Source organism: Lissotriton helveticus, chromosome 11, assembly GCF_964261635.1.
Source record: "Lissotriton helveticus chromosome 11, aLisHel1.1, whole genome shotgun sequence".
In the NCBI taxonomy this organism is placed as follows: Eukaryota; Metazoa; Chordata; class Amphibia; order Caudata; family Salamandridae; genus Lissotriton; species Lissotriton helveticus.
The window spans coordinates 1,153,326,207-1,153,397,620 of record NC_136072.1 but is presented as its reverse complement, the minus strand read 5'-3'; the positions used below and the strand labels follow the sequence as shown (position 1 = coordinate 1,153,397,620).

The following is a 71,414-nucleotide window of genomic DNA, read 5'->3' as shown; positions in this document are numbered from 1 at the left end:
AGCGCACGGTAACACAAATATGTGGAACCAGAGCACCCAGACTAGAGGCCGTGCCCCGGGGGATCGGGTCCTGGGGCCGAAATCAGCCCTGGAGGGGGGCCGCATATCCTCCCTCCCCTTAAAAAAAAAAAAAAAAAGCAAAATAAGGGGCAGGCCCAGGGGGATGGGGTCCTCGGGCCAAAATCGGCCCGGGAGGGGGGCCGCTCGGCCCCCCTCCCCATAAATTATTTAAAAAAGAGAAAAAGAGAAAAGGCCAGGCCCCAAGGGTTGCGGTCCCTGGGGCCAAAATAGGCCTGGGGAGGGGGGCCACGCGCCCCCTTCACCTATTGAAAAAAGGCCTGGCCCCGGGGGGATGAAGTCCCCGGGGCCGAAAACAGCACAGGGAAGGGGAGCCATGCAGCCCCTCCCTTAAAAGTTTTTTTTTTTTTTAAACGATTGGTCTGAACCACAAATTTTCTTTTTATTTCATTTTCAGGGTCATCACCACCACAAGTGCAAAGTGTGCATTAGACAACCAAAAACCGCACTGCCTATGGAAAATGTAACTATAACTACCCAGTGCTGACCGCCACTGGAATACATCTATCTATCTATCTATCTATCTATCTATCTATCTATCTATCTATCTATCTATCTATCTATCTATCTATCTATCTATCTATCTATCTATCTATCTATGTATCTATGTATCTATGTATCTATGTATCTATGTATCTATCTATCTATCTATCTATGTATCTATAAAAATCCACATGAGATGTACTGCATGTTCTCCATAACTTATTTTTTATCTTAAAAGATTTATGGACTGAGTTTAGAACTCTTACGAAGATATTGTTTTCCTGAAACTGCAGATACTTATGTCAATGTTTTATTAAATGTGTGCTTTTGTTTGGCAATAGATAATGTGCTGATTTTCAATGCAACAATGTGCATTATTATAAGTCAAATTTTAAATGTAAAGCATCATTGCATGGATATTGAAAGCGCATCATAAAATGTGTTTTCCTTTGTAGTGCATTGACAGTATAAAGTAGCTTTAACAAAACTGAAAATGGGAAAGTAAAGAGTGTTGGGAGTCAGAGTAATTTATTGCCTGGTGACGGGGTTTGAGGTTTATAATGCTGGTTTTTACCCCTAGTGAGAATTCCTTGACATATGCTTGTATCAAGGAGTGGCCTGCGTGAGTGAGCTTGTCAGGTGCGTTGATTAATGCTGTGAAAGTATTTTTTTGCTAGCAATGAAAGAAAGACGAAATGCTGTGCTAGCTATCCGTTTAACTTTTTAGGTCTTGCGTGCGAACGCAGCGCCTGTGCTGTTTCGCTAGCGAGACTATTGTTGCCGCTTTCTGTGCCAAAGGGAGACAGGAGGTGGCACGCAGGGACAGGAGATGTGCATGCGTACGGACATCGTGCACATCTCCTGCCCGCGTGTGCCAACTCCTGTTTCCATTCGGCAGAGAAGCTGGCACAGCGCGCGCTCTTGTTTGCTCTTGGAGACAACATGTGCTATAAAAGTTTCCGCTGAGCCCAGTGAAAACTCACTCGATGACACGGCGTCCTGCACATGCATTTCAACATACTTAAAACTGCACTCTGTTTTTGGCTTCTGCAGTTTGGCAAAACGAGATCGCTAGAATTGTGAGTTTAAAATGGGAAGTTAAGTGAAAACTGATAAATGATTTTATCGCGATAATCTAACACAAAGGTTCACGCACTTTACAGGCGTTGTTATCCTGACGTCATGAGATTCCGGTCACTGTGTTAAATAAATGTCCCCGTTTTTTAGAAGGTCAGTTGAGCGTGCCTGTTAATATGTCCACTGGCGCCCTTTCATTTGCATTACACTGCGGACAAAAAGTTACTTGCTTGAAATTCTCCCGCTGTGCTGCTTCGCCTCTCGCATGCTGAGGATCAGGGGTTAATGAGGGGTGAATTGGTGCTCGTGCCTGCCGAGAAGGACTAGAGAATGCCCAGGAGCTTTCAGGGATGGATGGGTGAAAGGGGTCTTCAATAAAAAAACTTTACTTTTCAGTTTTTTTTCTTTCGCGTGTTTCTTCAGGCATTTCTTTGTAAGGGCTGTAGTAGTAAGACTGGGAAAGGAGCACTGTTTTTTGGTTCCCTGCATAAAAAATGCAAATCATTTTAATTTGGGAAACCCTTCACCACCTTCTTTCTTTGTTGGGCTTCTGAAAGCCTTCTGAGATGGAATAAAGCACACAGCCTCTGCTATTCTTTAAATATATCCAGACTGTTTCATAGTCCGTTTCAGTTGAGCCATTTTACATGAGTATGTGCTGTGAGTGCCCAACGTATGTCCAGGAGAGCTACTTCCGTGCCAGATCTGCAGGGTGTGTACGCAAGGTACACATGCGCACCTCTGTTGAACACTCTTGAGAATCTTTCTGCATCCATGCTAGAGTGCACAGTTTAGCTTTATTTCTATTTCTTTGTCTTGTCCTGGGTTTTTGTTTTGAATATCTAGCCTCCCTGTGTCTCTTTTAAAGCGTGTTAGCACTGACAAAGGCACTGGAGCTAGGAAAGCGGAAAGATTGGCCTCAATTACATTCAGAGTCATTCCGTTCTTATCCCAGTCTTAGAGCCTAACGCACTTTTTGCTTTCGTGTTCCTTAATTAGTGAAAAGAGTCATGGAAAGTGACTGAATCATGTTGTGTGCGTTTTGTTGGAATTTAATTGTTTGCTTTGTGCGTGATAACATCATTTACAGGTGAAATCACAGTATGTTCTTTTTCCATAAAAAACACATCTTTCCACGTGAACGCTTGGCTACACAATTTCTTCTTCCTCAAGAATTAAACAGGAAGTGGATGAGCCATCTTGCAAGTACGTCATTGCCAATGACATCAGCACCCCTGCCAGAATAATGCTCTTTCCGTACACCTTCTCAACAAAGGTAGGCACAAGGAGCGAAAACACAAGCCTTAAGCTGAAGTAAAGCTCCCATATTTATGTAAACAATCACAAATATGGTGCCTTAAAATACTTCAATAGTTCACTACTGCAGGAGCTGGAAGCAAGGTCTCTCTTTTCACTAGTGCAAGGCCTGTGAGAATCCAACAAAGCAAGGTCTCTCTTCACTACTGCAGGAACTGTATGAATATAACATAAGCATGGTCTCTCTATTCACTAGTGCAAGGCCTGTGAGAATCCAACAAAGCAAGGTCTCTCTCTTCAATACTGCAGGAGCTGTATGAATATAACATAAGCATGGTGTCTCTTTTCACTAGTGCAAGGCCTGTGAGAATCCAACAAAGCAAGGTCTCTCTCTTCAATACTGCAGGAGCTGTATGAATATAACATAAGTATGGTCTCTCTATTCACTAGTGCAAGGCCTGTGAGAATCCAGCAAAGCAAGGTCTCTCTCTTCAATACTGCAGGAGCTGTATGAATATAACATAAGCATGGTGTCTCTTTTCACTAGTGCAAGGCCTGTGAGAATCCAACAAAGCAAGGTCTCTCTTCACTACTGCAGGAACTGTATGAATATAACATAAGCATGGTGTCTCTTTTCACTAGTGCAAGGCCTGTGAGAATCTAACAAAGCAAGGTCTCTCTTCACTACTGCAGGAGCTGTATGAATATAACATAAGCATGGTCTCTCTATTCACTAGTGCAAGGCCTGTGAGAATCTAACAAAGCAAGGTCTCTCTTCACTACTGCAGGAACTGTATGAATATAACATAAGCATGGTGTCTCTTTTCACTAGTGCAAGGCCTGTGAGAATCCAACAAAGCAAGGTCTCTCTTCACTACTGCAGGAGCTGTATGAATATAACATAAGCATGGTCTCTCTATTCACTAGTGCAAGGCCTGTGAGAATCCAACAAAGCAAGGTCTCTCTCTTCAATACTGCAGGAGCTGTATGAATATAACAGAAGCAAGGTGTCTCTTTTCACTAGTGCAAGGCCTGTGAGAATCCAACAAAGCAAGGTCTCTCTCTTCAATACTGCAGGAGCTGTATGAATATAACAGAAGCAAGGTGTCTCTTTTCACTAGTGCAAGCACTATGAGAATCCAACAAAGCACGGTCTCTCTCTTCAATACTGCAGGAGCTGTATGAATATAACAGAAGCAAGGTGTCTCTTTTCACTAGTGCAAGGCCTATGAGAATCCAACAAAGCAAGGTCTCTCTCTTCAATACTACAGGATCTGTATGAATATAACATAAGCAAGGTGTCTCTTTTCACTAGTGCAAGGCCTGTGAGAATCCAACAAAGCAAGGTCTCTCTCTTCAATACTACAGGAGCTGTATGAATATAACATAAGCAAGGTGTCTCTTTTCACTAGTGCAAGGCCTGTGAGAATCCAACAAAGCAAGGTCTCTCTCTTCAATACTACAGGAGCTGTATGAATATAACATAAGCATGGTCTCTCTATTCACTAGTGCAAGGCCTGTGAGAATCCAACAAAGCAAGGTCTCTCTCTTCAATACTGCAGGAGCTGTATGAATATAACAGAAGCAAGGTGTCTCTTTTCACTAGTGCAAGGCATGTGAGAATCTAACAAAGCAAGGTCTCTCTTCACTACTGCAGGAGCTGTATGAATATAACATAAGCATGGTCTCTCTATTCACTAGTGTAAGGCCTGTGAGAATCTAACAAAGCAAGGTCTCTCTTCACTACTGCAGGAACTGTATGAATATAACATAAGCATGGTCTCTCTATTCACTAGTGCAAGGCCTGTGAGAATCCAACAAAGCAAGGTCTCTCTCTTCAATACTGCAGGAGCTGTATGAATATAACAGAAGCAATGTGTCTCTTTTCACTAGTGCAAGGCCTGTGAGAATCCAACAAAGCAAGGTCTCTCTCTTCAATACTGCAGGAGCTGTATGAATATAACAGAAGCAAGGTGTCTCTTTTCACTGGTGCAATGCCTGTGAGAATCCAACAAAGCAAGGTCTCTCTTCACTACTGCAGGAGCTGTATGAATATAACAGAAGCAAGGTGTCTCTTTTCACTAGTGCAAGCACTATGAGAATCCAACAAAGCAAGGTCTCTCTCTTCAATATTGCAGGAGCTGTATGAATATAACATAAGCATGGTCTCTCTATTCACTAGTGCAAAGCATGTGAGAATCCAACAAAGCAAGGTCTCTCTCTTCAATACTGCAGGAGCTGTATGAATATAACATAAGCATGGTGTCTCTTTTCACTAGTGCAAGGCCTGTGAGAATCTAACAAAGCAAGGTCTCTCTTCACTACTGCAGGAACTGTATGAATATAACATAAGCATGGTCTCTCTATTCACTAGTGCAAGGCCTGTGAGAATCTAACAAAGCAAGGCCTCTCTTCAATACTGCAGGAGCTGTATGAATATAACATAAGCATGGTCTCTCTATTCACTAGTGCAAAGCCTGTGAGAATCCAACAAAGCAAGGTCTCTCTCTTCAATACTGCAGGAGCTGTATGAATATAGCATAAGCATGGTGTCTCTTTTCACTAGTGCAAGGCCTGTGAGAATCTAACAAAGCAAGGTCTCTCTTCACTACTGCAGGAACTGTATGAATATAACATAAGCATGGTCTCTCTATTCACTAGTGCAAGGCCTGTGAGAATCTAACAAAGCAAGGTCTCTCTTCACTACTGCAGGAACTGTATGAATATAACATAAGCATGGTCTCTCTATTCACTAGTGCAAAGCCTGTGAGAATCCAACAAAGCAAGGTCTCTCTCTTCAATACTGCAGGAGCTGTATGAATATAACATAAGCATGGTGTCTCTTTTCACTAGTGCAAGGCCTGTGAGAATCCAACAAAGCAAGGTCTCTCTCTTCAATACTGCAGGAGCTGTATGAATATAACATAAGCATGGTCTCTCTATTCACTAGTGCAAGGCCTGTGAGAATCCAACAAAGCAAGGTCTCTCTATTCAATACTGCAGGAGCTGTATGAATATAACATAAGCATGGTGTCTCTTTTCACTAGTGCAAGGCCTGTGAGAATCCAACAAAGCAAGGTCTCTCTTCACTACTGCAGGAGCTGTATGAATATAACATAAGCATGGTCTCTCTATTCACTAGTGCAAGGCCTGTGAGAATCCAACAAAGCAAGGTCTCTCTCTTCAATACTGCAGGAGCTGTATGAATATAACAGAAGCAAGGTGTCTCTTTTCACTAGTGCAAGGCCTGTGAGAATCCAACAAAGCAAGGTCTCTCTCTTCAATACTGCAGGAGCTGTATGAATATAACAGAAGCAAGGTGTCTCTTTTCACTAGTGCAAGCACTATGAGAATCCAACAAAGCACGGTCTCTCTCTTCAATACTGCAGGAGCTGTATGAATATAACAGAAGCAAGGTGTCTCTTTTCACTAGTGCAAGGCCTATGAGAATCCAACAAAGCAAGGTCTCTCTCTTCAATACTACAGGATCTGTATGAATATAACATAAGCAAGGTGTCTCTTTTCACTAGTGCAAGGCCTGTGAGAATCCAACAAAGCAAGGTCTCTCTCTTCAATACTACAGGAGCTGTATGAATATAACATAAGCAAGGTGTCTCTTTTCACTAGTGCACGGCCTGTGAGAATCCAACAAAGCAAGGTCTCTCTCTTCAATACTACAGGAGCTGTATGAATATAACATAAGCATGGTCTCTCTATTCACTAGTGCAAGGCCTGTGAGAATCCAACAAAGCAAGGTCTCTCTCTTCAATACTGCAGGAGCTGTATGAATATAACAGAAGCAAGGTGTCTCTTTTCACTAGTGCAAGGCATGTGAGAATCTAACAAAGCAAGGTCTCTCTTCACTACTGCAGGAGCTGTATGAATATAACATAAGCATGGTCTCTCTATTCACTAGTGTAAGGCCTGTGAGAATCTAACAAAGCAAGGTCTCTCTTCACTACTGCAGGAACTGTATGAATATAACATAAGCATGGTCTCTCTATTCACTAGTGCAAGGCCTGTGAGAATCCAACAAAGCAAGGTCTCTCTCTTCAATACTGCAGGAGCTGTATGAATATAACAGAAGCATGGTCTCTCTATTCACTAGTGCAAAGCCTGTGAGAATCCAACAAAGCAAGGTCTCTCTCTTCAATACTGCAGGAGCTGTATGAATATAACAGAAGCAATGTGTCTCTTTTCACTAGTGCAAGGCCTGTGAGAATCCAACAAAGCAAGGTCTCTCTCTTCAATACTGCAGGAGCTGTATGAATATAACATAAGCATGGTCTCTCTTTTCACTAGTGCAAAGCCTGTGAGAATCCAACAAAGCAAGGTCTCTCTTCTCTACTGCAGGAGCTGTATGAATATAACAGAAGCATGGTCTCTCTATTCACTAGTGCAAGGCCTGTGAGAATCCAACAAAGCAAGGTTTCTCTTCACTACTGCAGGAACTGTATGAATATAACATAAGCATGGTCTCTCTATTCACTAGTGCAAAGCCTGTGAGAATTCAACAAAGCAAGGTCTCTCTTCACTACTGCAGGAACTGTATGAATATAACATAAGCATGGTCTCTCTATTCACTAGTGCAAGCACTATGAGAATCCAACAAAGCAAGGTCTCTCTCTTCAATACTGCAGGAGCTGTATGAATATAACATAAGCATGGTCTCTCTATTCACTAGTGCAAGGCCTGTGAGAATCCAACAAAGCAAGGTCTCTCTCTTCAATACTGCAGGAGCTGAATGAATATAACATAAGCATGGTGTCTCTTTTCACTAGTGCAAAGCCTGTGAGAATCCAACAAAGCAAGGTCTCTCTCTTCAATACTGCAGGAGCTGTATGAATATAACAGAAGCAAGGTGTCTCTTTTCACTAGTGCAAGGCCTGCGAGAATCTAACAAAGCAAGGTCTCTCTCTTCAATACTGCAGGAGCTGTATGAATATAACAGAAGCAATGTGTCTCTTTTCACTAGTGCAAGGCCTGTGAGAATCCAACAAAGCAAGGTCTCTCTCTTCAATACTGCAGGAGCTGTATGAATATAACATAAGCATGGTCTCTCTTTTCACTAGTGCAAAGCCTGTGAGATCCAACAAAGCAAGGTCTCTCTTCACTACTGCAGGAGCTGTATGAATATAACAGAAGCATGGTCTCTCTATTCACTAGTGCAAGGCCTGTGAGAATCCAACAAAGCAAGGTTTCTCTTCACTACTGCAGGAACTGTATGAATATAACATAAGCATGGTCTCTCTATTCACTAGTGCAAAGCCTGTGAGAATTCAACAAAGCAAGGTCTCTCTTCACTACTGCAGGAACTGTATGAATATAACATAAGCATGGTCTCTCTATTCACTAGTGCAAGCACTATGAGAATCCAACAAAGCAAGGTCTCTCTCTTCAATACTGCAGGAGCTGTATGAATATAACATAAGCATGGTCTCTCTATTCACTAGTGCAAAGCCTGTGAGAATCCAACAAAGCAAGGTCTCTCTCTTCAATACTGCAGGAGCTGTTTGAATATAACATAAGCATGGTCTCTCTATTCACTAGTGCAAGGCCTGTGAGAATCCAACAAAGCAAGGTCTCTCTCTTCAATACTGCAGGAGCTATATGAATATAACATAAGCACGGTGTCTCTTTTCACTAGTGCAAAGCCTGTGAGAATCCAACAAAGCAAGGTCTCTCTCTTCAATACTGCAGGAGCTGTATGAATATAACAGAAGCAAGGTGTCTCTTTTCACTAGTGCAAGGCCTGCGAGAATCTAACAAAGCAAGGTCTCTCTCTTCACTACTGCAGGAGCTGTATGAATATAACATAAGCATGGTCTCTCTATTCACTAGTGCAAAGCCTGTGAGAATCCAACAAAGCAAGGTCTCTCTTCACTACTGCAGGAGCTGTATGAATATAACAGAAGCATGGTCTCTCTATTCACTAGTGCAAAGCCTGTGAGAATCCAACAAAGCAAGGTCTCTCTTCACTACTGCAGGAACTTATGAATATAACATAAGCATGGTCTCTCTATTCACTAGTGCAAAGCCTGTGAGAATTCAACAAAGCAAGGTCTCTCTTCACTACTGCAGGAACTGTATGAATATAACATAAGCATGGTCTCTCTATTCACTAGTGCAAGGCCTGTGAGAATCTAACAAAGCAAGGTCTCTCTTCACTACTGCAGGAACTGTATGAATATAACATAAGCAAGGTGTCTCTATTCACTAGTGCAAGGCCTGTGAGAATCCAACAAAGCAAGGTCTCTCTCTTCAATACTGCAGGAGCTGTATGAATATAACATAAGCATGGTCTCTCTATTCACTAGTGTAAAGCCTGTGAGAATCTAACAAAGCAAGGTCTCTCTTCACTACTGCAGGAACTGTATGAATATAACATAAGCATGGTCTCTCTATTCACTAGTGCAAGGCCTGTGAGAATCCAACAAAGCAAGGTCTCTCTCTTCAATACTGCAGGAGGTGTATGAATATAACATAAGCATGGTGTCTCTTTTCACTAGTGCAAGGCCTGTGAGAATCTAACAAAGCAAGGTCTCTCTCTTCAATACTGCAGGAGCTGTATGAATATAACAGAAGCAAGGTGTCTCTTTTCACTAGTGGAAGGCCTGTGAGAATCCAACAAAGCAAGGTCTCTCTTCACTACTGCAGGAACTGTATGAATATAACATAAGCATGGTCTCTCTATTCACTAGTGCAAGGCCTGTGAGAATCCAACAAAGCAAGGTCTCTCTCTTCAATACTGCAGGAGCTGTATGAATATAACATAAGCATGGTCTCTCTATTCACTAGTGCAAGGCCTGTGGGAATCCAACAAAGCAAGGTCTCTCTCTTCAATACTGCAGGAGCTGTATGATTATAACAGAAGCAAGGTGTCTCTTTTCACTAGTGCAAGGCCTGTGAGAATCTAACAAAGCAAGGTCTCTCTTCACTACTGCAGGAACTGTATGAATATAACATAAGCATGGTGTCTCTTTTCACTAGTGCAAGGCCTGTGAGAATCCAACAAAGCAAGGTCTCTCTCTTCAATACTGCAGGAGCTGTATGAATATAACATAAGCATGGTCTCTCTATTCACTAGTGCAAAGCCTGTGAGAATCCAACAAAGCAAGGTCTCTCTCTTCAATACTGCAGGAGCTGTATGAATATAACATAAGCATGGTGTCTCTTTTCACTAGTGCAAGGCCTGTGAGAATCCAACAAAGCAAGGTCTCTCTCTTTAATACTGCAGGAGCTGTATGAATATAACATAAGCATGGTCTCTCTATTCACTAGTGCAAGCACTATGAGAATCCAACAAAGCAAGGTCTCTCTCTTCACTACTGCAGGAGCTGTATGAATATAACATAAGCATGGTCTCTCTATTCACTAGTGCAAGGCCTGTGAGAATCCAACAAAGCAAGGTCTCTCTCTTCAATACTGCAGGAGCTGTATGAATATAACATAATCATGGTGTCTCTTTTCACTAGTGCAAAGCCTGTGAGAATCCAACAAAGCAAGGTCTCTCTCTTCAATACTGCAGGAGCTGTATGAATATAACATAAGCATGGTCTCTCTATTCACTAGTGCAAAGCCTGTGAGAATCCAACAAAGCAAGGTCTCTCTCTTCAATACTGCAGGAGCTGTATGAATATAACAGAAGCAAGGTGTCTCTTTTCACTAGTGCAAGCACTATGAGAATCCAACAAAGCAAGGTCTCTCTCTTCAATACTGCAGGAGCTGTATGAATATAACATAAGCATGGTCTCTCTATTCACTAGTGCAAAGCCTGTGAGAATCCAACAAAGCAAGGTCTCTCTCTTCAATACTGCAGGAGCTGTATTAATATAACAGAAGCAAGGTGTCTCTTTTCACTAGTGCAAGGCCTGTGAGAATCCAACAAAGCAAGGTCTCTCTCTTCAATACTACAGGAGCTGTATGAATATAACATAAGCATGGTCTCTCTATTCACTAGTGTAAGGCCTCTGAGAATCTAACAAAGCAAAGTCTCTCTTCACTACTGCAGGAACTGTATGAATATAACATAAGCATGGTCTCTCTATTCACTAGTGCAAGGCCTGTGAGAATCCAACAAAGCAAGGTCTCTCTCTTCAATACTGCAGGAGCTGTATGAATATAACATAAGCATGGTCTCTCTATTCACTAGTGCAATGCCTGTGAGAATCCAACAAAGCAAGGTCTCTCTTCACTACTGCAGGAACTGTATGAATATAACATAAGCATGGTCTCTCTATTCACTAGTGCAAGGCCTGTGAGAATCCAACAAAGCAAGGTTTCTCTTCACTACTACAGGAACTGTATGAATATAACATAAGCATGGTCTCTCTATTCACTAGTGCAAGGCTTGTGAGAATCTAACAAAGCAAGGTCTCTCTCTTCACTACTGCAGGAGCTGTATGAATATAACATAAGCATGGTGTCTCTTTTCACTAGTGCAAGGCCTGTGAGAATCCAACAAAGCAAGGTCTCTCTTCACTACTGCAGGAGCTGTATGAATATAACATTTGAATTTGAATTTGAATTTAAAAACATTTATACAGCACACTTTTACCCAGCGGTTTCATGGCGCTATTTAGGTTGCAATGGACGGCAGCAGTTGGAAGGGGTTTTAGACAGGGTAGGCTTGCGCAAATAAGAGGGTTTTGAGTTCCCTTCGGAACTGGGTATAGGAGGAGGGCATAGTGCGAAGGCCAACAGGAAGAGAGTTCCAGAATGCTGGAGCCAGGACAGCGAACCTCGCTCCACCTGCCTTTTGTTTTTTAAAACGGGGGGTGACTAGGAGGGCCAAGTGGGAAGAGCTAATTCTCTGCCTGGAAGGTAAGGCACAATGGCAGAGCAAAGAAATTCAGGGGCGGTACCTGACCTGGCCTGAAAGGTGAGGCAACCGAGCTTGAAAAGGGCACGCTCTCGCACCGGCAGCCAGTGTAAAGCTTTGAGTAGTGGGCTGGCCCGATGGTATTTAGGGAGGCCATGAATCAGGCGGGCGGCCTGATTCTGCACCAGCTGTAGACGGTGGATCGCGTAAGCTGGGGCCCCATTGTATATAGCGTTGCCATAGTCAATACGAGACAGTACCATGGCCATGACAATGATTTTCAAGGCCGGGAGGGAGAAAAAGCGGGAGACTTTCCTGATTATTCTTAGGGAGAAAAAACAAGAAGAAACAACCGAACCAATGTGTGAATGGATAGAAAGTTGTGAGTCCAAGAAAATCCCTAGGGTTTTAACTTTAGAAACGGGAAGTGGAGGGACACCGAGTGAGGGGGGCCAAAAAGAAGGGGACCATGGACTGCAACCACCTCCGGTCAAGACCAACTCGGTCTTGTCCGGATTGAGTTTGAGGTGGTTGCAGTTCATCCAGTCTTGGATGAATGTCATGACTGACTGGACATTCTGAGCAGATGAAGGGGAATGGGAGAGGTTAAAGATTAGCTGGAGGTCATCAGCATAATTGAACACTGTGACCTCCAGCTGCTGTAACATACAAATGAGGGGGTAGATGTATAAATTAAACAAAAGGGGGGAAAGTGACGATCCCTGAGGGACCCCGCACTCCACCTTGCGGGAGGCCGCGGCGAAGCCGGCCAGATGGACCGCTTGAATTCTCCCCACCAGGAAGGACTCGAGCCACGAGAGGGCCAAGCCCTCTATGCCCGCCGCCCTGACACGGCTGAGAAGGATGGAGTGGTCCACCGTGTCAAAAGCGGCGGACAGATCTAAAAGTATCAGGGCTTGAGGTATGTTGGTGTCAATACCCTCCCGCAGCTTGTCCATCACCGAGATTACCACCTTCTCTGTGGAGTGCAGGGGCCTGAAGCCAGCTTGGCAGGAGGAGAGGCAATGGTTTGCCTCTACGTGGGTACTCAGGGTGGTCGTGATGTGAGTCTCAAGGACTTTAGCTAAGTAGGGCAGAAGGGAGATAGGACGGTAGTTGGAAGGGGAAGATGAATCGGCGCCGGGTTTTTTTAGGATTGGGACGACAACCGCTGATTTATGTAGGCTGGGAACGGTGCCGTTGGTAAGTGAATCGTTGAGAAGGGTCAAAGGCGGGATAGGGCAGTTTGAATAAATTTCCCTAAGAATGTGGGCTGGGGCGAAATCTAGGGGAGATCCTGATTTAACTGGGTCCAGCAACAGAGAGAGAGTATTAGTGGTCAACAGTGGAAAGGAGGACAGTTTGGAAGCCGTGAGGGGAGGGGAGGGGTTTGTAAATGCAGGGGAAGAACGGGGAATGTTAAGTTTGATTTTTGCAACTTTGTCGATAAACAACTCATTGAGTGAGTTGCAGAGGGACTGGGAAGGGGGAATTGATGCTGTAGCTCTACCGGATGATGCGAGTTCATGGACAGTCGAGAAGATTTCTTTAGAGTGAGACTCGGCTGCCATTACTCTACTCGTGTAGAACTCAGTTTTAGCATCCAGAATGCCCTTTTTGTAAGTTTGTAGCACGGACAGGTAAGCAGCCTTTAGCTCAGGACTATAAGTTCTACGCCAAGCTCGCTGGGCCCTCCGTGCGGCCAGTTTCTTAGCTTTTAGGTCCAAGGTGAACCAACGGTTGGCTGCATGGGCTCGCCTGACTGGGAGTCGCCTTAAAGGGGCAAACTCATCGCCTGCCAAAGTCAACCAGTTGTCGATGGTGGACAGCTGGGAATTGGCTGTGAGGCCAGATAGCTCGGGCAGGTTTTGGCCAGAGTGGAGCAGAGAGAGGGCATGTCGGTTTTTCCCCATTTCCTGACCCAGGTGTTCTTGGGAAGTTGGGGTTTGGTCAGGGGGGCTAGGGCGAGGGAGAAAGTGATAGTAAAATGATCCGACCAGGAACAAGGGGCTATTATGGGGGGTGTGGACGGTATGTTTAGGGCCCAGATTTGATCTAGTATGTGGCCATGCGAGTGGGTCGGGCTGGCTGTGAACCAGAGGTGAGAAGTTTAAGCTGGTCATGAGGTTGGTAAACTCCCTAGATTGAAGGCTCTCCGCAGGATCATTGGGCCAAAAGTTGAAATCTCCCAGGACCAATACTGAAGAATTATTGATCACCAGGGTGGCCAGGAGAGTCTGAATACTGGGAAGGAAAGAAGGGGTAAGCTGAGGGGGACGGTAAATTAAAACAAAAGTGAAGGGGGCCTGATGTGAAGTCGAGCGGGCTAGAAGGTAGTCTATATCGGGAATGGAAGGTGAAGGGAGAATTTGAAAGTTAAAATTAGTGCGAGCAATTAAAGCCACTCCTCCTCCTCGTCTGCCATCAGAGCGATCCGCTCGGATAACCGAGTGGGTAGGTGGTAAGGCGGCTAACACGTTAGGTAGGGAGTCGTCCTTGAACCAAGTTTCGGTTAGAAATAAAAGGTCTGGATCATAGGAATCGATATAGTCGAAAAGTTCGTACTGGTGAGTGACCGCCGACCTGGTGTTTAAGAGCGTGGCAGAGGTGCTAAATACCGGGTCAGGGGAGACCAGGGGTATTGAGGGGGCAGGCAGAGTCGTATTGGGCGGTAGGGCTAAGGAGACTGCACGCTCAGGAGCAGAGCGAGGAGAAGTAGAGGACACTCCTAGATACTTTAGACGGGCTGATATAAGGGGATCGATGTTCCCATGTATCCAGTAGGAACAAAGCTGGGTGGGGGAATATGTGATTAAACGGGCAGCGTCCAGTGCCCCTTGCCCCGTCCGGCCGCGGACGGGCGCAGACGGGCTTAACTCTGGCGCAACTCCAGCGCGCAGCCGGCGCGCCCGCTGCGCTCGTCCGCTGCACTGCCGCATAGGGGACGTTTAAATAGGCGCGTGACGCAGGAGGTGGGAGGAGCCAACAGGGCGGGATCGGAGGGATTTTTAAAAAAGTAGATGGCGTCCAGCGCTTACAATCAGCGGGACGAAGGGCTGCTCTTCAGTCAGCAGAGGAAGGTATTTAAAAAAGAATTGTAGCGCCCAGCGCGCGCGAGCCCTCTGCCACAGGGCTGCTCGTCTGCACACCAGAAAAGAAAAGGGGCGTGGCCTAAATAGGCGCGTGATGCAGGAGGTGGGAGGAGCCAACAGGGCGGGATCGGAGGGATTTTTAAAAAAGTAGATGGCGTCCAGCGCTTACAATCAGCGGGACGAAGGGCTGCTCTTCAGTCAGCAGAGGAAGGTATTTAAAAAAGAATTGTAGCGCCCAGCGCGCGCGAGCCCTCTGCCACAGGGCTGCTCGTCTGCACACCAGAAAGAAAAGGGGCGTGGCCTAAATAGGCGCGTGACGCAGGAGGTGGGAGGAGCCAACAAGGTGGGATCGGAGGGATTTTTAAAAAAGTAGATGGCGTCCAGCGCTTACATAAGCATGGTGTCTCTTTTCACTAGTGCAAGGCCTGTGAGAATCTAACAAAGCAAGGTCTCTCTCTTCAATACTGCAGGAACTGTATGAATATAACATAAGCATGGTCTCTCTATTCACTAGTGCAAGGCCTGTGAGAATCCAACAAAGCAAGGTCTCTCTCTTCAATACTGCAGGAGCTGTATGAATATAACAGAAGCAAGGTGTCTCTTTTCACTAGTGCAAGGCCTGTGAGAATCTAACAAAGCAAGGTCTCTCTCTTCAATACTGCAGGAGCTGTATGAATATAACAGAAGCAAGGTGTCTCTATTCACTAGTGCAAGGCCTGTGAGAATCCAACAAATCAAGGTCTCTCTCTTCAATACTGCAGGAGCTGTATGAATATAACAGAAGCAAGGTGTCTCTTTTCACTAGTGCAAAGCCTGTGAGAATCCAACAAAGCAAGGTCTCTCTCTTCAATACTGCAGGAGCTGTATGAATATAACATAAGCATGGTCTCTCTATTCACTAGTGCAAAGCCTGTGAGAATCCAACAAAGCAAGGTCTCTCTTCACTACTGCAGGAACTGTATGAATATAACATAAGCATGGTCTCTCTATTCACTAGTGCAAAGCCTGTGAGAATCCAACAAAGCAAGGTCTCTCTTCACTACTGCAGGAACTGTATGAATATAACATAAGCATGGTCTCTCTATTCACTAGTGCAAGGCCTGTGAGAATCTAACAAAGCAAGGTCTCTCTTCACTACTGCAGGAACTGTATGAATATAACATAAGCAAGGTGTCTCTATTCACTAGTGCAAGGCCTGTGAGAATCCAACAAAGCAAGGTCTCTCTCTTCAATACTGCAGGAGCTGTATGAATATAACATAAGCATGGTCTCTCTATTCACTAGTGTAAAGCCTGTGAGAATCTAACAAAGCAAGGTCTCTCTTCACTACTGCAGGAACTGTATGAATATAACATAAGCATGGTCTCTCTATTCACTAGTGCAAAGCCTGTGAGAATCCAACAAAGCAAGATCTCTCTTCAATACTGCAGGAGCTGTATGAATATAACATAAGCATGGTGTCTCTTTTCACTAGTGCAAGGCCTGTGAGAATCTAACAAAGCAAGGTCTCTCTCTTCAATACTGCAGGAGCTGTATGAATATAACATAAGCATGGTCTCTCTATTCACTAGTGCAAGGCCTGTGGGAATCCAACAAAGCAAGGTCTCTCTCTTCAATACTGCAGGAGCTGTATGAATATAACATAAGCATGGTCTCTCTATTCACTAGTGCAAGGCCTGTGGGAATCCAACAAAGCAAGGTCTCTCTTCACTACTGCAGGAACTGTATGAATATAACATAAGCATGGTCTCTCTATTCACTAGTGCAAAGCATGTGAGAATCCAACAAAGCAAGGTCTCTCTTCAATACTGCAGGAGCTGTATGAATATAACATAAGCATGGTCTCTCTCTTCAATACTGCAGGAGCTGTATGAATATAACAGAAGCAAGGTGTCTCTTTTCACTAGTGCAAGGCCTGTGAGAATCCAACAAAGCAAGGTCTCTCTTCACTACTGCAGGAACTGTATGAATATAACATAGGCATGGTCTCTCTATTCACTAGTGCAAAGCCTGTGAGAATCCAACAAAGCAAGGTCTCTCTTCACTACTGCAGGAACTGTATGAATATAACATAAGCATGGTGTCTCTATTCACTAGTGCAAGGCCTGTGAGAATCCAACAAAGCAAGGTCTCTCTCTTCAATACTGCAGGAGCTGTATGAATATAACATAAGCATGGTCTCTCTATTCACTAGTGTAAAGCCTGTGAGAATCTAACAAAGCAAGGTCTCTCTTCACTACTGCAGGAACTGTATGAATATAACATAAGCATGGTCTCTCTATTCACTAGTGCAAAGCCTGTGAGAATCCAACAAAGCAAGATCTCTCTTCAATACTGCAGGAGCTGTATGAATATACCATAAGCATGGTGTCTCTTTTCACTAGTGCAAGGCCTGTGAGAATCTAACAAAGCAAGGTCTCTCTCTTCAATACTGCAGGAGCTGTATGAATATAACAGAAGCAAGGTGTCTCTTTTCACTAGTGCAAGGCCTGTGAGAATCTAACAAAGCAAGGTCTCTCTCTTCAATACTGCAGGAGCTGTATGAATATAACATAAGCATGGTCTCTCTATTCACTAGTGCAAAGCATGTGAGAATCCAACAAAGCAAGGTCTCTCTCTTCAATACTGCAGGAGCTGTATGAATATAAAATAAGCATGGTCTCTCTCTTCAATACTGCAGGAGCTGTATGAATATAACATAAGCATGGTGTCTCTTTTCACTAGTGCAAGGCCTGTGAGAATCTAACAAAGCAAGGTCTCTCTCTTCAATACTGCAGGAGCTGTATGAATATAACAGAAGCAAGGTGTCTCTTTTCACTAGTGCAAGGCCTGTGAGAATCCAACAAAGCAAGGTCTCTCTTCACTACTGCAGGAACTGTATGAATATAACATAAGCATGGTCTCTCTATTCACTAGTGCAAGGCCTGTGAGAATCCAACAAAGCAAGGTCTCTCTCTTCAATACTACAGGAGCTGTATGACTATAACATAAGCATGGTCTCTCTATTCACTAGTGCAAGACCTGTGAGAATCCAACAAAGCAAGGTCTCTCTTCACGACTGCAGGAACTGTATGAATATAACATAAGCATGGTCTCTCTATTCACTAGTGCAAGGCCTGTGGGAATCCAACAAAGCAAGGTCTCTCTCTTCAATACTGCAGGAGCTGTATGAATATAACATAAGCATGGTCTCTCTATTCACTAGTGCAAGGCCTGTGAGAATCCAACAAAGCAAGGTCTCTCTCTTCAATACTGCAGGAGCTGTATGAATATAACATAAGCATGGTCTCTCTATTCACTAGTGCAAGGCCTGTGAGAATCTAACAAAGCAAGGTCTCTCTTCACTACTGCAGGAACTGTATGAATATAACATAAGCATGGTCTCTCTATTCACTAGTGCAAGCACTATGAGAATCCAACAAAGCAAGGTCTCTCTCTTCACTACTGCAGGAGCTGTATGAATATAACATAAGCATGGTCTCTCTATTCACTAGTGCAAGGCCTGTGAGAATCCAACAAAGCAAGGTCTCTCTCTTCAATACTGCAGGAGCTGTATGAATATAACATAATCATGGTGTCTCTTTTCACTAGTGCAAGGCCTGTGAGAATCCAACAAAGCAAGGTCTCTCTCTTCAATACTGCAGGAGCTGTATGAATATAACATAAGCATGGTCTCTCTATTCACTAGTGCAAGGCCTGTGAGAATCTAACAAAGCAAGGTCTCTCTTCACTACTGCAGGAACTGTATGAATATAACATAAGCATAGTCTCTCTATTCACTAGTGCAAGCACTATGAGAATCCAACAAAGCAAGGTCTCTCTCTTCACTACTGCAGGAGCTGTATGAATATAACATAAGCATGGTCTCTCTATTCACTAGTGCAAGGCCTGTGAGAATCCAACAAAGCAAGGTCTCTCTCTTCAATACTGCAGGAGCTGTATGAATATAACATAAGCATGGTGTCTCTTTTCACTAGTGCAAGGCCTGTGAGAATCCAACAAAGCAAGGTCTCTCTTCACTACTGCAGGAACTGTATGAATATAACATAAGCATGGTCTCTCTATTCACTAGTGCAAGCACTATGAGAATCCAACAAAGCAAGGTCTCTCTCTTCAATACTGCAGGAGCTGTATGAATATAACAGAAGCAATGTGTCTCTTTTCACTAGTGCAAGGCCTGTGAGAATCCAACAAAGCAAGGTCTCTATCTTCAATACTGCAGGAGCTGTATGAATATAACATAAGCAAGGTGTCTCTTTTCACTAGTGCAAGGCCTGTGAGTATCTAACAAAGCAAGGTCTCTCTTCACTACTGCAGGAACTGTATGAATATAACAGAAGCAAGGTGTCTCTTTTCACTAGTGCAAAGCCTGTGAGAATCCAACAAAGCAAGGTCTCTCTCTTCAATACTGCAGGAGCTGTATGAATATAACATAAGCATGGTGTCTCTTTTCACTAGTGCAAGGCCTGTGAGAATCTAACAAAGCAAGGTCTCTCTTCACTACTGCAGGAACTGTATGAATATAACATAAGCATGGCCTCTCTATTCACTAGTGCAAGCACTATGAGAATCCAACAAAGCAAGGTCTCTCTCTTCACTACTGCAGGAGCTGTATGAATATAACATAAGCATGGTGTCTCTTTTCACTAGTGCAAGGCCTGTGAGTATCTAACAAAGCAAGGTCTCTCTTCACTACTGCAGGAACTGTATGAATATAACAGAAGCAAGGTGTCTCTTTTCACTAGTGCAAAGCCTGTGAGAATCCAACAAAGCAAGGTCTCTCTCTTCAATACTGCAGGAGCTGTATGAATATAAAATAAGCATGGTGTCTCTTTTCACTAGTGCAAGGCCTGTGAGAATCTAACAAAGCAAGGTCTCTCTTCACTACTGCTGGAACTGTATGAATATAACATAAGCATGGTCTCTCTATTCACTAGTGCAAGCACTATGAGAATCCAACAAAGCAAGGTCTCTCTCTTCACTACTGCAGGAGCTGTATGAATATAACATAAGCATGGTCTCTCTATTCACTAGTGCAAGGCCTGTGAGAATCCAACAAAGCAAGGTCTCTCTCTTCACTACTGCAGGAGCTGTATGAATATAACATAAGCATGGTGTCTCTTTTCACTAGTGCAAGGCCTTTGAGAATCTAACAAAGCAAGGTCTCTCTTCACTACTGCAGGAGCTGTATGAATATAACATAAGCATGGTCTCTCTATTCACTAGTGCAAGGCCTGTGAGAATCCAACAAAGCAAGGTCTCTCTTCAATACTGCAGGAGCTGTATGAATATAACATAAGCATGGTGTCTCTTTTCACTAGTGCAAGGCCTGTGAGAATCCAACAAAGCAAGGTCTCTCTCTTCAATACTGCAGGAGCTGTATGAATATAACTGAAGCAAGGTGTCTCTTTTCACTAGTGCAAGGCCTGTGAGAATCCAACAAAGCAAGGTCTCTCTTCACTACTGCAGGAACTGTATGAATATAACATAAGCAAGGTGTCTCTTTTCACTAGTGCAAGGCCTGTGGGAATCCAACAAAGCAAGGTCTCTCTTCACTACTGCAGGAACTGTATGAATATAACATAAGCAAGGTGTCTCTTTTCACTAGTGCAAGGCCTGTGGGAATCCAACAAAGCAAGGTCTCTCTCTTCAATACTGCAGGAGCTGTATGAATATAACATAAGCATGGTCTCTCTATTCACTAGTGCAAGGCCTGTGAGAATCCAACAAAGCAAGGTCTCTCTCTTCAATACTGCAGGAGCTGTATGAATATAACAGAAGCAAGGTCTCTCTATTCACTAGTGCAAGGCCTGTGAGAATCCAACAAAGCAAGGACTCTCTATTCAATACTGCAGGAGCTGTATGAATATAACAGAAGCAAGGTGTCTCTTTTCACTAGTGCAAGCACTATGAGAATCCAACAAAGCAAGGTCTCTCTCTTCAATACTGCAGGTGCTGTATGAATATAACATAAGCATGGTCTCTCTATTCACTAGTGCAAGGCCTGTGAGAATCCAACAAAGCAAGGTCTCTCTCTTCAATACTGCAGGAGCTGTATGAATATAACATAAGCATGGTCTCTCTATTCACTAGTGCAAGGCCTGTGAGAATCCAACAAAGCAAGGACTCTCTCTTCAATACTGCAGGAGCTGTATGAATATAACAGAAGCAAGGTGTCTCTTTTCACTAGTGCAAGCACTATGAGAATCCAACAAAGCAATGTCTCTTTGCTCACTACTGGAGGAGCTGTACGAATATCAGACGCAATGCCTCTCTACTCACTAGTGCAAGCAGTATGGGAATTCAACAAAAGCATGGTCTCTCTGTTCACTACAGGAGGAGCTGTACGAATATCAGACGCAAGGTTCTCTACTCACTAGCAAAAGACCCACAATTGATGGACGGATTGCAGAACAAATCAACACATTCACCCCCAGTCAAGAGATCTGGGTTAAATCCATCATTATTTTGCTCACCTCAGTTTAGACCTGACCATATGCAATAGGTTTCGCATTGTGAGAGTTTAAGCTAATGACATTGTAAATAACAATGCTTTTTACAAATCAACAAGTAAATAAAAGGCATTGTCATTTACAATGCCAATAGCTCAGACTCAAGTAAGACCTATTGCATTGCAAATGCTTGTTTATTTGTCTGGGGAGTCTAAATTTCCTACAAATTAAGTCCGCCCTGTGAATTAAGAATTTCACGGTTTTAGCAAATATTTCGTAGGTGCATCTCACCTAATAACACCTTTTAAGAAAGTTCGACTCACTCTGGCTTGTGGAAACATTTTTCCTAACACTGCTTTTTCTTCACTTTATGGGTATGCCAGCTTCTTAAAAGAGTGAGGGTGCCAAATACCAAAACACGTACTGAGTATTTGCTTTAAATATACATTTTGGGCCAGCGCCCCCCTGACTGGCCTGCTGGCAGCCTGCGCCCTGCACACTCTTGGATAAGCTGTCACTCTGTGGTCTTGAGACGTCAGAGGGAGGCTTCCCTTGGTCCACGGCCCCCTTATCTGTCTGGAACACGCGGCCACTGAGGGGGGCAGCAGGGCTCATCGGAGGGACCGGTAGATGGTCGGTGTCATCTCAGAGGCCTGGAGTGTCCTTCTAGCGCCTGGAAGCCCGTGAGCGCCTAACAAGGTGAGTCCAGCACACCCTCTGTGCAGCTTCTGTCTCTGTGCGCCCTGCTTGTTTAAAGCTCACTGCCCATTCTGGGTAGACAACCTGGGTCAGCACTGCACGTGACTCCTCCCTAAACTCCAGCATCTCTGCGTGGGGATGGTGGGTTTCTGCTAGAGGTGGGTGGGCCACTAAAAGCTTGAGCCAGGCTCAAGCCCGAAGCCCTGGCTCGACTCGACGTCTTCTGGGACCACCGAGCCCAAAACGAGGCGAGCTTTCATGGGGGCCATGTGGGCTGATGGCCAGATCTGGCAACCGGATATCATAGGGTTCAAATCCTGACCTTGGCTGAACACCCCATTAGTTCTGGCCCTGTGCCGGAAATAAAACGTGTAATGTAATCTGTGTCTGTTGTTAAGAATTGTATGTCCTTGGGCAAGTTTCACACTATGCAAAACTGCCCCAAAAAATGTGAATTCTGCCTGTCACCGGCGCTCTCATCTCATCTTTCAAGAGTTAAGGACAAAACATTAGTCTTAGATGTCAGAAGAGGATCCATCTAGTCTGTGGTCAATTGCAGCTCTCCAGCTCGACCAAACTGTGTGATCCTGGGCAAATGCTTTATCCACCGAGCTTCCTTTGGCTCATTATCACATATAAAAGCACCTTCAAATACACGCGTTCAGGCCTGCCCAGTACAAGAAACATGTCTTGATTTTTATTTATTAGTCAATAAATTTGCTTCAAACATATGATCCTAGGTGGCATTTAAGGCACTCGTGACAACTGACGTGTCTCTTACTTAACTAAAGGCATTGTCATCTGGGCGGGGGCAGAAATGTTTCGGAGTGCGTGTTTAAAAACTCTAGTTTGAATAAATACTTTTCAAGTTATCTGATGTACAATGGTGAACACTTGTTGTTTTTTTTTTTAATTTTGAAGACACCTTTTTCTAACGTAATGTTTTTTCCATGATTTACACGACATATTTCCAGGGCTCGGCTCGTGCAGGGTTCTCAGAGCCACAGCCAGCCCTTGGCCCCGCTCTCCATGCTCATTTGCTGGCTCGCCTACCCCTAGTTTCTGTAGGCGCAGGGCCGATCCCTTGATTGATAATCTACTGACGTTGCACTAGTGAAAGGTGGCAAATACTTGTGCATGCCCTCTTTTTTAGTACCGGTCGCTCACATAGCGCACAACACAAAACGAATCGTGCATTGCCTTCCGAAGGGTGCGTTATTACCCAAAAGAAGGGTCCTTATATATGTACATCAGAAAGATGAAAGGGTGGGTAGGCAGTAGGCACCGTGGCACCCATTCCTGTGAACTACTGGCTGCCCACAGGTATCTAACCCGCTGAGCTAACCTTTCCGGGACCCTTTCTTTCCTGTCTCGTGTTGCCACAGGCCCCCTGGAAGCCCTTGTTGAGAATCATGTCCAGTTCGGGCATTTCCAAATACTCCCAAAGTCAATCTCAGCAAAGAGGTCAGAAGGGCGAATGGGCACGGTGCCTGACCAATGCAACTGAATAATGTTAATTCTGCGCTAAGGGCAAATAGTAGCGCTGCTGCACCGCGCAGCAGGAAATGATACGAATACAAGATGTAAAGGAATATTAATCGTCTAATAGCGCTGGCAGTGAGACTGTTCTCCTCTAGGCGCTTTGGTTTAGTCCCAGGAAGGGTAATGGATTGACCTGGCTGCTTGCTATTCGCGCCTGTCTCTGACCCTGAAACCCCAGATTGTCTCATGTTCTTGACTGGTGTATGTGCGAGTCTCTGCTCCACACCAACCCACTGAGCTATGTTCTTGGACTCACTATGGCTGACTCTACCACCGTGCTTTCTTTTCAAGCTGTCTCTGCCCGTCTCTTGGTCCCTAGACCCTCGACCGTGCACTCTTCTCCGCCTCCCTCCCCTCTGCCCGAGGGGCCTGTCTCCCTTCATGTGCATGTCTCATCTGTTTCTGTCTTCGAGACTGTCCCGTATTCTGCTTCTGGCTGCACCGATAAGACGCCCGACCGTCTAATGGCGCATCTCTGTTTGTCTATCCGCCCATGAGGCTTCCGTCTCTTGTACTTCGCCTGCAGGTGGACGCCTCTCTGCTGCTAGCCTCTTGACTGTCTCTCATGACAGCTACTTGTTTCTGTCTATGCCACAGCCGCCGAGACTCCTCACACTGGGCCCGATTCACAGAACTAACTTAAGACAAAACCCTAAACGTACTACTTTTGGTATTCACAGAAGTTAGGATTTTATCTTAAGTTTGTCTTAAGACAGACTTAAGACAGACTTAAAACAGACTTAAGACAAACTTAAGACAGACTTAAGACAGACTTAAAACAGACTTAAGACAAACTTAAGACAGACTTAAGATAGACTTAAAACAGACTTAAGACAAACTTAAGACAGACTTAAGACAGACTTAAAACAGACTTAAGACAAACTTAAGACAGACTTAAGACAAACTTAAGACAGACTTAAAACAGACTTAAGACAAACTTAAGACAGACTTAAGACAGACTTAAGACAGACTTAAGACAAACTTAAGACAAACTTAAGACAGACTTAAGACAGACTTAAGACAGACTTAAAACAGACTTAAGACAAACTTAAGACAGACTTAAGACAGACTTAAGACAAACTTAAGACAGACTTAAGACAGACTTAAAACAGACTTAAGACAAACTTAAGATAGACTTAAGACAGACTTAAAACAGACTTAAGACAAACTTAAGACAGACTTAAGATAGACTTAAAACAGACTTAAGACAAACTTAAGACAGACTTAAGACAGACTTAAAACAGACTTAAGACAAACTTAAGACAGACTTAAGATAGACTTAAAACAGACTTAAGACAAACTTAAGACAGACTTAAGACAGACTTAAAACAGACTTAAGACAAACTTAAGACAGACTTAAGACAAACTTTAGACAAACTTAAGACAAACTTAAGACAGACTTAAGACAGACTTAAAACAGACTTAAGACAAACTTAAGACAGACTTAAGACAGACTTAAGACAGACTTAAGACAGACTTAAAACAGACTTAAGACAAACTTAAGACAGACTTAAGACAAACTTAAGACAGACTTAAGACAGACTTAAAACAGACTTAAGACAAACTTAAGACAGACTTAAGACAAACTTAAGACAGACTTAAGACAAACTTAAGACAAACTTAAGACAGACTTAAGATAGACTTAAAGCAGACTTAAGACAAACTTAAGACAGACTTAAGACAAACTTAAGACAGACTTAAGACAAACTTAAGACAAACTTAAGACAGACTTAAGACAGACTTAAAACAGACTTAAGACAAACTTAAGACAGACTTAAGACAGACTTAAAACAGACTTAAGACAAACTTAAGACAGACTTAAGACAAACTTAAGACAAACTTAAGACAGACTTAAGATAGACTTAAAGCAGACTTAAGACAAACTTAAGACAGACTTAAGACAGACTTAAGACAAACTTAAGACAGACTTAAGACAAACTTAAGACAAACTTAAGACAGACTTAAGACAGACTTAAGACAGACTTAAGACAAACTTAAGACAGACTTAAGACAGACTTAAAACAGACTTAAGACAAACTTAAGACAGACTTAAGACAGACTTAAGACAAACTTAAGACAGACTTAAGACAAACGTAAGACAGACTTAAGACAGACTTAAGTTAGGATTTTGTCTTAAGTCTGTCTTAAGTCTGTCTTAAGACAAATCCTAACTTCTGAGAATACCAAAAGTAGTAAGTTTAGGATTTTGTCTTAAGTTAGTTCTGTAAATCAAGCCTTGTCTCTTCTTCTTGACTTGTCTCTTTCGCTGCCCCCAGGTTTGAGATGCAGCTTGACTACTACTTGCTTTTACTTGCCTGTGTCGGTTCTCTCACCACAACACTCTAGAGAGTCTCTCGTTCTGTCTTTTGATTATGTATGTCTCTGGCACTTCTGACTGTCTCTTGTTCCTGACTCATACTTGGCTTGGCGTGTGACCTTAGACTCCCGACTCTCTCTTGTTCGTGTCCTTTTCTGTATCTCTGAGTCTCCAGACGGTCTCTTGATCTTGACGTGTCTCTTTGTGTGTCTCGGCCTGTGAAGCACCAGGCTGTCTCTTCTTCTTTGCTTGTCACTGGCTCTGTCGCTGCCCCTGAGACTCCCAGCTGTCTCCAGTACATGATTCTGGTCATGTTTCTGCTCCTAAGACTGAAGACTGTCTCTTGTTCTCGTCTCTGGCTAAGCTTCTCTGCCCTGAGACTCCTGGCTGTCTTCTGTTCTTGACAGGTCTCCAGATGTCTCTCCCCAGAGATTCCTTACTTTCTCTTGAATTTATCTTGCTGTATCTCAGCCAATGAGAACGCAGACTCTCTTCTAAAGTTGACTTGTCTGAGGCTGTTTCTCTTCCCCTTAGACAGGTGTCTGACTCTTGTTCTTGAATTTTCTCCAGCTGTTCTCTGCACCCGAGCCACCCGATTCTCTTCTCTCCGGGTTTCTCTTGCTTGTCTTTGCCCTTGAGACAGTTGACTGTCTCTTCTTCTTGACTCGTTTCTGGCTGTGTCTCTGGTGCAAAAACACAGTTGATGGACAGAATGTAGAACAATGTCATACATTCACCCCAGGCGCAGGGTCAAGACTGATTTGCATATGGCTGGGTACAAATTGGAATGGCACGGTGAGCAAAAAAACAATGGATTTAGGCCCAGATCTCTGTACTGGGGTGAATGTATGGCATTGTTCTGCATTCTGTCCATTAATTGTTCTTTTTGCATTTGTCACCCCGAGTGGGTCGGGTATGCCCAGACGTGAGTCCCGTGCTCTCCACGCCACTGGAGTCAAGATATCCTGGCTGATGAGGGCTGAAAGCCCGAAACCGGTCCCAGGATGCTTGTTTCCAGTCCAGGGAGGAACTGGCAGTTCGGGTTGGACTGTTCCCATTGGGCGCACGGTCAAGACTGATTTGCATATGGCTGGGTCCACACTGGAATGGCATGATGAGCAAAAAATCGATGGATTTAGGCCCAGATCTCTGTACCGGGGTGAATGTATGACATTGTTCTGCATTCTGTCCATCACCTGTTGTTTTTGCTTTTGTCTCTGGTGCAGACATTCCTTGTTATCTCTTGTTCTGAATGTCTCTGCTCTGAGACACCTGGCTGTCTTTTTTCAACATACATAAACAAGAAGTGAAAAGTTATAATTCGCGCACAATCGTGTATCAGGATATACCAGATTATTTGTTCATGAATGGTGCTCCAAGGATTAGAAAGGGCCACTCCAGCCTTCCATAAATGAAGACAAAAATGTCTCCCAAAAAAATCAACAAAAATCACGGGCACCAAATCATTATCAAAAAATTCAAATGTCCACCAGACATTGTAGTTTATGGTTTCACTTTATTTCTAATCTTCATATATATCCAACAGAAGTCCAGCATGACCTTGTAGCCGACATGTTTCGTCTCAAGGCAAATCTACCATGGACTTCATCAGGGCTAAAAAGCATTCTAAGTATATCATCAAATTTATATTGTTCCCGTCTTAAGTTCCAAGTCATATCATGTAGCCACCAATCAATAATTCTGACAATATCTTACTCCAAGTCTTCAAAATATATCTCAGTTTAATTGTTTGCAAAAACGGGGAGTATTCCGACCCTGGCCAAGGTTCTTCGTTCTTGCAAACAATTAAACTGAGATATAATTTGAAGACTTGAAGAGGTGTATTGTCTTTTTACAACATGTTTATTCTCAATTCCAAGTCATTCACAAACTTCAGGTTTTTTACCAGAATGAGCAGCTGGACTGAAATCCAGATGTGACAAGTTTTAAGGTCTGTAGCCGAGTCACCTGTCCTGCCTCAGGTACTCGCCTGTTCATGGCCTGTCTTAGACTGGTCCCTGCTGTTCCTGACCTGTCTCAGAAAACACAAGTAGTAACTTTTGGAAGGAAACGCAACGGGGGTGGTGGGGGTCATATAACAACATAAATTTAACAACAGGCAGCACTTACAAATACCTAGGGGTCCACATTGACTCATGGGGTAATTTCACCCAACAGCGCAATGAGATCGCAGTAAAAGCCACGACTCTACAGCTCTACAGGTTACTCTTTCGAAGCTCTCAAAAGAGCTGTCTGGTCCAACACTAGCATTCCTACTGGAAATCTTGAGAGCAAAAGTTGGGCCTACCCTGGCGTATGGCATCGCGATATTCAGGGATAAATTAAACACAACCTTAAAACAACTTGTGGCCAAAATTTATAAAAAAGTACTCCATCTGCCCAAATCTGCCTCTGCTGCCCAGATCAGGCTAGAACTAGGCTTACTAAACTAGGAGGCCTCCAACATCGGCACATATCTAAATTTCTGTCATAAACTTAGAAAAGCAGATATAGGCACTTTAGAGTCTCTAGTTTGGCTAGAGATCAGCCAGAAAAACCCAGGGGGCTCGTACAGCCGCCTTTTCACGGATTCCATTCATGAAATGTCGGCGGGCGACCTATGGGCTCTCAACCCCAGCACGACCGCATTTAAAACCTGCATTAAAAAAGGCGTCAGAATGAGCTCCCTTATTATTGATAAAGCGCATCTTTCCAAACGCAGTCATGCATGGTCAGTTATGAACTCCTATCGGCGGATATCCCCTGCCGTCTACCTTTCTTGTACTTAAGCACTGCATTTAAAACGCAGTTTTCTGGCCATCAGAATGGGGGACTGGCGATTCTTAAAGGATCTGCCCCCTTGGTGGCGCACTACGGAAGATTTAACGTGCAGAGGGTGCGGTAAGACAGCCGAAACACTGGAGCACGTGGTCTGCTTATGTCCCGCCCTCTTGCCTCAACGCAGACGCAAACTCAAAGCAGTCTCTTGTTCTGTCTCAGACAGGTTCTCTTCCCTTCATGACCTGTCTCTTGTTCTGTCTCAGACAGGTTCTCTGCCGGTCATCACCTGTCTCTTGTGCTGTCTCAGACAGGTTCTCTGCCGGTCATCACCTGTCTCTTGTGCTGTCTCAGACAGGTTCTCTGCCGTTAATGACCTGTCTCTTGTTCTGTCTCAGACAGGTTCTCTTCCCTTCATGACCTGTCTCTTGTTCTGTCTCAGACAGGTTCTCTGCCGGTCATCACCTGTCTCTTGTGCTGTCTCAGACAGGTTCTCTGCCGGTCATCACCTGTCTCTTGTTCTGTCTCAGACAGGTTCTCTTCCCTTCAGGACCTGTCTCTTGTTCTGTCTCAGGCAGGTTCTCTGCCGTTCATGACCTGTTTCTTGTTCTGTCTCAGGCAGGTTCTCTGTAGATCATAACCTGTCTCTTGTTCTGTCTCAGACAGGTTCTCTTCTCTTCATCACCTGTCTCTTGTTCTGTCTCAGGCAGGTTCTCTTCTCTTCATCACCTGTCTCTTGTTCTGTCTCAGACAGGTTCTCTTCCCTTCATCACCTGTCTCAAGTTCTGTCTCAGACAGGTTCTCTGCCGGTCATCACCTGTTTCAAGTTCTGTCTCAGACAGGTTCACTGCCGTTCATGACCTGTCTCTTGTTCTGTCTCAGACAGGTTCTCTTCCCTTCATCACCTGTCTCTTGTTCTGTCTCAGACAGGTTCTCTGCCGGTCATCACCTGTCTCTTGTTCTGTCTCAGACAGGTTCTCTGTCGTTCATGACATGTCTCTTGTTCTGTCTCAGACAGGTTCTCTGCCGGTCATCACCTGTCTCAAGTTCTGTCTCAGACAGGTTCTCTGCCGGTCATCACCTGTCTCTTGTTCTGTCTCAGACAGGTTCTCTGTCGTTCATGACATGTCTCTTGTTCTGTCTCAGACAGGTTCTCTGCCGGTCATCACCTGTCTCAAGTTCTGTCTCAGACATGTTCTCTGCCGGTCATCACCTGTCTCTTGTTCTGTCTCAGACAGGTTCTCTGCCGGTCATCACCTGTCTCTTGTTCTGTCTCAGACAGGTTCTCTGCCGATCATGACCTGTCTCTTGTTCTGTCTCAGACAGGTTCTCTGCCGATCATGACCTGTCTCTTGTTCTGTCTCAGACAGGTTCTCTGCCGATCATGACCTGTCTCTTGTTCTGTCTCAGACAGGTTCTCTGCCGATCATGACCTGTCTCTTGTTCTGTCTCAGACAGGTTCTCTGCCGTTCATCACCTGCCTCAAGTTCTGTCTCAGACAGGTTCTCTGCCGATCATGACCTGTCTCTTGTTCTGTCTCAGACAGGTTCTCTGCCGTTCATGACATTTGACAACTCTGTTTTTCTGCATCTGGCTAGTTATCTCCTCTTTTTAACAAGTATCAAGTTCTGTTCCCTTTGTCTCTCTTTTTCTTAAAATGTCTGTGGCTTTGCCCACAGCTATTTCTATTCTGTTCATGGCATGCCGCTTTATCAGCAATGGACTAGTTATCTGCTGTTAATGACACGCCTCGGGCTTGTGCTCCCCTGTTCCGAGCATGTTTCTTGTTATGCCTCTGGCTGGTGCTCCCCTGTGCCTAGCATGTTTCTTGTTATGCCTCTGGCTGGTGCTTCCCTGTTCCTAGCATATTTCTTGTTATGCCTCTGGCTTGTGCTACCCTGTTCCTAGCATGTTTCTTGTTATGCCTCTGGCTGGTGATCCCCTGTTCCTAGCATATTTCTTGTTATGCCGCTGGCTGGTGCTTCCTTGTTTCTATCATGTTTCTTGTTATGCCTCTGGCTTGTGCTACCCAGTCCCTAGCATGTTTCTTGTTATGCCCATGGCTGGTGCTCCCCTGTTCCTAGAATGTTTCTTGTTATGTCTCTTGCTGATGCTTTCCTGTTCCTGGTATGTTTCTTGTTATGCCCCTGGCTGGTGCTTCCCTGTTCATAGCATGTTTCTTGTTATGTCTCTGGCTGGTGCTAACCTGTTCCTAGCATGTTTCTTGTTCTGTCTCTTGCTGGTGCTTTCCTGTTCCTAGCATGTTTCTTATTCTGTCTCTGGCTGGTGCTAACCTGTTCCTAGCATGTTTCTTGGTATGTCTCTGGCTGGTACTACCCTGTTCCTAGCATGTTTCTTGTTATGTCTCTTGCTGGTGCTTTCCTGTTCCTAGCATGTTTCTTATTATGTCTCTGGCTGGTGCTAACCTGTTCCTAGCATGTTTCTTGTTATGTCTCTGGCTGGTACTACCCTGTTCCTAGCATGTTTCTTGTTATGCCTCTGGCTGGTGCTAACCTGTTCCTGGCATTTTTCTTGTTATGCCTCTGGCTGGTGCTGCCCTGTTCCTAGCATGTTTCTTGTTTTGCCTCTGGCTGGTGCTCTTCTGTTCCTGGTATGTTTCTTGATATGCCTCTGCCTGGTGCTAACCTGTTCCTAGCATGTTTCTTGTTATGCCTCCGGCTGGTGCCCACCTGTTCCTAGCATGTTTCTTGTTTTGCCTCTGGCTGGTGCTTCCTTGTTTCTACCATGTTTCTTGTTATGCCTCTCACTGGTGCTTCCTTGTTTCTACCAAATTTCTTGTTATGTCTCTTGTTGGTGCTTTCCTGTTCCTAGCATGTTTCCTTTTATGCCTCCGGCTGGTGCTAACCTGTTCCTAGCATGTTTCTTGTTTTGCCTCTGGCTGGTGCTTCTTTGTTTTTACCATGTTTCTTGTTATGCCTCTGGCTGGTGCTTCCTTGTTTCTAACATGTTTCTTGTTATGTCTCTTGCTGGTGCTTTCCTGTTCCTAGCATGTTTCTTGTTATGTCTATGGCTAGTGCTCCCCTGTTCCTAGCATGTTTCCTGTTATGTCTCTGGCTGGTGCTCCCCTGTTCCTAGCATATTTCTTGTTATGCCTCTGGCTGGTGCTCCCCTGTTCCTAGCATGTTTCTTGTTATGTCTATGGCTGGTGCTTCCTTGTTTCTACCATGTTTCTTGTTATGCCTCTGGCTGGTGCTCCCCTGTTCCTAGCATATTTCTTGTTATGCCTCTGGCTGGTGCTTCCTTGTTTCTATCATGTTTCTTGTTATGCCTCTGGCTTGTGCAACCCAGTCCCTAGCATGTTTCTGGTTATGCCCATGGCTGGTGCTCCCCTGTTCCTAGCATGTTTCTTGTTATGTCTCTTGCTGATGCTTTCCTGTTCCTGGTATGTTTCTTGTTTTGCCCCTGGCTGGTGCTTCCCTGTTCATGTCATGTTTCTTGTTATGTCTCTGGCTGGTGCTAACCTGTTCCTAGCATGTTTCTTGTTATGTCTCTTGCTGGTGCTTTCCTGTTCCTAGCATGTTTCTTATTCTGTCTCTGGCTGGTGCTAACCTGTTCCTAGCATGTTTCTTGTTATGTCTCTGGCTGGTACTACCCTGTTCCTAGCATGTTTTTTGTTATGTCTCTTGCTGGTGCTTTCCTGTTCCTAGCATGTTTCTTATTATGTCTCTGGCTGGTGCTAACCTGTTCCTAGCATGTTTCTTGTTATGTCTCTGGCTGGTACTACCCTGTTCCTAGCATGTTTCTTGTTATGCCTCTGGCTGGTGCTAACCTGTTCCTGGCATTTTTCTTGTTATGCCTCTGGCTGGTGCTGCCCTGTTCCTAGCATGTTTCTTGTTTTGCCTCTGGCTGGTGCTCTTCTGTTCCTGGTATGTTTCTTGATATGCCTCTGCCTGGTGCTAACCTGTTCCTAGCATGTTTCTTGTTATGCCTCCAGCTGGTGCCCACCTGTTCCTAGCATGTTTCTTGTTTTGCCTCTGGCTGGTGCTTCCTTGTTTCTACCATGTTTCTTGTTATGCCTCTCACTGGTGCTTCCTTGTTTCTACCAAATTTCTTGTTATGGCTCTTGTTGGTACTTTCCTGTTCCTAGCATGTTTCCTTTTGTGCCTCCGGCTGGTGGTAACCTGTTCCTAGCATGTTTCTTGTTTTGCCTCTGGCTGGTGCTCCTTTGTTTTTACCATGTTTCTTGTTATGCCTCTGGCTGGTCCTTCCTTGTTTCTAACATGTTTCTTGTTATGTCTCTTGCTGGTGCTTTCCTGTTCCTAGCATGTTTCTTATGTCTATGGCTAGTGCTGCCCTGTTCCTAGCATGTTTCCTGTTATGTCTCTGGCTGGTGCTCCCCTGTTCCTAGCATGTTTCTTGTTATGTCTCTGGCTGGTACTGCCCTGTTCCTAGCATGTTTCTTGTTATGTCTCAGGCTAGTGCTACCCTGTTCCTGGTATGTTTCTTGTTATGCCTCTGGCTGGTGCTAACCTGTTCCTAGCATGTTTCTTGTTATGCCTCTGGCTGGTGCTAATCTGTTCCTGGCATGTTTCTTGTTATGCCTCTGGCTGGTGCTTCCCTGTTCCTAGCATGTTTCTTGTTATGCCTCTGGCTGGTGCTTCCCTGTTTCTTGCATATTTCTTGTTATGCCTCTGGCTGATGCTCCCCTGTTCCTAGCATGTTTCTTGTTATGCCTCTGGCTGGTGCTCCCCTGTTCCTAGCATGTTTCTTGTTATGCCTCTGGCTGGTGCTTCCTTGGTCCTAGCATATTTCTTGTTATGCCTCTGGCTGGTGCTCCCCTGTTCCTAGCATGTTTCTTGTTATGTCTATGGCTGGTGCTTCCTTGTTTCTACCATGTTTCTTGTTATGCCTCTGGCTGGTGCTCCCCTGTTCCTAGCATGTTTCTTATTATGTCTCTGGCTGGTGCTTCCCTGTTCCTAGCATGTTTCTTATTATGCCTCTGGCTGGTACTCCCCTGTTCCTAGCATGTTTCTTGTTAAGTCTATGGCTGGTGCTTCCTTGTTTCTACCATGTTTCTTGTTATGCCTCTGGCTGGTGCTTCCCTGTTCCTAGCATGTTTCTTGTTATGTCTATGGCTGGTGCTTCCTTGTTTCTACCATGTTTCTTCTTATGCCTCTGGCTGGTGCTCCCCTGTTCCTAGCATATTTCTTGTTATGCCTCTGGCTGGTGCTTCCTTGTGTCTATCATGTTTCTTGTTATGCCTCTGGTTTCTGCTACCCAGTCCCTAGCATGTTTCTTGTTATGCCTCTGGCTGGTGCTCCCCTGTTCCTAGCATATTTCTTGTTATGCCTCTGGCTGGTGCTTCCTTGTTTCTATCATGTTTCTTGTTATGCCTCTGGCTTGTGCAACCCAGTCCCTAGCATGTTTCTGGTTATGCCCATGGCTGGTGCTCCCCTGTTCCTAGCATGTTTCTTGTTATGTCTCTTGCTGATGCTTTCCTGTTCCTGGTATGTTTCTTGTTATGCCCCTGGCTGGTGCTTCCCTGTTCATAGCATGTTTCTTGTTATGTCTCTGGCTGGTGCTAACCTGTTCCTAGCATGTTTCTTGTTATGTCTCTTGCTGGTGCTTTCCTGTTCCTAGCATGTTTCTTATTCTGTCTCTGGCTGGTGCTAACCTGTTCCTAGCATGTTTCTTGTTATGTCTCTGGCTGGTGCTTCCTTGTTTCTACCAAATTTCTTGTTATGGCTCTTGTTGGTACTTTCCTGTTCCTAGCATGTTTCCTTTTGTGCCTCCGGCTGGTGGTAACCTGTTCCTAGCATGTTTCTTGTTTTGCCTCTGGCTGGTGCTCCTTTGTTTTTACCATGTTTCTTGTTATGCCTCTGGCTGGTCCTTCCTTGTTTCTAACATGTTTCTTGTTATGTCTCTTGCTGGTGCTTTCCTGTTCCTAGCATGTTTCTTATTATGTCTCTGGCTGGTGCTAACCTGTTCCTAGCATGTTTCTTGTTATGTCTCTGGCTGGTACTACCCTGTTCCTAGCATGTTTCTTGTTATGCCTCTGGCTGGTGCTAACCTGTTCCTGGCATTTTTCTTGTTATGCCTCTGGCTGGTGCTGCCCTGTTCCTAGCATGTTTCTTGTTTTGCCTCTGGCTGGTGCTCTTCTGTTCCTGGTATGTTTCTTGATATGCCTCTGCCTGGTGCTAACCTGTTCCTAGCATGTTTCTTGTTATGCCTCCGGCTGGTGCCCACCTGTTCCTAGCATGTTTCTTGTTTTGCCTCTGGCTGGTGCTTCCTTGTTTCTACCATGTTTCTTGTTATGCCTCTCACTGGTGCTTCCTTGTTTCTACCAAATTTCTTGTTATGTCTCTTGTTGGTACTTTCCTGTTCCTAGCATGTTTCCTTTTGTGCCTCCGGCTGGTGGTAACCTGTTCCTAGCATGTTTCTTGTTTTGCCTCTGGCTGGTGCTTCTTTGTTTTTACCATGTTTCTTGTTATGCCTCTGGCTGGTCCTTCCTTGTTTCTAACATGTTTCTTGTTATGTCTCTTGCTGGTGCTTTCCTGTTCCTAGCATGTTTCTTGTTATGTCTATGGCTAGTGCTCCCCTGTTCCTAGCATGTTTCCTGTTATGTCTCTGGCTGGTGCTCCCCTGTTCCTAGCATGTTTCTTGTTATGTCTCTGGCTGGTACTGCCCTGTTCCTAGCATGTTTCTTGTTATGTCTCAGGCTGGTGCTACCCTGTTCCTGGTATGTTTCTTGTTATGCCTCTGGCTGGTGCTAACCTGTTCCTAGCATGTTTCTTGTTATGCCTCTGGCTGGTGCTAATCTGTTCCTGGCATGTTTCTTGTTATGCCTCTGGCTGGTGCTTCCCTGTTCCTAGCATGTTTCTTGTTATGCCTCTGGCTGGTGCTTCCCTGTTTCTTGCATATTTCTTGTTATGCCTCTGGCTGATGCTCCCCTGTTCCTAGCATGTTTCTTGTTATGCCTCTGGCTGGTGCTCCCCTGTTCCTAGCATGTTTCTTGTTATGCCTCTGGCTGGTGCTTCCTTGGTCCTAGCATATTTCTTGTTATGCCTCTGGCTGGTGCTCCCCTGTTCCTAGCATGTTTCTTGTTATGTCTATGGCTGGTGCTTCCTTGTTTCTACCATGTTTCTTGTTATGCCTCTGGCTGGTGCTCCCCTGTTCCTAGCATGTTTCTTATTATGCCTCTGGCTGGTGCTTCCCTGTTCCTAGCATGTTTCTTATTATGCCTCTGGCTGGTACTCCCCTGTTCCTAGCATGTTTCTTGTTATGTCTATGGCTGGTGCTTCCTTGTTTCTACCATGTTTCTTGTTATGCCTCTGGCTGGTGCTTCCCTGTTCCTAGCATGTTTCTTGTTATGTCTATGGCTGGTGCTTCCTTGTTTCTACCATGTTTCTTCTTATGCCTCTGGCTGGTGCTCCCCTGTTCCTAGCATATTTCTTGTTATGCCTCTGGCTGGTGCTTCCTTGTGTCTATCATGTTTCTTGTTATGCCTCTGGTTTCTGCTACCCAGTCCCTAGCATGTTTCTTGTTATGCCTATGGCTGGTGCTCCCCTGTTCCTAGCATGTTTCTTATTATGCCTCTGGCTGGTGCTTCCCTGTTCCTAGCATGTTTCTTATTATGCCTCTGGCTGGTACTCCCCTGTTCCTAGAATGTTTCTTGTTATGCCTCTGGCTGGTGCTCCCCTGTTCCTAGCATGTTTCTTATTATGCCTCTGGCTGGTAATCCCCTCTTCCTAGCATGTTTCTTGTTATGCATCTGGCTGGTGCTTCCTTGGTCCTAGCATGTTTCTTGTTATGCCTCTGGCTGGTGCGTCCTTGTTTCTACCATGTTTCTTGTTGTGCCTCTGTATTGTGCTACCCTGTTCCTAGCATGTTTCTTGTTATGCCTCTGCCTGGTGCTCCCCTGTTCCTAGCATGTTTCTTGTTATGCCCCTGGCTGGTGCTTCCCTGTTCCTATCATGTTTCTTTTTATGCCTCTGCCTGGTGCTCCCCTGTTCCTAGCATGTTTCTTGTTATGCCTCTGGCTGGTGCTTCCCTGTCCCTATCATGTTTCTTGTTATATCTCTGGCTGGTACTCCCCTGTTCCTAGCATGTTTCTTGTTATACCTCTGGCTGGTGCTTCCCTGTTCCTAGCATGTTTCTTGTTATGCCACTGCCTGGTGCTCCCCTGTTCCTAGAATGTTTCTTGTTATGCCTCTGGCTGGTGCTTCCCTGTTCCTATCATGTTTCTTGTTATGTCTATGGCTGGTGCTTGCTTGTTTCTACCATGTTTCTTGTTATGCCTCTGGCTGGTGCTCCCCAGTTCCTAGAATATTTCTTGTTATGCCTCTGGCTGGTGCTTCCTTGTTTCTATCATGTTTCTTGTTGTGCCTCTGGCTTGTGCTACCCAGTCCCTAGCATGTTTCTTGTTATGCCTATGGCTGGTGCTCCCCTGTTCCTAGCATGTTTGTTATTATGCCTCTGGCTGGTGCTTCCCTGTCCCTAGCATGTTTCTTATTATGCCTCTGGCTGGTACTCCCCTGTTCCTAGCATGTTTCTTGTTATGCCTCTGGCTGGTGCTCCCCTGTTCCTAGCATGTTTCTTATTATGCCTCTGGCTGGTACTCCCCTGTTCCTAGCATGTTTCTTGTTATGCCTCTGGCTGGTGCTTCCTTGGTCCTAGCATGTTTCTTGTTATGCCTCTGGCTGGTGCGTCCTGGTTTCTATCATGTTTCTTGTTGTGCCTCTGTCTTGTGCTACCCTGTTCCTAGCATGTTTCTTGTTATGCCTCTGCCTGGTGCTCCCCTGTTCCTAGCATGTTTCTTGTTATGCCTCTGGCTGGTGCTTCCCTGTTCCTATCATGTTTCTTGTTATGTCTCTGACTGGTGCTCTCCTGTTCCTAGCATGTTTCTTGTTATGCCTCTGGCTGGTGCTTCCCTGTTCCTATCATGTTTCTTGTTATGTCTCTGGCTGGTGCTCCCCCGTTCCTAGCATGTTTCTTGTTATGCCTCTGGCTGGTGCTTCCCTGTGCCTAACATGTTTCTTGTTATGCCTCTGTCTGGTGCTCCCCTGTTCCTAGCATGTTTCTTGTTATGCCTGTGGCTGGTGCTTCCCTGTTCCTATCATGTTTCTCGTTATACCTCTGTCTGGTGCTCCCCTGTTCCTAGAATGTTTCTTGTTATGCCTGTGGCTGGTGCTTCCCTGTTCCTATCGTGTTTCTTGTTATGCCTCTGGCTGGTGCTTCCTTGTTTCTACCATGTTTCTTGTTATGTCTCTGGCTGGTGCTCCCCTGTTCCTGGCATGTTTCTTGTTATGTCTCTGGCTGGTGCTCTCCTGTTACTGGCATTACTCTTGCTATGTCTCTGGCTGGTGCTCTTCCATTCCTGACATGTTTCTTGTAATGTCTCTGGCTTGTGCTCTTCCATTCCTGACATGTTTCTTGTTATGTCACTGGCTGGTACTCTTCCATTCCTGACATGTTTCTTCTCATGCCTCTGGCTGGTGCTCTTCCATTCCTGAGATGTTTCTTGTTACGTCTCTGGCTGGTGCTCTTCCATTCCAGACATGTTTCTTGTTATGTCTCTGGCTGGTGCTCTTCCATTCCTGACATGTTTCTTATGTCTCTGGCTGGTGCTCTTCTGTTCCTGGTATGTTTCTTGTTATGTCTCTGGCTGGTCCTAACCTGTTCCTGGTATGTTTCTTGTTATGCCTCTGGCTGGTGCTAACCTGTTCCTAGCATGTTTCTTGTTATGCCTCTGGCTGGTGCTAATCTGTTCCTGGCAAGTTTCTTGTTATGCCTCTGGCTGGTGCTACCCTGTTCCTAGCATGTTTCTTGTTATGTCTCTGGCTGGTGCTAACCTGTTCCTGGGATTGTTTCTTGTTATGCCTCTGGTTGGTGTTAACCTGTTCCTAGCATGTTTCTTGTTATGCCTCTGCCTGGTGCTTCCCTGTTCCTAGCATGTTTCTCGTCATGCCTCTGGCTGGTGCTGCCCTGTTCCTAGCATATTTCTTGTTATGTCTATGGCTGGTGCTCCCCTGTTCCTAGCATGTTTCTTGTTATACTCTGGCTGGTGCTTACCTGTTCCTAGCATGTTTCTTGTTATGCCTCTGGCTGGTACTCCCCTGTTCCTAGAATGTTTCTTGTTATGCCTCTGGCTGGTGCTCCCCTGTTCCTAGCATGTTTCTTATTATGCCTCTGGCTGGTAATCCCCTGTTCCTAGCATGTTTCTTGTTATGCATCTGGCTGGTGCTTCCTTGGTCCTAGCATGTTTCTTGTTATGCCTCTGGCTGGTGCGTCCTTGTTTCTACCATGTTTCTTGTTGTGCCTCTGTATTGTGCTACCCTGTTCCTAGCATGTTTCTTGTTATGCCTCTGCCTGGTGCTCCCCTGTTCCTAGCATGTTTCTTGTTATGCCCCTGGCTGGTGCTTCCCTGTTCCTATCATGTTTCTTTTTATGCCTCTGCCTGGTGCTCCCCTGTTCCTAGCATGTTTCTTGTTATGCCTCTGGCTGGTGCTTCCCTGTCCCTATCATGTTTCTTGTTATGTCTATGGCTGGTGCTTGCTTGTTTCTACCATGTTTCTTGTTATGCCTCTGGCTGGTGCTCCCCAGTTCCTAGCATATTTCTTGTTATGCCTCTGGCTGGTGCTTCCTTGTTTCTATCATGTTTCTTGTTGTGCCTCTGGCTTGTGCTACCCAGTCCCTAGCATGTTTCTTGTTATGCCTATGGCTGGTGCTCCCCTGTTCCTAGCATGTTTGTTATTATGCCTCTGGCTGGTGCTTTCCTGTCCCTAGCATGTTTCTTATTATGCCTCTGGCTGGTACTCCCCTGTTCCTAGCATGTTTCTTGTTATGCCTCTGGCTGGTGCTCCCCTGTTCCTAGCATGTTTCTTATTATGCCTCTGGCTGGTACTCCCCTGTTCCTAGCATGTTTCTTGTTATGCCTCTGGCTGGTGCTTCCTTGGTCCTAGCATGTTTCTTGTTATGCCTCTGGCTGGTGCGTCCTGGTTTCTATCATGTTTCTTGTTGTGCCTCTGTCTTGTGCTACCCTGTTCCTAGCATGTTTCTTGTTATGCCTCTGCAATCAATCAATCAATCAATCAAAGACATTTATAGAGCGCACTACTCACCCGGAGGGTCTCAAGGCGCTAGGGGGGGGGGGGGTGCTGCTACTGCTCGAACAGCCAGGTCTTGAGTTTCTTCCTGAAGGAGAGGTGGTCCTGGGTCAGGCGGAGGTGGGTCGGAAGGGAGTTCCAGGTCTTGGCGGCCAGGTAGGAGAAGGACCTTCCTCCTGTTGTCGCTCTTCGGATGCGGGGGGCGGCGGAGAGGGCGTGGTTGGTCGATCGGAGGTGGCGTTTGGGAGCGTAGAAGTTGAGGCGGCTGTTGAGGTATCCTGGGCCTTGGTTGTGTAGGGCTTTGTGTGCATGGGTGAGGAGCCGGAAGGTGATTCTTTTGTTGATCGGGAGCCAGTGCAGGTCTCTCAGGTGTCTGGAGATGTGGCTTCTTCTGGGGACGTCGAGGATGAGTCTCGCCGAGGCGTTCTGGATACGCTGGAGTCTCTTCTGGAGCTTGGCGGTGGTTCCGGCGTAGAGGGCGTTGCCGTAGTCCAGACGGCTGGTGACGAGGGCCTGGGTGACCGTCTTCCTGGTCTCGGTGGGGATCCACCGGAAGATCTTACGTAGCATGCGCAGGATGTTGAAACAGGACGAGGAGACGGCGTTGACTTGTCTGGTCATGGAGAGGGAGGAGTCCAGGATGAAGCCCAGGTTGCGTGCGTGGTCTGTCGGTTTGGGTGCGGTGCCCAGGGCGGGGGGCCACCAGGAGTCGTCCCAGGCGGAGGGCGAGGAACCCAGGATGAGGACTTCCGTCTTGTCTGAGTTCAGTTTCAGGCGGCTGGTTGTCATCCACTTGGCTACGTCTTTCATCCCTTCGTGAAGGTTGGCTCTTGCGGTGGCGGGGTCGTTGGTGAGGGAGAGAATCAGCTGGGTGTCGTCGGCATAGGAGATGATGTTGAGGTTGTATTGACGTGCGATGGCCGCGAGGGGGCTCATGTAGACGTTGAAGAGGGTGGGGCTCAGCGAGGATCCTTGAGGGACGCCGCAGATGACTTCGGTGGCCTCTGACTTGTACGGTGGTAGACGGACTCTCTGTGTTCTTCCGTCGAGGAAGGAGATGATCCATTCCAGTGCCTTCTCATGGATTCCGACGTTGCTGAGGCGCTGCACTAGGGTGCGGTGGCAGACAGTGTCGAAAGCCGCGGAGAGGTCTAGGAGGATGAGGGCCGCTGTTTCTCCGTTGTCCATCAGGGCTCGGATGTCATCAGTGGCAGCGATGAGGGCGGTCTCGGTGCTGTGGTTGGCTCGGAAGCCAGACTGTGAGGGGTCGAGGGATCCATTTGTCTCGAGGAAGGTGGCCAGCTGTTTGTTGACGATCTTCTCGATGACTTTGGCTGAAAACGGGAGGAGCGAGATGGGGCGGTAATTCTTGAGTTCGGTGGGGTCCGCTGTAGGTTTCTTGAGTAGGGCGCTGAGTTCGGCGTGCTTCCAGCTCTCCGGGAAGGTGGCGGTGTCGAAGGAGGTGTTGATGATGTCCCGCAGGTGGGGTGCGATGACAGCGTCGGCCTTGTTGAAGACGTGGTGAGGGCAGGGGTCGGTTGGAGATCCGGAGTGGATGGAGTTCATCATGCGGACGGTGTCTTCGGTGCTGATCGGAGTCCAGGCGCGGAGGGTGGTGGTGGGGGGCGGTGGTTCGGTCGTGGCATGCGTCGGTTGAGTGCTGAAGCTGTTGTGTATGTCCGCGATCTTGTTGTGAAAGTAGGAGGCGAGGGAATTGCAGAGGTCTTGCGAAGGGGTGATGTCGTTGTTTCCGGCATTGGGGTTGGAGAGCTCTTTCACGATGTTGAAGAGTTCCTTGCAGTTGTGTGCGTTGTTGTCCAGCCGGTCCTTGAATGCAGTTTTCTTGGTGGCGCGGATCAGTTGGTGGTGCTTCCGGGTGGCAAGCTTGAGGGTGGTCATGTTGTCCGGAGTTGGTTCCCTTCTCCAGTCTTTCTCGAGGGTTCGGCAGTTCTTCTTGGAACTCATGAGTTTGTCGGTGAACCATGGGGCCTTCTTGCTGCCGGGTCTGTTGGGCGGGGTCCTCAGTGGGGCTAGTTCGTCCGCGCAGTTGCTGATCCACTTCGTGAGGTTGTCGGCGGCCTGGCTGGGGTTCGCTGAGCTGGCGGGAGGGTGCTGGCTCAGGGAAGCGGCGAGCTGGTCGGCTGTGATCTTGTTCCAGCTTCTTCGAGCAACCTGTTGCTGGTGGTGGTGGATCGTCGTTCTTCTGAAGGTGAAGTGGACGCAGCTGTGGTCCGTCCAGTGGAGTCCGGTGGTGTGGCTGAAGGTGATGTCTTTGCTGGATGAGAAGACGGCGTCGAGTGTGTGTCCGGCGAGGTGGGTGGGGGTGGACACCAGCTGCTTGAGACCGAGGTTGGCGAGGTTGTCGAGCAGGGTGATGGTGTTGCGGTCGTTGTTGTTCTCCAGGTGGAAGTTGATGTCCCCCAGGACATGGTGCTCCCCTGTTCCTAGCATGTTTCTTGTTATGCCTCTGGCTGGTGCTTCCCTGTTCCTATCATGTTTCTTGTTATGTCTCTGCCTGGTGCTCTCCTGTTCCTAGCATGTTTCTTGTTATGCCTCTGGCTGGTGCTTCCCTGTTCCTATCATGTTTCTTGTTATGTCTCTGGCTGGTGCTCCCCTGTTCCTAGCATGTTTCTTGTTATGCCTCTGGCTGGTGCTTCCCTGTGCCTAGCATGTTTCTTGTTATGCCTCTGTCTGGTGCTCCCCTGTTCCTAGCATGTTTCTTGTTATGCCTGTGGCTGGTGCTTCCCTGTTCCTATCATGTTTCTCGTTATACCTCTGTCTGCTGCTCCCCTGTTCCTATCGTGTTTCTTGTTATGCCTCTGGCTGGTGCTTCCTTGTTTCTACCATGTTTCTTGTTATGTCTCTGGCTGGTGCTCCCCTGTTCCTGGCATGTTTCTTGTTATGTCTCTGGCTGGTGCTCTCCTGTTACTGGCATTACTCTTGCTATGTCTCTGGCTGGTGCTCTTCCATTCCTGACATGTTTCTTGTAATGTCTCTGGCTTGTGCTCTTCAATTCCTGACATGTTTCTTGTTATGTCTCTGGCTGGTACTCTTCCATTCCTGACATGTTTCTTCTCATGCCTCTGGCTGGTGCTCTTCCATTCCTGAGATGTTTCTTGTTACGTCTCTGGCTGGTGCTCTTCCATTCCAGACATGTTTCTTGTTATGTCTCTGGCTGGTGCTCTTCCATTCCTGACATGTTTCTTATGTCTCTGGCTGGTGCTCTTCTGTTCCTGGTATGTTTCTTGTTATGTCTCTGGCTGGTGCTAACCTGTTCCTGGTATGTTTCTTGTTATGCCTCTGGCTGGTGCTAACCTGTTCCTAGCATGTTTCTTGTTATGCCTCTGGCTGGTGCTAATCTGTTCCTGGCAAGTTTCTTGTTATGCCTCTGGCTGGTGCTACCCTGTTCCTAGCATGTTTCTTGTTATGTCTCCGGCTGGTGCTAACCTGTTCCTGGCATGTTTCTTGTTATGCCTCTGGTTGCTGTTAACCTGTTCCTAGCATGTTTCTTGTTATGCCTCTGCCTGGTGCTTCCCTGTTCCTAGCATGTTTCTTGTTATGCCTCTGGCTGGTGCTACCCTGTTCCTAGCATATTTCTTGTTATGTCTATGGCTGGTGCTCCCCTGTTCCTAGCATGTTTCTTGTTATACTCTGGCTGGTGCTTACCTGTTCCTAGCATGTTTCTTGTTATGTCTCTGGCTGGTGCTCCCCTGTTCGTAGCATGTTTCTTGTTATGTCTCTGGCTGGTGCTAACCTGTTCCTGGCATGTTTCTTGTTATGCCTCTGGCTGGTGCTACCCTGTTCCTAGCATGTTTCTGGTTATGCCTCTGGCTGGTGCTACCCTGTTCCTAGCATGTTTCTTGTTATGTCTCTTGCTGATGCTTTCCTGTTCCTGGTATGTTTCTTGTTATGCCCCTGGCTGGTGCTTCCCTGTTCATAGCATGTTTCTTGTTATGTCTCTGGCTGGTGCTCTTCCATTCCTGACATGTTTCTTGTTATGTCTCTGGCTGGTGCTCTCCTGTTACTGGCATTACTCTTGCTATGTCTCTGGCTGGTGCTCTTCAATTCCTGACATGTTTCTTGTTATGTCTCTGGCTGGTGCTCTTCCATTCCTGACATGTTTCTTGTTATGTCTCTGGCTGGTACTCTTCCATTCCTGACATGTTTCTTCTCATGCCTCTGGTTGGTGCTCTTCCATTCCTGAGATGTTTCTTGTTACATCTCTGGCTGGTGCTCTTCCATTCCAGACATGTTTCTTGTTATGTCTCTGGCTGGTGCTCTTCCATTCCTGACATGTTTCTTATGTCTCTGGCTGGTGCTCTTCTGTTCCTGGTATGTTTCTTGTTATGTCTCTGGCTGGTGCTAACCTGTTCCTGGTATGTTTCTTGTTATGCCTCTGGCTGGTGCTAACCTGTTCCTAGCATGTTTCTTGTTATGCCTCTGGCTGGTGCTAATCTGTTCCTGCCAAGTTTCTTGTTATGCCTCTGGCTGGTGCTACCCTGTTCCTAGCATGTTTCTTGTTATGTCTCCGGCTGGTGCTAACCTGTTCCTGGCATGTTTCTTGTTATGCCTCTGGTTGGTGTTAACCTGTTCCTAGCATGTTTCTTGTTATGCCTCTGCCTGGTGCTTCCCTGTTCCTAGCATGTTTCTTGTTATGTTTCTGGCTGGTGCTGCTCTCCTGTTCCTGGAATCTAGCTTGTTCTGTCTTTGGCTAGTTCTTTTTTGTTCTAGCTAGTTCTCACCTATTTATGCCACTTATTTTATTTGGTTTGTCTTGCAAGTTCTCCTCTTTTTTATGGAATTGTTATTATTCTGTTTATTGCTAATTCTCTCTTTTTCTTGACGTTTCTCTTGTTCTAGTTTCGACTGGTTCTTTTCTTTTTATGGCGCAACTTTATGCGGGTATCTTGTTCTAGTCATCCAGTCTTTCTGGTTCTCTCCTGTTGTTGATTCATCTGTGACTATCTCTGGCTGCTCCAAGCCCCTCGAGCAGGAGAAGGGAGGCTCTCTGCGGTCACCGCATCTCCCTCGCTCCAAATTCCTCACCCTGTCAAATTCAAATTCAAACTCAAAGCTTTATTTCGATATAAACTTTGATATCATAAAAGCATACATTTGTTAAAAAGAAGATTACATACATAGCACAAGACAAATATAAGTCAAAAGGAGCCAGTACAATGTCATTTTGAATAAAGTCATTTTGAAAAATAGGGGAAATATAGAAAACTCATTTATACATATAAATACAATCAGGGTTAAAATCTAATTTATCCTTAAAATCTTATATATAGAAAATCTCTAAAATACATACAATCAATTTATATATTACATCGAATTCCTAAATTTAACCACAAGTTTCAAAAATTTAGCTAAAATATAGATCACTTCCGGGGTTTCCATCCTTTGTAGTCTAAAAAACGTATCTCTACATGATCGGAGCCCCCATTCCTTAAGGATTGGTTTGTGAAGAATCTTTCTAGGGACATAATAAAATTTGCAAAATAAAGTGCAGTGCAGGTTAGATTGGAGGGCGAGGTCATCACAGGGACAAAGCGACATTTGTCTCGACCAATCATTACAATTTGGGAATGTAATTAAACGAAAAAAGGGACCCAATCTGAACCTTGAAAGGAGCATTCTGGCATAGCAATTAGTGTCACTAACAAGGTATAATTGCAGACCCTGTTCCGTAGTAATTTGTTGGTAGGCTAGAACTGATTTTTTCGTTTTTTCAGCGATCCATCTTTTGTTCAGATGGTCCATAGCCATTTTACGTAACACTTTCCTTGATACTGTTTCCATGCTAGATGGATTTTTGAAAAACTCAGGCTGGCCAATATCATTCAACATTTTTTCCACCACACATAGCCATTTAATTTGCTTTACACCGTCAAGTTGTACACAATCAGTTATGGTGTTGCGGTTAAAGGCTGTTTCTGATGTTAGTCAAAGCTTATGCCATAGCAGAATGGGTTTGGTCGCTATAATGTCGGAAATGTAGGGGAGACCGACTTCTATATGTATAAAATAATTAGGAGTTGATTTTGGATCCCCCAGGAGGTACCGAAGGAAACGATTCTCAGTTTGTTGAATACGAATTGGAGAATCAATCCCCCATATACCAGAACCATAGGTGGCCGTGGTAACACATTTAGCCTTGTAAATGACAATCAGCTCCTTAACGGGTCTACCCCCAATTTTAATTGCAAAATTCTGCAATGCTCCAATCGCTTTGGAAAAAGCTAGTCTTCTGGCTTTGATAGCAGTTTGCCAGGTGCATTTCCTATGGAAACAAATCCCAAGATAAAGAAAATGATCTATTGTCTCTATCTTTCTGCCTTCTATAAAAATGGGACAGGGTATTTTCTTTACTCCCTGTCGGCAGGACATAGAAAAAGATTTTGAAATGTTAACCATAAGTCCCTTTTCCCTCATAAAAAGTGTAAACTTTGAGACAGCCCTTTGTAGGCCCAGACTAGTTTGAGATATAATCGCGGCATCGTCCGCATATAAAAGGATGGGGACAGGGTGGCCCTGGACTAAAGGATAATCATACTGAAAGCTTTTGAGGTGGTCGCCAATCTCATTTATATAGAGGGAGAAGAGCAGGGGGGCTAAAATGCACCCCTGCCTCACTCCCCTCTTAATGGAAAATCTTGGCGAGCACTCTCCTCTTTGACCAAAGCGCACCCTTGCTCCTGCATCCTTGTATATTTCCTTAATAAAATTAAGGATTGAGGGGTCTAGACCAAGATTCTTTAACGTGGCCCACAACTGATTGTGATCAACACAATCAAAGGCTGAGCTCAAGTCGATAAAAGTAATAAAAAGGTTCCCTTTTTTGGCTTCGATGTATTTTGAAATTAAAAAATATAAATTGAAGCTCTGCTCAAATGTCCCCATACCTTGTCTAAAGCCATATTGAAAAATCGAGAGGATATTAACTTCCTCGATCCATTTTTGGACACGTTTTAAAATAATACGTCCAGCTACCTTCATTAAGGCATCAATAAGAGAAATTGGGCGATAGCAAGATGGATCGTGCCTGTCCCCCTTTTTAAATATGGGGACTACTATCGCTTCTGACCATGTTGATATTAATCCATGTGTATTGGCACAATTCATCACTATGGTCAATAAGGGGGCCCAGAGATCAATTTCGGCTTTAAAAACATCTATATGTATTGCATCGGGCCCGGTGCCTTACCAGACGGACTTTCTCTTATGACCAGGCTCACCTCCTCGCATGAAAAAACAATGTCCAGCGGGATATTTCTCAAGAAAGATCCAGTATTATCGGAGGCTGTAGTGTAGCCCTCCGAAAGAGAACAATCGGGGTCTGGGCTACCATACAGGTTTTGAAAATGGGTAACCCAGGTATCCCCATTTATTGCAATATCTAACCTCTCCGGTTGTTTTCCTTGTGCAAAGGGTGCGTTTACAGCCTTCCAAAAGGCAGTTGCATCTTTATTTTTTGAGGAAGAAATTAGGGCTTCCCAGGCCTCTTGTTTCATAGTTTTCTTCCTATTCTTAATTGCACCACGGTATTTATATCTGGCCTGGCTAATCGGCTTTGAGGATCTAGGGATGGCATGCAAGGCCTTTTTTAGGGATTTTAGTGCAAAAGTACAATTTTTATCAAACCAACCTCTGGGTTTATTAGGTCCTAATTTAAACTGACGGGACAATAAAAGTTTTAGTGTCTCTTGTATCTTGGAAAAATAATCCAATATTTTTAAAGGATCTTCCGTAAGAGATAAACAAATGTTAATCTCTGACTTTCTTTTAGAGAGTAGAGTTTCAAGAAACGTCTCCGGGACCACCTTATCCCATTTAAGTGTGTAGCCATTGGTACATCCAATGGAAATAGGTTGTTGGTAGATAATATTTTTTTCCCTAATTAAATGCCTCTCTATGTGCTTATTTATATTAAATACTATAGCATAATGATCGCCATAGATATCATCCAAAGTTTCCCATGCTGAGAGCAAATAAGCATATGATTTAGAAAACAGAGTGAAATCAATCACGGTGTTTGAACCTCTGCCATGGAAAGTTGGGTGGAAAGGCACGGACGGTGAGCATAAATCATTTACATAATCCAAATTAAAATAAAAAAGGAAATTATTTAAAATATCCCCTATTTTAGAGTGAATAAAGTGGTTCAAGGTATCATCCATGGAAGAATCAAAACCACAAATTTCCTTTGAGCCAAACTGGCAAATATTACAATTAAAATCACCCAGCCAGGCGAGCATACACTCCCTGCCTATAGATTCTTTTAATGTAACAATTGTATGACTTAATTCGTTTAGAGTTTGTTCAAGAGCTTCTGAGGCAAGGTTATTGTAAAAATTTACTAGGATGAGGTTAAGAGAACTCCCCCACCCAATCACCACTATCTGATAAATTTCTTTAGGTATGTGTTTTAACACAGTTAGTCCACTAGCAATATTAATATATATGCATAAACCACCCTTATTTCTTCCCTGATTGCTCTCCGTCGCCGGGACATGAAACGTCTGATACCCTAATAAGTGCACCGGACTTACAGCCTGATTCATGTAGGTAAATTGCACTCGCAAAGGGCCAGATTCTGAGAATCTGGCCCTTTGCGAGTGCGATTTTTGCATTTGGTATTCATGATACCAAATGCAAAAATCGCTATGTAAGAATTCGCATATTTGCGTGGAATGGCATTTAAGGAATCTCTAATAGAGATTCCTCAAATGCTATTCATGACACAAAACAAAATAGCGATTTTGGACTTTTGGGGCCGCTATTTACCGAGAGGTCAGACCTGTCGGTAAATAGCAGAAACTCAGAAAAATGCTTTTAAAAGCATTTTTCTAAGTTGCATGTTGCACACACACATGTCCTTTGGACATGTGTGCGCGCAACACCTGTTCAAATGTGCATTTTAGGGGTGCTACAGGGCGTCCTTTGGACACCCCTGGCACCCTTAAAATCGCTATCTCATTTGCGAGTAGCAAATTGCTACTCGCAAATGAGGGATACTCCCCATTCATTCCTATGGGCCTCTTGGCCCATAGGAATGAATGGGGAGTATTTGCGAGTAGCAAATTGCTACTCGCAAATAAAGAACATGTAGGAATCGCTATTTAAGTAGCAATTCCTACATGAATGCCGTTTTGCGTGTCCTCAATAGCGAATCGCTATGATTCGCTATTAGGGCCACGCAAAACGGATTGTACATGAATCAGGCTGTTAATGCCCAGGTTTCCTGGAAACATAAGATGGAGTGACTGTTCACCAGGTCCAGCCATGATTGTATTCCGATTTTTGTTGCAAGACCGGCCACATTCCAATTTAGTACCAAATTTGGGGAATAAGCGGGTATGGTGTAGAGAATTTGGACACAGCCCCTTTTTTCCCCTGATGCTTGAAAACCGATTTTTCAGACAAAGATACCATATCATGGCTATCATGGGTCCTAACATTACCCCCGAGTTTACTTCCAGCTGTTTTACAGGCAAACGAACAGAATTTCCGGCGTCAAGATTAAGAAAGGTAGACACCGTGGGAATACTATTGCATAACAAAATCCCCCCCACAGAACAATCATTTTTTCCTTCTATGGGAGGTAGAGGAACCACCGTCTCTTGCAATTTCGTTAGAGTAGCAATGACATTGCAAATCACATTCAAGTCTGTTTTTGCTACACAGTGCTCCCCCCTCATGTCTTGTAATGGCTCACTGAGTCCACTCGTCGATATAGGAGTTACAGAAAAAGATTCATTTAATATGTTACAATTACTCATACATTCACGAGTGGTACCTACATAAAAATTTGAAAAATTGAGTCATTCATTTGCGTCTAGGCCTGAGAGGGGTTCAAATAAATTGTGTAACGGGATATTCCAATACTCATTTGGATTTATAGGTTGGTGGTTATTATTGAAAGGAAGGAAGTATCCATGTGGACGCTGGGGTGGAAAAAAGGGGGGATTGTTAAAACCTGAGTCGGGTCGGGGACAAACGATAGTTGCCCGGCGGTATTGCCTCTGTGACCCTCTAGTTATTTAATCAATGAAGAGGCAGGCGCTGGAGACTGGAAAGCAGGAAACAAGGTTTTTATTCTCTCCGGAGGAGAACACAACGAAACGGACAGAAGGTATCGTTCTGAGGTGCTCTAGCTACATTTCTGAGGCCTGGCCTCTTATACACTGTGTTACGACTTTATTGTAGATTACACGTTCATGTTAAAGCTTTGATGTATGGAAAAGACATTCCCGGAAATCCCCTTTGGGTCCGTTCCCACACACATTTTACAGTTGAAGTCCCCACCCTAGTCACAACAGGTGATGAGTATCACGCAGCTGGATATTCCGCCGATTCACGGAATGTGGGGGGTTTGATCGGATCTCATGGAGTGGGGGCTTTGATCAACCCGGGGGTCCTTTGATGGGGGAAGCTTTCTATTGTACGGGGAGGGGCAAGGAATGGTATCGGCAGAGCTGGGTGTCGGCCTGGGAACGGGGAAGACAAAACGGGCACACGGGGAAAAAGGGGGTTTGCATCTAAGGGCCGGAGGTCATGAAAGGGAAGCAGGGAGGTGTCGCGCTGGGAACAGGATGAGGGCCTGGGGCAGAGCAGCGCCGAAGAGGGGTTTATGACTCAAGGCAGGTGCAAGCAGGGGGGTTTGCAGCGTGCAGGCTTAGTGAAGGCGAAGGGCTATGTCAGGGGCCAGCGGCATGCAAAAAGGGTTCGTTCTGATCGGGGCATCTTAAAAAAATGGCGGGCGCGCACGACAAAAGTGTGGCATCAGGGGAAGAGGCAAGATGGCGCAGATAATGTTCACAAAAACGTACTAATTTTCAACAGTCCTCCCTTTAACATATTCAAGACATCTTGCTGGTTCATTTTCTACTCGGTTCTATTGCGGTAGGCATGAGAAAGGAAACGGTAGGAACCCTAGATGAAAAGAGTTGTAAACAATACATTTTAACATTTCTAGTTTTTAGGAGGTGGGCCTATTTGATAAACTTTGATCAATTTGTTTAGCAGGAAAGTCATAGGAATGCAATACAAAAACGATTCTGTAGCGAGAGCAGCAAGCATATTTCATACTGGCAGGTTATTACATATATATCAGGTTCGGATTGGAGCATGATCAATACGATGGCGGCTGGGAGAGAAATGAGGTCTAGCAGAAACGGCGATTGGGGATGTCAAATGTTCGAAGTTTAACGAGTTCTCATCATTCTTTGTTGCCTTTCGTTGGCGCTGTTGAGCACCGGCGGTGGAGCTACAAGTCCAGCTCTGTTCTAAGTTCTGCGTTGCAGGGCACGACCCTTTCCTCGCGTTTCTGGTCGGAAAGGTCCTTTTCGCCCTGTGTCCTTTGAGGTGTTTGTCAGAAAGTTCAGATGGAAGAAGAGCGTACAAAACAGTCCATAGGGTAGGTCAGAGGAAAAGGGGGATGGAGCAAGGCCAAATTAGGAACAAACTAGGGGAACGAGAGACTTCAAATAGGCGGGCGTGTGACCGAATTCAGAGAGCGGGGACTTGTCGACAGACACTGGACATCGAGCAGGGGCATCAGGTCGACCCTTTCTTCTCATGTTGTCGAAAACAGTGCCTCGTCCTGCAGCTCTTTTCTGTCGTGGTCTCGCCTTGGCTAATGTCGCAGGTGTTCCTTAGTCTGCAGTCAGGCCTCGTGCTCCCACATCCGGTCCTTCTCTCCTCTAACAGCAGTACCCTTAAACAAGTTTGAAAAGACAGTTCTTTAGAGAATTTGCAGATGAAGATAATCAAAAAGTCTATGTCTCTCCCAGCTCCAGGCAAAGAATGAAAATGCCCGTTATATTAGTGTTCACAACTGGCATATGAATGACCGGTGACGGGCTTGTTGGATTTACTATGACTTTCCTTTACAATTATTTACTACACAGGTATTTTGCTGAGCGACGAACATGGCTAAACATTTCCTTTCTATTGATGCATCCTGCTTTTCAACTACTACGGGGTTCATTTTGATGATTTCTTTACCTTGGATTAGTCTGTTAACCTTGTAAAACATCATTCTGGATCCTACGTAACCTTTTACAGCCCGATTACTTAATTAGGAAGGACAGGGGTTTTATGGGAAACAATCAGGGACATAGGAAACTTGTGGTAAGGGCATAAATCGACCCATCTCTCACAACCGGAAATGAGGGGTAGTTTCATAATTCCAGTTTTGGGCGGCTGATACAGGGGAGGTAACCGGGGTAATCATTTTTCCGGTTTTGGGTATTGCGACAATTCGGGGAGGGGAGGGTCGCGTATTCTGAGGTCCTTGTTTTATACCATAGGAGCCGTTGACATGTAGTTCCCTTATTTCGGGTCAGATTAGGGAACCTCTGTCGTCTTACCTGTCCTTTCCCTTATGGCCCAACCTCGGTTCATTGGCTTCTAGCGGAAAAGGAGAGGTAATGACGCGGCCTCAGGGTGATTGTATTAAAGACAAGTTTTTGTGCAAATACTGACGGTATTTGAAGCCAATTAGGTGGTGTGCTAGGGGTGGCAGTCTGCCAATTTCGGGGCTAATCACTCGGAAGAGTGGGAGTGCAAAAATAAAGGGAGAGAGAGAGAGAGAGAGAGAGAGAGAGAGAGAGAGAGAGAGAGAGAGAGAGAGAGAGAGAGAGAGAGAGAGCGCAACGGCAGGCTAAATAGTACACGTGCAACAGAGAGGGTGGCAGTGTATTCAAGAAAGGCTATTTAGTGCATTACACAGTAAAGGGCATTCACGGGTCTGCGTTAGAATCTTGTAATCATGCAGTTTGAGCATTAGACAGGGTAGAGGGGACGTGCCTTGAGAAAAGGAAAGAAGAAAGGAGGTACCATTTTGTCGCACTTCTCGCATTCTCGGTCCTTCGACCAGTTGGGTCGACGCCTCAGTCACACACACACATTCCCTCATAGTTTCGCATCATACGTGACATGGGTTCATTCGTCCGGTCTGGTTTAAGGGTGATCACTTTTTATCAGGTTGTGCTAATTTTTCGGGTTTGTTCGATACGTGAGTAGTTTGCAGGCGTGCTTAGACACCACCTTGCGGCGCTAGTCCGCTTCGTGTATTAGACATGGCAAGACTTCAGATCTTCGCCACACCTCGGCTGTAATCTCTGATGTAACCTGCAGAGGGAGGGAAAAAGGGGGGGTGGGGGAGACAGCATTCGCGCATATTCAAATACATGGATTCATAAGTCCTTTACTTACCTCTTACTCGTCTTTCCTCCTCGGGGCAGGGTCCCCGGGGATATGGTTTCTGGAGTCGGGGGGGGTAGTGTGTCCATATAGGTCGTGTGCGGGGAAACGTAAAAAGGAAACCAGAGGTGCTTAGTGCGAGGTATCTAGTCAAAGGATGTATCTCACTATCGGGATCCTTAAACCTCTTTCAACGCTGTGGCGTTCTAAGGTTCTTCGGTTCTTGGGTCGGCTCCGTTCCCTGATACTTTGGAACGTTGTACTTTATCACATTTACATTATTTCATTTCACCCTCCTTTTACATTCCCTCATTTACACCGTTCGTTTTACCCATCCTTGGAAGTCAAGGTCTTCCTCTACGCGAGAGTTCATGAGTCAGTCGCGTACTTTGAAGGCGGAGTGTCGTGTTGTCGATCCGATCCGTCCTCCAGGGCTGGGCAACCATCTTCTTTTAACCTTAAAGAGAGAGCAGAGTAGGGTGCACAGAAAAGAACTTTCCCACCGATCCCACATTCTTAAAATAAAGCATGCAATACCCGTCCATAGTTTCAAAAACTTTATTTTGCAAAATCATTTCAGCATGAGGATTATGAGGGTGCGGTCGTATTTGGCCGGTCGTGGCAATGGCTAAAGTGCGTACAGTGGGGGGTGTCGTTTGCAGCAATAAAAACATCGGAAAGTTTTACTCATTCATTTGTAAGAGACTAAAACGTCTATTAATTGGCTGGGGGTTCGGGGGCATTTATTTTCATAATTTAGAAGCATAATCATAATAGTGGTAATCAGATTTCCTATATGCATACCGTACGTGAGCGTCGTAAATGAGGTTTACATCAGTTATAAAAATATAATACATTGTACATTTGTAATCAACATTTGTAATGGGGATCCTTTCATACTGTTCGTCGAGTGAGTTCTCCTTGTCTTTTCTAGCCAAGTGTACAAAGGATCATATAAAATCTCAGAACATCAAGTTTATATTAGTGCGAAGGAACACCACGAGGTGTTCGTAAGTTCCGATTGATACCAGCGCCATTTTGGGCGGGGCCGGCTCAGTCCGGAAGCAGCATCAGGGGGAAATGTTTCCCATTACTGGCAGTTTGGACCAGAGTCCTTTTCGGCAGTTCTAGAATTCATGCTAACAGAAGGAGTGGCAATGTCATGTTTGTTTCGTTGGCGATCAAGGCAGCCGTCCCTTACCGGAAGCCTGCAAAGGCCGAAGGTTCCGCCGGGGACCTTTTTAGGATCTTCAAGGCTGCGGAGATGCTGTCGGAGATGGGGGCTCGTGTTCCAGGGGGCAAATGTTCGAGTTATATTGCTGGTCAAAGTTACTCTAGTGGCCGGGGCCCGCCTTCCAGCGGACCCAGGCGCCATTTTGAGGCCCTACAGGGGCCACTCTCGTCGAGTTTGCAAGAGTGGAAGAGATCCTTCGGAGTGAAAGGAAGAGGTCCCTGTTGTGTGAAAGCGGGACGTTCAGCTGGGGTGCAGCTGTGATGCCCCCACCTGGGGGGGGGCGAGGGAGACTCGTTCGCATCGTCTCCTTCTCCCGGTGCACTCCATGCCGCTCCTTTTCATCGCCCCGCATGAAGGTCTCTCCACATCCGGTGTCTCCCAAGTCCTGTGCTCAGTGCTGTGGGAGCATGGCCACCTGTGGCGCGCATTCGGCGCGGCACGAGTATCAGTGCAGTCATTGCAGGTTCGGTGTTCCGAAAATATGGTCACCATTGCACGTTCGGTGCTGCGCAAGTACTGGGGTGCCACCATGGTGTGTTCGGTGCTGTGGAAGTATTGGCACCATCGCCTGACTGGGGGTGTTCGGCGTCGGGCCGGGGGCTGGGAGACCTCCTATCGGTGGAGGTGGGAGAGGCTCGTCCGCGTCGCCTCTCCCTCCCAGCCCAACTTGGACAAATTGTTGTGGAGGTACGTGCAGGACATCCCGCCGTCCAGAGCTGCTGCGGCTGTTACGGAAGAGAAAGGGAAAAAAAGGTGCCTCGTTCTCCTCTGGACATGTGGCGGGACTACTTAAGTCTATCCAGGCCCGTTGCGGCTGGCTGAAGAGACATGTGGCGGGACTACCTACAACTGCCCCGGCTGCTGGCTCCTGCCTCTCCTCCGGCTCCCCCATACGTTAAAATTTCCTGACCAAGAGTTGGCGGCCGGGCCCGCCTTATATGGGTTGCCGTTGGTTGGGCGTAGCCGTAACCCTGCCCTACTTTGGAAGGTTCCAGAATGGGGGGGGGCGAATGTTCTGTTTGACTTTCATTTTCTACAGTTTACCGTTATTATTCCTTGTTTGTTGTGTTAAATTAAAAGTTCAAGTTCATTAATGGTCTACGGTTTTTGTTTTACCATTTCTTTCTTTTCAGGTTGCTTTTATGCTAAGTTTCTGCTAACAGAGGTTGAGTAACACGGAAACACGTGTAGAGGGATGACGCAGATTTGTACATTACATACACACAAACTCAGACGGGGGACAGTACAAGTACGACATACAAAGACCCAAGACGAATATAAAACAGTTATTGGTCATAATTATCTCTTTCCGTCTGTGAATTTGAAACGAGGCTGGGTTCCCGTCTTGACGTTGCCCGACCTAGGAAAACTTGAGCATGCCGCTGAAATTGTCCTGGCGAAATCTGTGCCATCGGGCATAATCAAACGTGGTGGTTCTGTCTGGTCTGTCTATGTAAGTCGGGTTCTTCTTTGTCTCGCGCTTTTTCTCGTACTGCCGGTCTGTCGTTCCTGTCGGCCCTTTGCCTTTACTCACGCTCAGTAGAGTCGGGCATTGGGCTTTCCAGTGTCCGACATACCTACAAAAAGCGCATTGGGCTGGCCCTAAGTCTGGTCGTCTTTTGCATAGTGTCGGGGGATAAGTTGTGGGTAGCGATGTCCTGGGGTTGTCCTGTCGGTATATTTCTCTACTTGGTTTGTCCTCGTCTTTTCTCTGTCGTTGCATAGCCTCTCTGCGCCACATACCGAGACTGTCGAGCATAATTGGCGTTGTCTTATTATTTCGAAGGGCTATTTCTAACGTTTCTATTTTATCAAGGTCAAAGGATCCTGCCAGTGGCCACTGTTTGTCTTGACTATTTTCGGTATACCTGTGCCACAATTTGTTATAGGCTATGGTGACTAATCCATAGTTTATGAACATGTCCTTATTAGGGGTGCCTTCTAGTGGAGCTATATGGTCCACCTCTAATACACGGTCCGGGCTAAACAGGCTATTAATCAGTGGGGAGAAGACAGACATGACGGCTCGTAACGAGGGACTAAAAAGTCAGCACTGCCTATCTTATCACTAGGTGCAAAGACTGGACAGAATATTTCTATTCAACGTTGTTTGCAGGCAGTGAATACCTCATGGATCAAAAATAACAAAAAGACCAATAAATAACAATGGGGAGAATGAGTAGGTCCGCAAAGATCTGCGTTACCTACCCTTTTCACTATCTGCAAAAAGGGTGGTCTCTTCCCTGTTTGCAGACAGGGAATCTCCAGGAAACAATAGTTTTGCGAACAACAGTTCAGTTTCAAGTAATTATTGAGTGGGGGAGAAAAAATAAGCACGGCTGTTGCCCTACCTATCCTCCACTGCTTGCAAAGGGAGAGCCCGTTGTTTCTCCGTTTGTAGACAGTGAATCTCCAAAATAAATAAAGAGCAATAACAATCAAGCAATCAAGCAATTATTTCGCAACTTGTCGTGATTACACGACCTTACCCGGACCATGTGGACAGTTTCTTGTCTTCCGAATCCAGCGCCCGATCGTCCTCTTTTTCTCGTATTTCTCCCGGCACTCCTGATGGTCCCCAGTCAGGACCGTAGATCACTCGAGAGAGGTCTGTTCGGAACTAGTGAAGTTCGGATGATCGGCTGCCAGACGAGGGTCTATTGGGCAAGAGCTCTCCCGATCGTTGCAGTCGTTCACTCTGTCGTCGGGACCTCTCCCACTGGATCCACGAGTCGCTGATGGGCCCCACGTTTGGGACGCCAATTGTTAAAACCTGAGTCGGGTCGGGGACAAACGATAGTTGCCCGGCGGTATTGCCTCTGTGACCCTCTAGTTATTTAATCAATGAAGAGGCAGGCGCTGGAGACTGGAAAGCAGGAAACAAGGTTTTTATTCTCTCCGGAGGAGAACACAACGAAACGGACAGAAGGTATCGTTCTGAGGTGCTCTAGCTACATTTCTGAGGCCTGGCCTCTTATACACTGTGTTACGACTTTATTGTAGATTACACATTCATGTTAAAGCTTTGATGTATGGAAAAGACATTCCCGGAAATCCCCTTTGGGTCCGTTCCCACACACATTTTACAGTTGAAGTCCCCACCCTAGTCACAACAGGTGATGAGTATCACGCAGCTGGATATTCCGCCGATTCACGGAATGTGGGGGGTTTGATCGGATCTCATGGAGTGGGGGCTTTGATCAACCCGGGGGTCCTTTGATGGGGGAAGCTTTCTATTGTACGGGGAGGGGCAAGGAATGGTATCGGCAGAGCTGGGTGTCGGCCTGGGAACGGGGAAGACAAAACGGGCACACGGGGAAAAAGGGGGTTTGCATCTAAGGGCCGGAGGTCATGAAAGGGAAGCAGGGAGGTGTCGCGCTGGGAACAGGATGAGGGCCTGGGGCAGAGCAGCGCCGAAGAGGGGTTTATGACTCAAGGCAGGTGCAAGCAGGGGGGTTTGCAGCGTGCAGGCTTAGTGAAGGCGAAGGGCTATGTCAGGGGCCAGCGGCATGCAAAAAGGGTTCGTTCTGATCGGGGCATCTTAAAAAAATGGCGGGCGCGCACGACAAAAGTGTGGCATCAGGGGAAGAGGCAAGATGGCGCAGATAATGTTCACAAAAACGTACTAATTTTCAACAGGAAGATTGTTGGTATAATGTGTGGGAACAGTAAAACGTGGGATACGATGGACAAAATTTGGAGTATTAGAGTTGCGACGGGTTGCCAGGTGGTTGGGGGGCATCATCAAGGCTTCAGGGTAAAAATAACTCAAATTGTGAGATGATACACCACCCTCACTTCTCCCTGGAAACCAATCACTAATATACGTAACCACTCTGTGATCCCTAAAATGTACTATTACCACGTCCCCCTCAATGTCTTTGGGGCGAGGACCCACCCAATAGCACCGTCTTACAGATATGTCTCCGTTTAGATGTAAAGGGAGAGGTCTGTTATTTCGCATCCAAAAAATAACTTTATTTTTAAGACTTGTGTTAGATTCAATGCTTCCTACTGGCAGGACCGGAACTCCAGTTAAAATAATAACATAATTAGATGATTCTGGGGGAAGGTCTGCAATATTAGTGAAGTTAGATTTTACTCTGTTAATTTTAGTTTCCTTCGTTGGGGGGTTGTTTCTAGAAGGAGGGACCTTTGGGGGACCTGGTTTAGTCTGCTCTTTGTGTATGTCTTGAGCAGCCATCGATTTCTTAGGATCAGTGTGGACTGGGATGTTTTTAGATACTAGGTTGTCATTTTCTGGTCTAGGTGGTTTCTGTATTTGATGTTTATTTATTGGACATATTCCCTTAGATTTAGTTGGTTCAGGGTTATTGCTTAGATTAGAAGCTGCCAAAATACAGTACATTTCCCCCCCCCCAACCTTTTAACTCTCTCTATAAGTGGAAGTAGGAGAGATTTTAAAAGACGTGCAATAGTCTCCATGGTATCTTTAATCGGCAGGACAGCTGGACTTAAAGATATTTTTGTTGGGGACCCTATTAATGCATCATTCTCTGACTGGTTAGATGTCTTATTTGTTAGATACACTGGAAGAGGGGGAATACATAATTTTTTCCCCTTTTCTAACCCCTCCCTTTCTCCTTCTTTTTCTTGGTGGAGAACGGTGCACTCCCAGGTGCTTCTTAGTTTGTAATTTATCTTTAATTTCACTAACTGCATTCAGCTGTTGTGTCTCCATAGGAACTACCGCTTTGAGTGGCGCATTAGAAGCTGGAGATGAAGCATTTATATTATACTGAGAGGCTGAATCTAGAACTATAGGGGAATTTAAATCTATTAAAGAGTTAGAAATAGCAAGTGAACCATTTAAAGTAAAATCGTTAGTTGTTTCCATAACAGGTAGTGGTGGTGTCCGATCTTGAAAAATTAGTGGGATGTTATCGGTGCTAAACAACTCTGCATCTGCATCTGCTAACCTATTATTATGTGATTGTGTAGTGGCTACTACCTTCTGAGGGGAGAGTAGTGGCTTCTTTTTAAGAAGTTCAATGGAGAAACGACGCTCCGCACGTTTCTCCGCCAACGTGATCTCTTTATCTATTTCTTTAGTCGCCCTAGCAAAGTATTTATCTAAAGGGCCAAGTATGGAAACCCCAACAGAAGAAGGTAAAGAGTTCGGTACACCTGTAGACATCTTAAATCCTCAGTCTAATAACGGTATAGTTGATAATCAAATATGGTCCGGATCTTTGCAAATACAGACTGCGCCTGATGGCTATTAGCGGGTCAGTAAATAAGAACAAACAAAGCCCGGCTTGCTATCATGTGCTTCCAGCTGTACAGTTGAGTCCACAATATGAAGCGTTAGAGAAGGGGCCCTGCCCAGCCTCCTGCAGCCCCTGACGGCCACAGACGGCCCGCCCTTTGCCCGGGCTTAGCCCGGCGTCGCCCACGCGCGTCCCGCGACGCGGAAGGGGCTCTGCTGTTTTCAGCGCCTTCCGGGCGCGTCAGCGGGCGGGTCAGGGCGGAGTCGGGCCGCAAAGGATCATGGGGGCTGTAGTCCCCCCGCTAGGCGGCCGTGTGATGTTCCTGCTGCGGCGGCGGGGGGGACCAACAGCCTGTGGGTGTTCAAGCGCTCTTAGCTGTTAGCGCTGCTCCAAAAGATGCCTCCCAACGTCAGAGCCCTGCTTCAAAAGGTAAGATTTCTCTCAGTAACTCGCCCGCTCCCCAGATGGGGCTCTGCTGTTTTCAGCGCCTTCCGGGCGCGTCAGCGGGCGGGTCAGGGCGGAGTCGGGCCACAAAGGATTGTGGGGGCTGTAGTCCCCCTGCTCGCGGCCGTGTGATGTTCCTGCTGCGGCGGCGGCGGGGACCAACAGCCTGTGGGTGTTCAAGCGCTCTTAGCTGTTAGCGCTGCTCCAAAAGATGCCTCCCAACGTCAGAGCCCTGCTTCAAAAGGTAAGATTTCTCTCAGTAACTCGCCCTGTCATTGGAGCTTTTTTTGGTTCCAGACAGACAGAATGCGTCCAGGGAAAGGGCACAGGCTCCAATCCGACACTGAGCCTTGTGTGTGGACAGGGCTTGGGTGGTTTCTCAACAAGAAGCGGGCTGCAAACTTTTTGACAAGTCCTGATTACGGTCGTTTCAGATGGAAAACAACTTTGGAGCAAGCCTGCCCTCATGCGGCAGAGTTATAGAAGACAGGGCACATCTTGACCAGAATTCATTTTCAAAATGACCTCTAAACCCTTAACAGCTGGGCCTTCCATCCATTCCCCCCCACCCGGTGCTCAGCCCTTTTTTGACTATTTAGGGTAGTTTGTTGAGGGCTTCATAACTTTTTTCCACATAATGTTTAACAGTAATTGCCTGAAAGTAAATGCTGATAAGATGGAGGTTCTTTTTTTTAGTCAGGCGCCCCTCCCTCTGCAAGCCTATGGTGGCCAGCAGTGCTGGGCTCACTGTCGGTACTGGCAAAAACTGCAAAGAACCTGGGTATCAAATGAGAAATGGACTTATCTTTCACAGCTGAAGTTCGTCATATTTCCTTATCTTGCTTTGGGAAGCTGAGAAGCATAAGGACATTCCTGTACCTACAGTGCTATATGATTATAGTCCATGCGATGATTACCTCCCAGTTATACTATGCCAACGGTCTGTATCTGGGGTTGCCTGCATATCTGATTAATAGACTACAAATGGTACAGAATGCGTCAGTCACGTTAATTTGACGGGTCATTTTCGCCCTCACATTAGGCAGTTACATTTGCTCCCAGTAGCAAAACCAACGAATCAATCAATCAGGGAAAGGGCCGGATTGGCCATAGCCGGCATCGGGCAATCCCTGGTGCGCTGCACGGGTGGGGGGCAGTTTTGGGCCCCTAGGGGCCGTTTTTGTTACAGGGCCATTTTTGCAGCATAGCTGCAAAATCGGCCCTGTATCAAAATTGGCCAAAAAAACGGCCCCGGCAAAGAGCTCGGCGGCACCTCCAACCCCCCCAAGTGAGGACGGGGGGGGGCGGCCGAGCACGTTGCCAGGGCCGGTTGTGGTTCCCAGTCTGGCCCTGATCAGGGATCTGTGAAGCGTGCTACTCACCCGTGAGGGTCTCAAGGCGCTGGGGAGGGGTGTCGTGCAGCTCCTATTCAGACAAAGAGCCAGGTCTTAAGGCCCTTCCTGAAAGTGTGCAGCGTGCTGGAATGTCTGATGTTGAGCGGGAGCTCGTTCCAGGTCTTTGCCGCAATGTAGGAGTAGGCTCTTCCGCCCGCTCTGGCTCTGCCGATGCTCGGGGTTTCAGCAAGGGCGAGGTCGGCGGAGCGGAGGTTTCTCTTGGGTACATGGAAGGAGACTCTTTTGTTGGAGTATTGGGGCTGGTGTTTTGGAAGGATTTGTAGGCATGCGGAGGTGGCTTCCATCGTATATCAGCTATACCATCGTTATAATGTTGTGATTTCTATACTACCAATTTTTGTAAAATGCGCCAATACTTTTGACTTGTCATGAATATACCATCGTTATAATGTTGTGATTTCTATACTACCAATTTTTGTGAAACGTGCCATTACTTTTGACTTGTCATGAATCAACACTTATACTACTGCCATACTATGTATGCAGCTAATGTAAAGCGCTCTGATACCTTCGGGTCTGGCCAGCGCTGTACAACACTCAAATAAATAAATAAATAAATAAATAAATAAGCTTGAAGGTTATTTTCTTCTCGACGGGAGCCAGTGGAGGTCAGTGATGTGTTCATCTTGTGGGATGCCGAGGACAAGTCTGGTTGCGGTGTTCTGGATGGTCTGCAGCTTTCGGAGTAGGGATTTGTTGATTCTGACTTAGAGCGTGTTTCCGTAGTCCAATCTGTTTGTTATGAGTGTGTGGGTGATGGTCTTTCTGGATTCAGGGTGTATCCACTTGAAGGTCTTTCGAAGGATGCGGTGGGTGTTGAAGCACATGAGGAGACAACGTTGATATGTCGGGTCATGGTGAGAGAGGAGTTGAGGTTCCGGTCATGGTCCGTGGGAGTGGGGGGGTTGCTAAGAGTGGCGGGCCACCAAGTTTTGTCTCATGTTTGGGGGGTGAGTCCGAGGATGAGAACTGTCTTCTCCGAGTTGAGCTTCAGACAGCTGCTGCTCTTCCAGGATGCAACGTTTTACATTCATTCCTGGAAGCTGAGGCTGGTGTTGTCGGGTTGCTCCATGAGGGAGAGGATGAGCTGGGTGTCGTCGCCGTAGGATACTATGCAGAGTCCATGCTATCTGACGATGGCGTCGGGGGGCATGTAGATGTTGAAGAGCGTGGGGATGAGTAATGATCCTTGGGGTACTCCGCACTTGATCTCTGTGAGTTTGGAGAGGAAAGGTGGGAGTCTGATTCTTTGGGTTCAGCTGGTAAGGAAAGAGCAGATCCAGTCGAAGGCAGTTTCCTGTGTGCAGGCATTGTGGAGTCTAGCGGTGAGGGTGCAGTGGGAGACGGTGTTGAAGGCTGCAGAGAGGTCTAGTAATATGCGGGCTGCCATGTGGCCCGGGTCAAGAAGTGTGCGGATATCGTCTGTGGCGGCAAAGAGGGCGGTCTCAGTGCTGTGGTTGCTGCGGAATTCAGATTGGGAAGAGTTGAGAAGGAAGGTGGCTTTGATGAAGTCCGTGAGCCGAATGTTGATGATCTTCTTGGTGACTTTGGCCATGAAGGGGAGGAGAGAGATGGCTGTGTAGTTTTTGAGGTCCGTAAGATCTGCGGAGGGCTTCTTGAGGAGGGGCTTGACTTCTGGGGGGGAGAGGTGTGGCGCCGCGGCCAGGGCGACTGACGCTGGAATCTGGGGATCAGGGTTCGATCCCCGGCTCCGGCGGCAGGTTAGCCCAGCACCATGTGACTCTGGGCAATAGCTCGCTTAATCTTCCCGATGGCCCCCAGCGCCTAGAGACCCTTACGGGTGATTGTGCGCTTTACAAATGTGGATTATTATTATTATTAAGTGTCGGATTCGAAGTTGGTGTTGATGGTGCATTGTAGCCCGGGTGCCATGGCGCCGGCTGCTCCGTGGAAGATGTGCGGCGGGAAGAGGTCCATGGGTGCTCCTGAGTGAATGCTCTTCATGTTCGTGTGGTGTCTTCGGTGGTGACTGGGGTCCAGGTGGAGATGGTAGGCTGGCTGGCATTGCTGGTGGTAGGTGTGGTTTCGGTGTTTGATGTCTGTTCATTGAAGTTGTTGTAAAGGGACTTGATCTTGAGATGCAAGTAGGAGCCTAGTTTGTTGCAGAGGTCACAGAAAGGAATGAAGTCTGAGGCTTCGCTGGGCGGGTTTGGTGAATTCCTGAATGACACTGAAGAGTTACTTCGAGTTGCTGGAGGATTTTGTTCTGGAAGAAGGTCCTTTTGGTGGATCTGATGCGTTGGTGGTATTCTGTCATGGTGTTCTTGTAGGTGGTCCGAGCTTCTGGGGTTTTGGTGTTTCTCCTTACTTTCTCAAGAAGTCTGCAGGTGCGTCTGGATTCTTGGAGGTCAGTGGTGAACCAGGTGGCTTTCATGGGGCACTGTCTGTTGAAGTTATGGAGGGGGGGAGCTTGTCTGCCCAGTTGGTGATCCATCGGTGTAGTTTGTTGGCTGCAGAGTTGACATCGGTCGTGACGGGAGGGTGATCGTGGGTGAGGGTGGAGTTGAGGTGTTCCTCTGTGATCTTGATCCAATTCCTTCACGGAGGGCATGGTGAAGGTTTTTGAGCGATGTTTTTTTTAAGGAGAAGTGTACGCAGTGGTGGTCTGTCCAGGGGGGTTGCATGGTGTGGCAGAAGTGGATGTTGTATCCTCCTGCGAAGATGGGGTCGAGGGTGTGTCCTGCCTGTGGGTAGGGGTAGTGATGAGCTGTTTTAGTCCGATGTTGGCGAGGTTGTCCAAGAGGGCAGTGGAGTTAAGGTCGCTGAGGTTGTCGAGGTGTAAGTTAAGGTCCCTGAGCAGTATGTAGTCCATGAAGGCGATGACATGGGGCACAATGAGGTCTGTGATGGTTGTGGTGAACGTGGTTCATGGTCCGGGATGTCTGTAGGCAAGGGTGCCACGTAAGGTCCATCTCAAAAAGGATATAATTTAAGGCTCTGACCGTGGCTTTTTGAGCCATCCATTATAGGGGCTGTGGATACCTTAGTCTCAGGCTCAGGCTATACCTGTAGAAGCGCACTCTGAGATCTAATTTCCAGCGCCTTCTCTGTGTCCCTTGCTATACAAAGACCCGACTGGGAGGGAGGTCTTTCACGGTCAGGACTGCTAGACTCTGAAACTCTTTGCCCTCCTATATGGGCCAGATTGAGTCAGAACATGAGTTCAGGAAGACCTTACAAACTTGGCTCTTTAGTCAAGGCTAGCTCCACTGATTGGCCAGTTCTCTGCTGCAATAGTCGCTTAGCGCCGGGAAACCTCTGTTTGAGGTAGCTGTCACGATCTATAAATGCTTATTACCATTACATAAGCTATCCATGCCAAATTTGCGTACTTTTTTTCCAACATTCGGTGGATTCTAAAGGTACCCAGGGTTTGTTGATTTCCCTGAAGGGGACTGAGAAATTTGCCAAAATACAGCTAAATCTGTGTTTTTGGGGGGAAAATTGGAAAAAGTGCTGAAGAAGAAAGCACCTGTGTTTTTCCTTGCAAATGGTACCAACAAAGCATTTGCAGTGCTAAAATCACCCTCTACCCAGCTTTCAGGAACAGGCAGACTTTTGTCAGAAAACCAACATTTTCTACACAGTTTGGGCATTTTAGTTAGACATAGTCTATTTTTCCTATTTTTTGTGCTTTCAACGTCCTTTCAGATAGTGGCTGAAATTGATGTGAAACCAATAACGGATCCTGGAAAGTTATACATTTCTGTATAACTTATGTGTATAATTTTTGTGTAGATACATATCTACACAAATTACCCCTTTCTAAACATTCTGAATTTAGAAAGGGGTCATTTGTGTAGATCCTTAAAGGTTTTCCTATAGAAAGTAACAGTTTAAATAAAAACATATTGAAAAAGAGTTGAAAAAAACAGCTATTTGTGCCCGTGTTTTAACCTGTAACTTCTGTTAAGTATGGCAGATTTTTAAAAGCAATATACCGTTATGTCCACTGTACCCTTATAGTTGCAGGGATCTTTAGAACTTGTAGGTTCACCAAGAACCTGAGGTGCCCAGAGCCAATATCTGAGCTGCGCCTTGCTACAACTCTTCATTGTGTATACTGCAATTTACTTGGTAAAATATAAAGAGTAAAAAATAGGTGGTTATTTGCCCAACTCCAAATATGTGGGTACCTATACTCGCATGTGAATTAGGAGGCATTTATTTAAATGCCTTAAATTTGAAAGGCAGAAATGCATAGAAAGTCAATTGGCAATAACACTTGTTTTACTATTCTGTGTTACCCTATCTCCCGATAAAAATGGTACAGCACTTGTGTGGATAGGCCTAGTGCCCAGGATAGGAAACGGCCTAAAACGAAACATGGGCACATCACATTTTTCTAGCAAAAACGGACTCTTTTTTTGCAGTGTGCCTAGCTGTGGTTTTTGGAGCCTAGCTCAGCTAGCACCTAGGGAAACCCAGCAAACCTGTAAATTTTTTAAAACTAGGCACCCTGGGGAATCCAGGATGAGATGACTTCTTTAGCTCTCACCAGGTTCTGTTACCTAGAATCCCTTGCAAACTCCAAACGTCATTAAAAAATAAACATTTTCTTAAAGTTTCTGTGATAGAAAGTTCTGGAAAGAAGTGCATGCAAATCATATTCACAAGTAAATCGAGTCTAAATGAGTAATAAACAAAGGTCTCAATGATGCTAAACATAGACAAGTACAGTAGAAAAGTGGACAAAATTACAGCTCAAAGAGATGTGTCTGCGATATACACACTTTGAGTATTACAAAGAAATGCATTGATCTGACATCATTTTTGTTTGTCAATTCCAGAGGGTGTCCTGACTGCGGTGCATAGTATGGTGCCCTGATTTCAGACATGGAGATGAGTTCCTGGATGCTGCATCTTTTCCTGCTGGCCCTCCTCCCTTTCGCAGTGTCTGGCTGCCCCCCGCTCTGCCGCTGTACCTCCAACATCGTGGACTGTGGCAGCAAAGACCTCCTTGAGCAGAACCTACCGACCTCCTTTCCACCTTCCACCGAAGTCATCCGCCTCAACCAGAACCGCTTGACCACCATCCCCAATGGCCTCTTCGACAACCTGCGCCTCCTCCGCGAGGTCCACCTACGGGAGAACCCGTGGAACTGCGACTGCACCGTGCTCTACCTGCGCACCTGGATGCAGAAGCAGCAGTCGCGGTCCCTCTATAAGGATGTGGTCTGCGCCTCCCCGGAGAAGCTGCACGGGCGCGTCATCATGTACCTGACCGAGGATGAGGTCCTCGCCACCTGCCAGTACTGGTACTGCAACATGGCGCTCATCTCGCAGCTCTGCCTCTTTGTCTTCATCGCCATCCAGGCCATACTGCTCATCTTCGTCATCGTCTTCCTGCGGAGGTTCCAGAAGATCGCCAAGGAGGCCAGGCGGACAGCCAAGGAGCTCTACCAGAACGCGGACACCTACACATACGACAATTATCCAACTTACAATCATGGTGGCACCTAGCCTGCACACCAAACAACTGGAAGGGGCTTAGGTCAAAGCCATCACTGTAATGCATCAGCCTCACATCTGTATATCATTTTATATGGCTATGAGGACAGTATCTCTCAGGTAAATAGTTCTTGAAACAAAAGTCCCATTTCAGGAACAGATTTAGATAAAGACTTCTGAAATTTTTAACGGGTGTGAAATGTGGAAACAGAAATGTTTTGAAATGTAGACATATTTTCTTTATTGATCTTTTTAATTTGGTATGGTTTCAAATAAATAATAAAAAGAATTTAGCAAATACAAGAGATATTTATCTTCATTAAGGTCCTGAGGAATAATAAAAAAAAAAATGAAAAAGAATTGCTTTATTTATTTTTTGTGCTTTTATATAGTTCACCTGGGCAAAGAGATGAGACCGTGCTTCATATGAAAACTAGAAACAGTAAAAATAAAAACGAATATCATGCACAACAAAGAAACAGTGAAACTTTGGAACACTAACCTTTGCTGGGTATTCACATCAATAATGAGATAATAAATAAAAAAGAATCTTGTTATTAATTTGTTTTATTTCTTTAGTGTTGTTATAATGTGCTCTCTTAGGCCAATATGTAATAAGGGTGCTTCACATGAATAGAGCACAAAAACAGAAGCATCAATAATCTAAGTGTGTCAATATAACATTAAACTTTGTAAATACAAATATAAGAGGCAATCATGTTTCTTGGATCCTCACAAAAATACTAAAAATGAAAAAAATAAAAAACAAGCTTTTTTATAGCAAGGAAAACACTGAAAGTTTGTGTGTTAGAAAACAGGGTTTTTTGCAGATACCCCTACCCCCACACTTTTTACCCCCAGTTGGACTGCTAGATTCTGTGTTTCGACTGTAAATGTGCACTGAAGCCTGCTAACCAGGCCCCAGTGCCAGTGCTCTTTCACCAAAATTGTTAATTGTGAATTGGCAACCCCAATTGGCAAGGACTTTACCCCCCCCCCTTATAAGTCCCTATTATATGGTATCAGTGATACCCAGGGCATGAGTGATAAAAGGTTCCTGAGGACTTGCAACACTGTTTATGTCACCCTGAGTGACCCAAAGTAACTACTGACAGCAGACCTGCCATTGTAGACTGCAGGAGCAGTGCAAACTGTTCTAACTCAACTGTGTCCTCATCATGCCAGTCAATACACTATCTTTAATATATGTCAGGAAGTCCTCCCCAGCCCAGGGGGTAGGGTGCATTATATTAAAGGTGAGGACATGTAAGTTCAAGCCTATATGTTCCCATAGTGGTGTTTCCTAGTGGAAACTACTATAAGCATCAGCAGTCCATAGGATAAGATGGTCTGGCATTTGGGCAAACCTGAGGTTGGCAGCTCCATTATGGTACCGCCTACATATGTCATGTTTGGTATCAAACAATGTGCCTTCTCACCCCCGACATGAATTTCGTGTCCTGGTGATGTGGCATGCCCACCTGGTTTCTCCAGCATCTCTGGGCTTTGGCTGGCCAGCCAGCGCTTCCTGCGTTTGCTGCCGGCAAGAAAGGATTCTGACCTCAGGCCAGGCAGTGTGATCACTCCCAGGAGTCAGGAAAAAAAGGCTAGGGCAGGAAGGAGGTCACACCTCTCTCCTCCCAAGCAGGCTAGTGAAGTAGCACATCAAGGCGGTGGCCTTCAAAGGCTGCACTGCCTCTGATATGCATCAGGGCTGACTCCCAAGGGAGGAAACAGCCCCGCCCCAGGCATATTTGCATCCAGACAGGCAGGAAATTAATTAGTCAAGGATGTGTAGACCCCCCAGAATGCTAGCCACACTCCCAGGCCTGGTCTGTACGCTAAAATTAGATTTCAGCCTTCTCTGGGAGTGCAGGAATAGAGGGTTTTGGGTAGAGAAGGTGACCCACATCTCCGGATGTGGTCACCTTAGGGCAGGCTAGTTGCACGGACTAGCTGCCCATTGGTTACTAGCACCCACATCCATAACTCCCCTAAATACAGGGTTTAAAGGATCCCCCTGACACCAGAACCTAGGTTCTGATTCAAGTTGCATCAAAGAGGACTTAGAAGGGACCCATGTCATCGGCAACAGGAATTTGTACAAACAAAGAGAAGGATACTCAGAGCAATGGAATGTTGAAGACAATGGAGTGCTCTTCTAATGGCCGGTAGAAGCACGGAGCATCAACAATCCAATATTTTCCTTTCACAGCTATTGCTGGGAACAAAATCCTCAAATGTCAAACCCCTTGGGCTCTGTGTGGCCTTCGTTTTACTAATTTTAGCATTCTGCCCTTTAGGGGCGCAATGTTCTAATAGTCTTTTAGCCCTCCATAGTGGGCTTTACCGGCCACTGAGGGCCCGCTCCCTTGTTAAAGGACCTCGCCGAATGCTGGAGTGGGCCTGTAATGGCCTGCATAGCCAGCTACAATGGGCTATAAGCCTATATTAGAACATTGGAATGTTGGGACCTCCATTGAAGACAATGGAGTGCTCCCTGCTTCTACGGGCCTGTAAAGGCCCGCAAAGCAACATTCATCCAATGTTTTACAAAGGCCTCTCCAAGCTCGAGGGGATTTAAATCCCCTTGAGCTTCCAGAAGCCTTTGTTTTATTTGATAGAACATTCTGCCCTCTAGTGGCAGAATGTCCTAATAGCCTTATAGCAGGGCTACAGTGACTATTAAAGTCCCGTCCCTTGTTAAAGTCCCTCGCCTTTGACTCGGACCTTTAACGCATAAGCCGGCCTTTAATAGCCCGTTTAGCCCACTACAGCGGGCTATAAGGCTATATTAAATGCCAGATCCTCCTTTACGAGATATTGGTATCTAAGTTCAGAACATTAGAGGAACAAGTGTGAGTAATATGTCACTTTCAGTACCAGTCTCCCCTTTGCAGTAACAAAGACAAGGCATTTTTCATCCGATAGATTACGGCAGGTTTGACCTATCAGATTTTATCAGGTGAAAAATATGGGGGTCATTATTACGTAACTCGTAATTCCAATCTCTGCGCCAGCCGCGGCCTGTGCAGGTAAGAGCGGTGGGGCCGGGTGGGGGGGGGAATTTGACGGACAATGATGATGAAGGAAAATTGAATAAATAATTAATTTGCCCTCGTCATCGTCTGTTGAAATCCTACCGCCCCCCTCATCTGTCACAGTTGCTCTACTCAAACCTATCTGAAAAACTTTTGGAAAAAATGGTTTAAAAAACACCATAGCAAAAACCTCATCAGCAATCCAGCCACCAGCTATTGTAGGAATGATTTCTTTAATAGCATTGGGCAAGTTCTAGCAGAGTATGTTGCCAGTGGACGATTTCCCTCCGAATACTGGCTCCAGATGCCCACAGAGTTCTGAGCCACTCAGGATGGCCGACTAGTGATGGGCAGCAAAATAACAGCCCAGTTCTAAGCTGAAATAAGGACTACTTTATTCACACTGGCAGCATTCATCTCAACTGGCTGTTATCGGGGCCCATTTATATAAGAATTGAAAATATGAGTCTTTTATGAAGATCTAAAATAAAGAATTTATTTTTCAAGAATCTCCTCATTTTACATATGAAAGCTCAGATCCTCGAGGTGGAATCCTTTGTAGATTCTTTTTGTGTGTAATCCTAGCGCAGGGACACTCTGGGGCAGATCCACAAGCCCCTTGCGCCTCTTTTAAGCCGCCGTTGCGTCACTTTTGTGACGCAGCGTCGGCACAAAAGATGCACCATGGCGCTGTGTATTTACAACGTGACACATCTCCCAGATGTGTCACGTTGTAAAGCCCTGCGCCAGAAGGAGGTGTTCCATCGTGGCGGGGGTGGGGAACGCCTCTCAAAAGTGGCTGAGTGAAATCTACAAGATTTCACTCAGTCACTTTTGAGCCCATGCTGCGTCAAAACCCTGCGCCTGCTTGAAGCAGGCGTAAGGATTGACGCAGCATTGTGGAGATAGAGCCCCCCAGAGCATTGCTGGAGCTGGGTCACGCTTGGGATGCAACCCCAGAAATGCGCCGCTTTTACGGCACAGATGCGCTGTTTTTGGCCTATGGTGTGCCGCATTGTAAATGCGGCGAATCCAGGGTGGCGGAGCTGCGGCGCACAATTACTGGCGCATCCCTGCTGATATGCAGGGATGCGCCAGTAATTGTAAATCTGCCCCAAAGTTGGAGTAACCATTACACTCTACAAATGCCAAATAAATACAAATAAGTTAATATGGTCTCTGGAAGGTAAAGCACTCTGAGTGCATGAGGTGCAAACCTTCCTTCATGCCATAATATTATAAAATGGATGTATGCTTGCTGACACTCAGTGGCACTATATCGCTGTTTTATAATCACTCAAAGATCTATTCTTGCAATGCCTACATGCCTCAGAGCTCTGTTACTGGTGACACAGTCACTTGGGGCTTTGATATCTAAAACTGTGGCATATGGGTGTCTCTTAAAAGCACCGTCTAAGCAGCAACGAGTGGCCCCAGGCGCGAGGGCCTCATTATTATATGATCTGACATCAATAAGCAGAAAAAGGCAGAATCGTCTAATTAACATTGCAACTACATATCCGTTTGACATATGCCACGTCCATTTAGAATTATAGTGCACACAGAGCAGTGCACAATGAAAAGTGAGGAAAAAACATAGTGCAAGTGCGAAGTTACTGCAACCCCATCTAGAAAATACAAGATGCCTTTTAAGGGTGGTGCTTGTTGGCACAACAACAGACCTGACACTCCAGGGTACTTTTTTT

The 71,414-nt window shown here is 45.9% G+C and overlaps 1 protein-coding gene across 1 annotated transcript; it reads left to right on the top strand.

Moving 5' to 3' along the window:
- Nucleotides 1–21,842: 21,842 nt before the first annotated feature.
- On the top strand, nucleotides 21,843–67,027 carry GP1BB (glycoprotein Ib platelet subunit beta). Its single transcript, XM_078666334.1, has 2 exons — nucleotides 21,843–21,959; nucleotides 66,007–67,027. The coding sequence occupies exon 2, from the start codon at nucleotides 66,053–66,055 to the stop codon at nucleotides 66,677–66,679; it is 627 nt and encodes a 208-aa protein (XP_078522460.1). The 5' UTR covers nucleotides 21,843–21,959; nucleotides 66,007–66,052; the 3' UTR covers nucleotides 66,680–67,027.
- Nucleotides 67,028–71,414: the final 4,387 nt, after the last annotated feature.

What these genes read in the sequence shown, in the direction of transcription:
- GP1BB (XM_078666334.1), top strand. Translation starts at nt 66,053, where the DNA reads ATGGAGATGAGTTCCTGGATGCTGCATCTTTTCCTGCTGGCCCTCCTC.